Source organism: Malaclemys terrapin, chromosome 6 (assembly GCF_027887155.1).
Source record: "Malaclemys terrapin pileata isolate rMalTer1 chromosome 6, rMalTer1.hap1, whole genome shotgun sequence".
NCBI lineage: Eukaryota > Metazoa > Chordata > Testudines > Emydidae > Malaclemys > Malaclemys terrapin.
In genome coordinates, this window is record NC_071510.1 from 37,573,880 (window position 1) to 37,645,968 (window position 72,089).

Consider the following 72,089-nt stretch of genomic DNA (forward strand, 5'->3'; position numbering starts at 1 on the left):
AATACCGTAAATGGGGGAATGGATGGGGAAATTCACACTTCTGTTAGCGCTGCTATTTCAGACTATCTATGGGAAGACTTTAAGTCTTGTGTCACTTTGAATTCAGAAACTTGCCTTTGCTTCCAAAGGACAGAAACTAATGAGGCCAGCTTAGAAGTACCACAATGGCATTCCTCCCAAAATGTTCAGCTCACTTATTCCCTGATTCTGCAACAGGATGTGGGTGAAATGTTGCACCTATGCTGAGCAATATGGTCGAGGAGGAGGGGAGGGAATTTTAGAACTCTTGGCTGAACACTGGCCATATGCTTTGATTTGCTAAAGGTATATACTGTACTATAGTAACTGTGCTGTAATCCTGACCAGATTCTGACCAAAAAAAGTATGCTGATGAGAAAAGCCACCTTCCAGATGAAGCCATGCAAACACTCAACAGAAAATCACAGGTAACGTGTTAAGATGTTTTGGGTATGAAAGGACAGGAAAAATTAAGAAAATATATAACCCTCCTCTGATTACCATTAAGGGTTTGGATACTTGCTTTGTACTGTATGCTCTGCCCTCATGTGCCATGTGCCTATCCCTAAAACAGAGTTCTCAGTAAGAACTACACACAGATCTAGGCAAATATATCATATGTTTATCTATTTCCCTTTTTAAGAAGAGTCTAACATCAACCACTAAGCACATTTATAATAAAAAAACCACCATAATGCAAATCATGTAATCTATCCTTTGGGGTTTACAGTGTATACTCGCTTATTCACTTTTCTCCTATGAATCTTTCATATTCCTTGGTGGTTATTCAGCCTTTTAAGCATTGGATACCCATGGCAGGACTTCTATACACACACGTCTGAGAATTTCAGTTGTTCAGACTGCCTATTTCATAATAGCATGAGGTACCGTTTATACTATACTTCATTCTAAAACAAAGTGTAGATTATATACAAAATATAGCAAGGCCTGACTGAAATGGGTTTGCTCTGATGAAAATGACCTGATGCAAAATGCTCCCTCACAAAAGTCATTCCTTCCTGTGGTAATGCAGAGAGCTGTCAAAGAGGCCCCATTGCCTGGAATCCTAGGTCAGCCACAATATATTGTTCATTAGGAATTTTCTCTCTCCCATAAATTATACAGAGGTGGCTTTAAAGACGACATTGTAATATTAAACAAGGACTAACTATTAAGTCTCTAGTTCAGCAGTTACTACTCCAGTGGGGTGTCCCACTTCTTATACCAATTTATTGTTAATTTACATTAAGTCCTTCCCCCAAGGCCTCACACAGGGTTGCATGTATATTGCAATCCTACAGCTAAGCTAATTCTTCTAGAATTGGACTGGCTCCACGTTGGTGCCTGGTTGGGTTGCTGCACTGACAAGTGATGAACATGAACTGTAAAACTTTTATTGGTTAGTTTAATAATATTTATATTTTTAGGATGTGGATGAAACAAAGGAGCAGCAAGGGATGTACCAGCTTTGGGCAGAGACCCCCATCACAGATGAGGGGGTGTTGTGTGGAAAGGGTGGAGCAGAGAAGCACATTATGAAAGAGCCCTGGAGCGAAAACTGATTGACAGAGTGGGCAAAACTTTCAAAAGCACTTAAATGATGCAGAAGCCTAAGTCCCATTGGCTTTCAATGGGACTTGGTTCCTCAGTCACTTGGGTGCTTTTGGAATTGTGACCCCAAGTTTAGAAGCATTCTAATATAATTTTTAAAAATCTGGCCTGAACCTGCAATGGAATTGGATGGATGGGACCCCTTGTGCCCCCCCAGAACCCCATTAACTTAACAGGGTCTGTGAGGGATCAAAGGGATGCACCCACACTGATCACATCGCAGCATCAGGACCTAAAGTATGTCACATTCCTACTTTCATTAACAGGAATAGAGCTGGTCAGAAAATGACTTGTTTGCAAAAATAAATGTCCACTCTTCAGCAAAATGATAGAAATTTTCCCACCAACACTAAAGCTGGTTGAAACTCTAGAGAAAATGTTTGCAATTTTCTATTTGTTTGTTTTTAAAGAAATTGTGTACAATGAAACATTTCCAGTCAGCTCTAAACAAGAAAATTGAGTTTTACAAATGGTTCATCACTTTATTATTTTTGTTAGTGAAAGAAAACCACAGTTCTGACTGCTTTCCAACAATTTTTGGACATACAAATAAAAATATTTTAAATGTTTGTATTTAGAAAAGTTTGTCTAAATATTGATAGTTCCATTTGAGTTTAAATTCATGTTGGTTTTGGCTCCTTTCTGTGTAAATGTGACTGAGTGCAGCATGACTGGGAAATGAAGCCAGGCATGGTAGATAGCTATCCAGTACTAATATATATGCATGTATTTCTCTATTGTTTTAAATGTCCTCTTTTCCCCCTGGCCTGTAATATTCCAGAGTAATAAGAGGGAGAGAACCTTGATTCAGTTTTGTAACTTTATTATTTAAATCTGTAGCATAAAGCCTGTTTATAAAAATCATGTTACTGTAGTGTTTATATAATATATGTATGTGTTGGGGTGAAAGGAGCCTTTGCAGTTTCTGACAGGGAAGGGGTTAAACCCCATTTCACCAGTTAGCCAGCTCCTCCTAGATTCTAACTAGAATAACTGGATCCGAGAGAGGAGGCTGCAACCTAGAGAAAAATCAAGAGTCTCTTGTTCTTGCAGTCTGAAGAGTAAATGTAGGTCTAAAACAAGCCCTTTTTCTTCTACTCTGAAGACTGTAGCTGTAGCAAGACTTTTTTTTTTTTTTTTGGGCCATTAGTTCTCTTTTAAAGTAAACTGCATCAAAAATTGCTGAACTCAGGACAAGTGGCAAAGTGTCTTTTTTAATTTTACACAGCTCTGACTGGTACCCTGCAATAGAAAATATGATTCTGGGTGTGGACTTTTTTCCACTTAGTTTATTTTTTTAAATGGGAAAATGGAATATAATTATCTCTTCTCCCTGTCCAATTTTATAATTAGACTTTTTTTTTTTAAAGTCCGATATGTTTTTCTTCCACACTCTCCTGAGAGATGGGTGTGTTTAAAGTACATATATCGTGCCTAAATCTCAAATCTTGGAACAGGCCGAATGTTCTTCTGGCTAAAGTCTGTTCCTGGATCTGCCAAGGGATTCTAGGCCCTACTCTTGCACCAGGAAGTGTGTTTTCCTGAGCTCTGTGCTTCCACTGACTCTTTTTGGGGAACACTCCACAGCTCAGAGGGCGGCTAAGCAAAAGGTAATATTGGGTCATTAGTAGGGCTCTGTGCGACCTCCTTGACTTCTGAAGCAGCTGCTCAGGCAGCCCTGGGGACAGACACACAGGCTGCTGCTCGAGCGGCTCTGCAGCCAGTCACTCGGATGGCCCTGCAGCCAGCTGCACCAGCCACTGCTGAAGTGACCCTACCCTCACCGCACTGGCCCCTCCTCTGGCAGCCCGGGCAGCTGGCCCCGGAGACTACCCAAGCAGCAGCCGATGCGACTGGCTCTGGGGACCACCTGAGCAGTGGTCCCAGGGTGGCTGGAGCAATGGCTGGCCCTGGGGCTTCCCCTCTCCCCTCCACGCCCCCCCCCCCCCCCCCGCAGCGGTGGCTGGAGCTGCTGCTACCCCCCCTCAGGGGTTCCTCCACTCTGTCCCCTCACAACCTGCCCCTCTTCATACAAGCACCACTAGTTCCCAAAAGGTATTTTGCAGTGATTGGGGGTTGATGATGTTGCATGCCCTCTGGATGGGGGGTTTATCCATTGGCCTCTCTATTAAATGGAACTTCACATTAATGTGGCGTTCGTGTTTTAAAATCTTTTAACATGCCTTCATCAAAGAATTCATTACACCTCTGAAGATGCTAGGAGGAAGAAATCCTTGCACTTCACTGACCTCAGGGGTCTGGTGTAGTGTATGACAGTTGTGCTCGGTAGTCCCTTTGCACCAGACCCTGACACAATCTGAGCCAGTGTAAACACTAAGGACAGAAGGGACTGATTTACGGATGTTCGGGGGTGAGGGGGGCGCTATTATTTACATAGAAAAAATGGAAATACGTTTGATGGCAATAATGGAAAGAAAATTAATATAAAATAAACTTCCTGACAGTGAATTGTGGCAGGGGATGGCACAGATAACCTAAAAGATCTCAGGGTCCAATGTCCTTGATTCGGTTAATATAACTGGCCAGCATTATTTAGGGACACACTGTAAAATAAGCTGTAGGTCTCAGTACACCTAGATGAAGTGTTGACTGTTATGCACTGATGTAAAGTGCTGTACAAAGGAAGCCATTTGTAGTGTACAAAAAGTTTTATTAGTCCCCCAGAACCCAGGAACTATATACTATGTATGCTTGAGCACCATTTACTGGCACCTTATCTTTAACTCTATAGATAGATAGATATACACACACACACACACACACCACACACACAGTTATGCTGGAGTGAAACCTCAATAAAGCTGAATCGTATAACAGCCACTCTTCATTCAGGATAAATGTAAGAAGCAGTTCTCTTTTTGGAGTAAGATACCTGAAACAATAGGAGCCATCACCCAAAACACAGGCCACATGCAAGATGGTTTTACTGGGTCAGAATGCAAACACAAAGAGTTAGCTGGACATTGGTTTTGGTGGACCTGAACCCAGATGCAGCCAGAAATACCAAAGAAGCAGACAGAAGGCACCAGAAAGCCATGGAGAGACAGAGAAACACTAGTAGCATGACCATGAGAGAAAGCTAAGATTGCTTTTTGGGTAGAGAACTGGCTAGAAAAAGAGGCTTGGAATATTAAACAAGGAAACTGTTTCCTACTGTGTTCACTGAAACAGTACTTGGTATACATTCTTGGTAAATAAACAGGATTGCATCAAAGAAATACTGACCCCATCATCAATTTCTCCTCTTAATGGAAACAACCCTTAAAACACTGACTATAGTCTAACCACTTGGGTCAAAATGGTGATCAATGGAGAGGTCTCTTGTAACACTGTCAGTCTGAAAATGAAGAAAAAAAACATGAAAATGTTTGCAAAATTCTGGGCTTTTTTTTCCCCCACATGTGTCAAAAAAATCTAACCAACTCTATCTGTGTCACTTCTGGTTTATTACTAATAAAGCACTTACCTCTGTCACAAACAACCATGTGTCTCAGCGTGCCATGCTGCTATCTGCACTATGCAATGACATGGTGTCAAAAGTGACTGGATGCCACCTCCAGCATGGAGAGAAAACAAGGAAGAAGGAATAAAGGGGATGAAGGGAGAAGAACTCCTATGCAGAGATGGGGGAAGGGTGATGGCTTCTCAGCCCCAAGCAGGCCCCGAAACTGGCTGTGTGATTGGGATAGAACTGGAAGGCCAAGGATAATTTGTTTACTGAATTACTTATTTTGACTCTTGAATAAATTCAAGGACAGAATGAGTGGCTCGTGGATAGTTCATAAATAGAAAAAACAGTTAAATTAACTGAACAAATTATAAAAAGAAGAACAGGAGTACTTGTGGCACCTTAGAGACTAACAAATTTATTAGAGCATAAGCTTTCGTGGACTACAGCCCACTTCTCTCTAAGGTGCCACAAGTACTCCTGTTCTTCTTTTTGCGGATACAGACTAACACGGCTGTTACTCTGAAACTTGAACAAATTATGAATTGTTGCCCAACTTTTGAATTTCATCAATATGTAGCTAACCCTTTTTTCATAAGCACGAGTGAAAAAGGCATTAAATAAGGCCTGATCTACACTTAAAATTTAGATCAACCTACCTATGTTGCTCATCTCTGAGTGTTGTATCCCTGTGGGTACACAGAGGTCTTTCATGGGTACATCAACTCATCTAGATATTTTCCTAGTTTTACAACAGGCTACAGAAAAAGCACTAGCAAAGTCAGTACAAACTAAAATTTCATACAGACAATGACTTGTTTATACTGGTCTATATACTATACACTGAAATGTAAATACAATATTTATAGTCCAGTTGATCTATTGTATTTTTATTTGGTAAACATGAGAAAGTAAGCAATTTTCAGAAACAGTGTGCTGTGATACTTTTGTATTTTTATGTCTGATTTTGTAAGCAAGTCATTTTTAAGTGAGGCTAACTTGGGGGTACGCAAGACAATTCAGACTCCTGAAAGGGGTACGGTAGTCTGGAAAGATTGAGAGCCACTGTTGTAGATATGCCAACCTAACCCCCAGTGTAACTGTTGCTAGGGAGGTGGTGTTCCTACAGAAACAGAAATACCCCTTCCGTTGCTATAGGTACATCTACCCTACAGGCTAGATATGGCATAGCTATGGTGGAGACATGGCAGAACGTCACACTGATTCTAACAGCACCCAAGTCAACAGTTCATGCTACAACTTTTGGCTCAGCTGCAGTAAAGTACAAAATGTTGTGGTCCTTTAGTAGCTAAAAAGTGAATTAATTAACATCTTTGTAGAAATGCTAGGCTACTCTCAGTGTGGGTTAAATCTGGATTTTAACAAAGGTAAATATGTTATGTTTTATATAATAGTATAGATGTTAGTATTTTGCTTTTTAATTGTCAACTATTCATTCCATTATAAGATTTACAGCTGCCGGTTTCCACAACATATGATAGCACAGAATCGATCGTTCTCCATGTAGGGAAGTGTCTGTGACTTTGACTGGTATACTGTTTATTTTTTACTGAACCTCAAGGTGTAAGGAGCTATGTTTTAACAGCACCCAGCAGATGGGGCTACAGTACAGGCTCAGACACTTATCTTACAGGATTCACTTTCTTAGACCATCAGAACTACTAGTATAATATGAAAACACATGTAGAACGAGGTCTCCTTTCCTCAGTCTAATAAACAGCACTTACTTGATTGGGACTACTTGGATGTCATACAATTTCTCAGCCAAGACTAAAACACTAAGGTGTATACACATACTCACCCACAGACCCTTTACCTTTATTTATGCAAAGTACTCTGCAATTTACCGCAGGGTTATATCTCATCTATTAGAGGGTGTTTTTTTTTTTTTAACCTTCTCAATATAAAAACCATGAGTGCTCACTAGAGCTCTCTGTCTTAAGGAAGATGTAGGAAAATGACAAATTGCATTCCTCCTATCTTACTGCACTTCCAACAGCTAAGCTGCCCTTATGGCCACTTTTTATTTTTGACACATCCATCTTACATCAAGTATTCCTAAAACAGCTCCCTCTCACTTAGGCAGGAACTTATGCTAGGTACCTTGAGAAGGCACTTTCAAGTGTAATGTCCCTCATCACACTGGACATCCTTACTCTTATCTACCTGCTGAATGCCCCAAAGACTAGATGACATGACACTGGCATGATTTTTGGATTTGTTGACTTCTAGAGGCACTACTAGTGGGAACGAGAACAGGCATCATCTTCATCAGATCTCTGAGTTAAGGCAGACAGAATTGTACTTTTTCCATTAGATCAACTAAGAAAGCAGCCCCATATTTTCTGAGATCCAAGTCTCCATTATGGGCCTACTTATGTTATACCTTATGTTCTTTCCCGTGTCTTGTGTGTTCTGTTAATACTCTACAACAGCAGATTTCACAATTTCCTTTTCAGACTTCCATTATTACCATTCTTTCCTTGGGAATGCATTTTTCTGATGAATCAAGCCTGTTAGAAAAATGAAAATGGTACCAATTTTGTTAAAAGGGTAAAAATTGTTCTGATAATAGAAAATGTCAAGTATGGCAAAAATCAACTGATGTAAGTAAAATGCCAAAGCTTTCATGTAAAATTGTAGGCTACCAAACACAAGAAGGAAAACAAACATATTAAATAATTAATGGAAAAATATGCCTATTTCTGAACTATAGATGGAGAGGACCTCTTTCCCCTGTACTGGGCAAAATAATGCTACCATTAACTTCAGGGGTTATTAAGGAGAGGTGATAGCCATACAACCACCATTAAAAAGCCAGGAACTTCAGACTTAAGATTAACCTTGCAAGTGACCCATGGAAAGTATGGAAATTAACAATTAAGGTAAGTTGCCCATACCATCTTAACTCTGCCCTGATTTACAATATTCAGTGTTTAAAGCCCCAGTTCCTCAAGTAATGTGAATATATGAAAAATTCAGCATTTTTTATTTCAAACCTTCATGGTTGTGGAAAAAATCCTGAAAGTGTGAACCCTAAAGGCTCAAAAATCAGAAAGCAGATTTAAAAACACACACACACACAATGTGATTTTTGATCATTCTGGGGTAGGTTATTCTGAGTACCCATGTGATGGGGTGCCTGCACCACACTGGGCTCTGAGGGGTTAATAGAGCCCTTGGGAGGCTGTGCAGGAAGCAGCCAATCAGAGAGGAGCTGCGAGGAGCAGCCAGTCAGGGGCGGGCTGGCCTATATAAGAAGGGCTGCAGGGCAGAGCAGAGCAGAGCAGAGCAGCTTTAATCACTCCCTGAAGCTTGAGGAGGACTGGCTGCCTTGTAGGCTGATGACAGCAAACACCCTGGGATAAAGCAGTGCTGCAGGCAGAAACCTGGGAAGCTCAAGGTAGCTCCGGGTGGGCTGCAGGGATCTGCAGGCTGTGGCCATGAGGCAAGGGCAAAGAGGGTGCTGTGGCCATGGGGAACAGGGGAAGTAGCCCAGGGATAGGGTAACCAGACAGCAAGTGTGAAAAATTGGGATGGGGGGTAATAGGTGCCTATATAAGACAAAGCCCCAAATATCAGGACTGTCCCTATAAAATCAGGAACATCTGGTCACCCTACCCATGGAGCTCTACAGAGGAGTCAGAGGGGATGCAGCAAGTGGCAGTCAGCTACAGGGTCCCTGGGCTGGGACCCACAGTAGTGAGCAGGCCTGGGTCCTCCCCTACCCTACTAGCCCCTGAGGAAGTGGCTGGACTGGGCTGTGTCATGAAGAGGATGCTGTGGTCATGAGAGTGATGTGGGTCCCTGGAGCAGAAGTGAGGGTGGCGAAATGCCACCAGAAGAGGGCTGGCGAAATGCACCAGCTAGCAGAGCTGATTGCCAGGACATCCAGTAGGGGGTGCTGCAGTGGTGAGTCGCACCCTGTCACAACCCACAAAACCAAGTATATTCAGAATTAAATGCCAAAGCTGCATCCTTAATGCCACCCCCTTTATACTAAGTTGAAAACAAGTCTTTTACTTCAGCATTTAGAGGGAGCAGTGTAAGGGACAACAGATAATTTTGCATTAGTTTGTTACTGCATGTACAAAGTTTTGAAAAGGTTTAAATTCCCCCCTTGGAATTTAAATGCTAACCCAAGATAAAATGACATTTCTGTAAAGAGGAGATGCGTGTAGGAGATAGTGCTTTACTAGGAACATATTTTTAAATGTATTTAAAGGAATACAATTAACTTATGTTTATTTCTTTAAAAATAAAAAAACTAGCAAGTGTCTCTCATTATGTCCTCTCAGCCCTGTTCCAAGAGAATAATCTTTTGTGCCATCAGCTCACTTAACTGCTGTAATACTCGTTGGAAGGGAAGGGAAGGAAGAAACAAAAAAAAAACAAACAAACCCAAGCTATTCTGTTAGTTACCTGAAGCAAGCAGGGTAAGTATCCTTAATAATGAGATTCACTAAAGCAATGTGCCTGAGAAGAAAGTGTGCTGACATAAATAACTAAAGAGACTCTCCAGCTGAAAAGAGCGCTGCTGTGTTTTCACCACTCAGTGATGCACATGCCAATTCTTCTGATGCAGCAGAGCTAATAACCACCCTTCCTCCCTCCCTCCATTTAAGCAGGGAATGTTATAGGAGCACTCTGGGCATACTCACTAACCCATGAAGGAGGAAAAAGAAAAATCCTTATTAAAATTATATAAGAATTGCATAAAGGACACAAACGGCCTGAAGGTGAAGTCAAGAAACACTTGGTACAACTTTGTTGGGGGTGGGGAAGGGGGAAAAGGTGACTTTAAGTCAATTCTCTCAATTTTGCCGCAGGCCTTTTCCCCTGCCACAAGTCAGAGCAGATTTTGGATCTGTGGCACCTCTCGCTATATGCAGCTCTTACCCATTCAACAGCCATTGACCTTTTCTGTGTGCAGCAGAATAAAATACACTGTCATGAGCAAACTTCAGTATGAAAAGAAATGGTAACTTCCCTATTTACTGTTTAGCCCAAGTCTAATGCAAAATTGGTCGAGGAGATCTGACCTGATTCCACCTCTGGGCTACTCCTGTCCCACCATCCTTCTAAGCCTCTATATAGGATACTAAAAATATTGCATCTTCCTCTTTTATATTACAGGATACTATTGTTACAACTGAGCAGGTATAAAAATGGCCATCTCATTTATCATTTTCAGCAAATAATGGCTACTGTAACAGAAGTGTTTACACCACCCTATAACAACTTTAAAAATACAACCCAAATAATAGAAGTCAAACACTTAGACAACAAAAGTAAACAACCCTTTGTCCAACCCTATGCCCTATCCCAACATGCAGTGCATTAGGCAGCAGGAGAGAGTGATTACTTGTGAGACATGAACTTAAAAGTAATGAATGCAGCTGATAGCTTGTAGCTTCTCTTTAATGTCTTATAACCAGTAACCACTTAAGCTTCCAAACAAAACATTTTATAAGCACAAATAATTCCCCTTCCCTTCTTTCTGTGGGCCTAGTCTAAGGCCCACCAAAGTCAATAGAGAGACACCCAATGACTTCACTGGAATTTGGATCAGATCTTTTATGAAACCACTAAGAATATTAATTTTCACATTCTTTCATTACATTTTACTTTTAGGGGGGAAAAGTATGGTTCAGTAGTTATCACACCAACCTCAGCTTTAGGAGATATAGGTTCAAACCTCTACTCTGTCACAGATTGCTTGTGTGAGTATGGGCAAGTCACTTAGTTTCACTCTGCCTCAGGTCTCTCTGTATGTAAGTGGGATAATAGCATTTCCCTATGGCACAGCACAAATGCATTAAAGATTATGGGGTGGGGGCCATACAATACTTCAGAAGGAGTTCCCACTGCTCCTCTATGCTACTTTAGCTCCCAATGAGTTGTCTGCCTCCACTGCTCTCTTTCACTTACTGCAGTGATTAAATTGTCAGCCTCCCTACACCTCAGCCTGGAATGCATCAGTTTTCCCCTTCCTGCTTGTGAAGTGAAGCTGATGCTAATGATCCTGAAACAAATGCACCTGGCAGATCTGCCCTATAGCCTTGCATGCTATGTTGTTAACACACAACTCCCTGACCCCTTCTGGCAGCTGTTCTAGTTGTTTACTTGCTGTTGCGGATTGTGGGGGAGTTAGGGCCCTGCACCCCTCTTCCCGAGATTCACTGCGACTCTCAGCCAGCCAGTAAAGCAGAAGGTTTATTTAAGGACAGGAACACAGTCTCAAGCAGAGCGTGTAGGTACGACCAGACCCCCCCCTCAATTAGGTCCCTCGGGGAGGTTCAGGGAGCTTAGCCCCCAGCCTGGGGTTCCCTGCGTTGCACCACCCAGCCCCAACCGAAACTAAACTCTCAACTCCTCCCGCTGCTCCTCTCCTTTGTTCAGTCTCCCGGCCAGAAGGTGTTAATTCTCCCCACCCCCGTTCCTGGCTCAGGTTACAGCTCAGGTAGCTTCCTTCAAGGGAAGTCCCACATCCCCACTGCAACCCCCCTGCAACATTCCCAGGTCAAATCTGCCCTGCTCCCTGCTCCGTCACACTTGCTGTAACGAATTGTTGCCATCAAAGGCTTCTTCTCCTTATTTGGGCTTTTATGAGAATGCTGGTGTTTGAGGCCATGCATCTTTTGTGTGGGGAACTGCTGTAGTGAGAATCTGACCTATTTGCTAACACTGTTTTCTCACAAAGTCAATGAAGAATTTAACCGCACCAAGCCTTAACACAACCACAAGGGAGCCTTCCCCTTCCTTCACACTTTGTCCTGGGCTGGGAGGCAAGTTGGGTGTGTATGGGAATGATTCAGGCTTTGAAAGAATGAATTAAATGTCCTATGTATCAGAAGTCACAGTCCCTCCTCAGAGAATGTGGTGTTCCTGAAGAATTCACGGTCAAAGGGATCTTACTGAGCTCATGTGCTGCTTCAAGGCCTGGCTGCTTGATAAAGGCGACACTATTTTGTATCAAAGCCTGGAACTGAGCAAGATTAACCAGATGGGAGGGTAAGTGATGGCACAGTGAATGCAGCTGCTACTACAGCTCAAGGGCTGTAGTAACAGCTGCAGAGTTGCTACATTGGTGCTTCACTGCCTGGGGAGATGATTTCAGGCCACAGTGCAGTCCACTGTGCAAGGTCTGTTTACTTGGGCTTTGGCTTGGGATCCAGAGTTTGGCCTCTTAATGCCAAAACTAAATTATAAATTTAAAAAATAAATAAATTGTCAGCCTCCCTACACTTCAGCTGCAACTAAATGTATCATGCAAAAAATATCATTACACCTTGACAGGTAAGGCAGATTCTGTTATGTTCTTTATATACTGAAATGTCCTCTCAGACTGCCCTAGTATAAAAACACTTCATGCAATTACAAGAATCTTCAAGTTTCAGGCAATGAAATAAAAAAGAGACATCAGTGAGAGGGAACACGGAATAGTTTGTCATGGGAGAAGATTTCATTGAACATAACCTTGACTTTCTTAATTAAAACTGAAAAGCATTTTTAAACTTTATTTTAGAAAATCAGTGAGAAGAGGTGCACTAAAATAGTCAGATACAAACAAAAAATAACTCAACTTATTCAAAGAGTTAGCAATAACATAACCTGCAGTTAACTGATTAGTACAATCAGAGAAGGTGATTTAGGAGATTGTGTTTATTGTTATACACCTTTCATTTAAAAATGCACTATAGTAGCTTAGGTAATGGATAACCTACATTATGGATAATAGATTTCCCTACACTAATGTACTGAGTGATAATTATGTTTTGAAGTGCAGCTTCTCCAGATGCACTGTTCAGGTGCGCAGTGCCACTTGAATTTGGTATGGTTTAGGTTTCATGGATAATCCATACACCGGTGTCAAATCTAGCTGGTCTTGAAAGCATTTCTCAAGCTTCAGCTGTTGCAAAATGGTGGTGAGAATAATAAAAATCTCATTACGAGCTATGTCTTCTCCCAAACACTTTCTTATTCCCATTCCAAAACCCAAAACTTTCTCAACGAGGCTTTTGTTGAGTTCACCGTTTTCATTCAGAAATCTCTCCGGTCTAAACAAATCAGCATTTTTCCATAATGTTCTATGGCAAAAAGAAATAAATTTTTAAAAGCCCTTACAGAATATCACATGTACAGAAAACAAAGACAGAAATACAGAGCCTGTACTTCTAAATGAATGAATTTACTTATGACCAATCTGAGTTCTTGAATAAGTCAAAATTAAATTTGCATTGGTTTTTCTCAAAAATTCCCAGAATTATGTAAAGAGGGCATGAAATTGAATTTTGTTTCATCATTCAACTGTACGCCTTTGATCCATGCATGGAGTAGATTCCAAAGGGGGCTGCCCAATGGGTGAACCTTGACAGTAGTGAGCAGTGCTGGAGGGATGCATGCTATATCTACCTGCACCCTTTAGAGACTGCAGTGGGAAAGTAACAGCCCAATGCAGAGGCACAGAACCTCCAAATGGGTGGTCCTGGTTCCCTAAAGATCACAAAGTGGGGATCCCCGCTTCACTGACAGAACAAATTGGAAGAAAACTGCACAAAGAGAATCTAGTAGAGATGTTCCCTCCCTCAGATAATGATTAACAAATGAAGCCTGCCTCTGCTCTCACAGATGCCAGCATAAAGGAGGAGAAAGTCCAATGAAGTTGGCAGAATTACAGTGGGGTAAATTCTGTTTCAGTTAGATCAGATTCAGGGTCATACTGGATAAAGCATGAAGTGGACCGGATCTCCTGCTCATTTAGCTGGTGAAAACCAGTCCTAAAGCTAATTTAACTCTCTATTTGGGTACTCTCTAGGTAGAGTGGAGGCACCGCAGGGAAAGGGATGAACAAGGAAAATTGGGTGTGACTAGGATATCCCTGTGCCCCAATGATCCCCAGGTGCTGGGCTGACTCCTTGGGGCCATAGATAGCTGGTGTAAAACAGAGAAGCCTTGAGTTGTGTCAGGGCCCAGCCCAACACCCAAACAGCTCCCGGATTGGAGGAATGTATCGGTGGCCGAAACCCACCCCATCATTCCCAATTAAGCTGCACATAGAACTCTTTAACCTCAGCTGAGGATTTAGACTCTACTTTATAAGAATAAGAAAAACATGGGCAGTTGCACTAACTAGGCTAAAATTACTACAGTTATCAGGCTTTGTTTGACAGCTGGAGTCTAGAAATAATCTCTGCACCATATCACCAAAGACTATACATTGATAAAGTGCATGTTGGGGCTTTTCCAGGGAGGATCTGGTATTGGCCACTGTTAGAGACAGGGTACTGTGCTAGATGGCCCAATGATCTGTTTCCAAATGGCTGTCTCTGTTCCAATCATCTTCATAGACTGTTTTGAGGAGAATGAGAACTGCATTATCCTTGTATAGATATAAAATAGTAATGTACAATGTGTCCAAGTGAACATACGTTATCATTTTATAAACATAAGTGAAAATACTGACTATAATAAAGTGCCAAATGTCATTATGAAACCTATAAACAAATTGGCAGATACTTACTCATCATGATTTACTTGATACATATTAACAAAGATACAGGTATCTTGGGGAATGAGGTACCCATTGAGAATGGTTTCTTTCGTTGCACTAGAAAAGGAAAATGTATCATATCAACATATGCTGATTATCTGAACATTCAGGGAACAAAATAGTCCTTTTTCTTATCCCTATGCTTATATCTAATGGTTGGATGATCGTACTTATTGTTTCTGAATGTTAGACCATGTCACAAGGCACCAGGCTTGATCCCCTTCATCTACAACAGCAAACTGTTCCTGCAAACTAAAGGCCTAATCTGATTTCACACCCATTGACACTGATGTAATACAACCTGAGTTACTCTTGATTTACACTGGTATAAGTGAGATCAGAATCAGGCCCTTAATGTATATGGTAGAGCAAGAAGACAGTTGGTGTAAATAGGTGGAGTTCTATTTTACTTCCATGGAGTGCCATGAATTTACACCAGCTGAGTATCTGGTGTTCATTTTAAGCTACGACTGTGATGCACTGTCATAACAGTATCAGAATTCCTTAATTTCCTTCACGTATTTCACCTTGCCTATAGTGGAAAAATCGACAAATGGGGATTTCAATCTCAAATTCAGAAAGGAAGCATAATAATTATCTCTACAACTCATTTTATTTAGACAGAAACAAACTTGTGTTTTGCTTCTTACCGGTGAGGAATGGTAAATGGTATAAATGAAGTGTGCCTTAAGATTTCACTTATGAAAGCTTCCGTATAATGCAAATCTTTCCTGTCATCAAATCTTGGTGACCTGAGTCCAATCTTTCCATCTTCAAAGAAAAAAATAGGAATGTTTAATGTGCTTCATGAAATTGACACGGGGCTTCATTTTTTGAAAAAGTAAATACGTTACCAATTTCTTCTTGAATTTTTGTCTGAATGTCTGGGTTGTTTACCAAATATAGGAAGATCCAAAATAAACATGATGATACTGTATCAAACCCTGCAAAATAAATGGGTAACCAGAATGCTGCTTTAATAAAAATCGGATTAAACACACACACACACACACAAAACATAATACCTGATTCTCCTCTTATATTGGCCAGGGAGTCAATGAAGTTGCATTGGAATAAAACTGATGTACATGGGAGAAAAATCAGGCCCAGGATATATGCCTGTTGAAGTACACCGAAAATCTCCCAAGAGTGGTGTTTAAAAGGTTGGCTAGATTTTTTTAATACCTACCAGCTCCAAAGATGTCATTCACAGTACTTATTATTTTATCATTAGATAAGGGTGGAGCTTTTCCATCACTTCCTTTGTCATTGCTTATACTTATTAGAGCGTCAGTAATGTCTCTGAGATGATTCTAAAAGGAAACAAAAATCTCTGACATATTTTCATCCAACAAGCTTTAACACAACATTCTGTAACCAGTAGTTTCCTAACGTGAGATGCACAGACCATGTATCTTCATGAATCTTGGAAATTCCTGCTAAAACTATTCTTGCTAGTACAATTAATATTTTTTAAATATTTGCCACAACGCATGGCAATTTATCTTGGAAAAGAACTGACCTCTGTATATTTCTGCAAAAGAAAATTAAGCTACTAGTCAGCAGTAGCTCAAAAAAACATGGACCAGATTCTGCTCTCATTTACATTCTGTAACTCCAGAGTAATGCCATTCAATCAATAGAGTTACGCTGCATCAAAATCTGACACCATTCTATCAATTGTTGCCTGAAAATATGTACTACTTACTAGTAGAAACGGAAAGTTCCTTTCATTTGATTACTCCTGAAATGGAAAAATCAAGATAATTGAATTCATCTGAGTGCATATTTAATAATATGCAGATTACATTAAAAAAATTACTTAGTAAAATGAGGGACAGAAATACTAGAAGTCTGTAGATTTACTCTGGAAGAACTTGGCTGTCTAACTGCCCTTTGGGTCTTTGAAAATCTCCATGCCACTCTTCATTATAAAAAGCATGGGGCCAAATCCTGAAGTACTGTGCTACTAATCCACCCAAAGAAGGGTCTTCCACTAATGGATCTTGCCTTTGTCTGACCCAGGTGTAGGAAGAGAGCAGGCAGTGGCATGGGTGGGCTGGGAACTTAGCTGCGGGAGATATCATCATCACCTCACCAATCTTGCAGGGAACCAACAGGAAAATGGGGCTGTATTACAGTGGAGCTGTACTTATGATTAGGCTTGGAAACATTCAAAATTTTTAAATCAATAAATATCAGTAAACACCAAACACATGCAAACCAATGAAAAAAAAGTCTATTAATAATAATTGAAATGTACAGACAGGCAGTAAGAAAAATGTTCCTTGAGAACATATTAGAGTTTAATTTAAGGATATTTACTTTGTATATTTTGACATGGTACTATATTAACAATTTGTGTTTTAATGGTTATAAAGCTTTAACTTTGTACATCTCAATGTCTATTGTCATTGAATAATTATTGGCTGATTCACCCAGCCCCCATAATCTCCCACAACTGTGAAAATTCAAATAGATAAACATTCAAAAAGATGCTTAAAACCCATAATTTTGTGCAATTCTGAAAATTTAAATAGATAATAAAAAGCTTAAAAATAAATATCAATATCTGTCACAATTATAAATAATTAAATTCTGCCACACCAAATTATAATGGATCTGTGTTAAATTTTCTTTAGAACCCTTCATGGTGGGAATTCATGGTCAGGGAGTTGTGCTGACAGGATGCAGAATGGGATAAGAGGAGCCTGGGGCAGAAGAATGGACCCTCACTACAGACAACCAGGAAGGAAGGATGAGCCCAGACCTCTTTTCTTGCTCCTTCTTTTACTCAGGTTAATCTCTTATTGAAGTAAATGGGATTTAACTGAGTAAAGACTCAAGAAATTTCCCCACAATAATCTGTAAGGAATGTCCAGGAGTCTGAGGTGTAGGGTATGGTTTTCCTCTCTATTCCTCTCTCTGGAGTATCTCCACTGAATGTTATGGAACTGGGTCCCCAGTGTTGTAAAACCAGTTCAACTGATATCAGAATCAGGTCCTTACATTATTCAGGACCAAAACGCTTCATTGTGAACAACTTTAAAAAATAATCCTGTAAATGGTGCTATTTCCTTCAAACATCTCTCTTTAGAAGATGCAGACATCAGGTTTGCGGGGAACTTTTTATTATTATTTATTTATTTATTTAGTGGTTGGTAGAAGTGGTCTCATGGAAATTTTTCTTCTGGAGTTAAAAAAGTATCGATATCCAAGCACATTTGTTTCCATGCTAATTTAATTTCCTTTGTATGGGCTTATACTTCTAGGAGGAAGTGAGAGATTCCTTAGTACAGCTCTTAACTACTTCAGTCTTGACAGGTTTCTGTAGCCCTCCCATTAGTCCTGGTCTGTGTCATATGTGAAGAGTTGCTGAATTAATTTCCAGCATTTATGAAAAGACTGTATACAAGCCTGCTTAAAACAAGGGGCCTGATCCTCTGCTCTGTTGCACCAAATTTAGGCTTAATTCCATTAACTTTAAAGGAGGTATGCCAGCAAAACCAATGTACAAGTAGATAATCATGTCAGCATTTTAAACAGAGCCATAAAAATTCAACTTTGGACCCAAATCTTACTTGTGCAGATTCTCTCTGCCTAGCAGCAATAGAGAATACTCATTACAAAACTGCTGTTATTGGTCTATAGTTTTGAAGTCTCACCTTATCATATGTGGTATAATGTTCTTCTACTCGTTGTGTGATGAAGTTATTTAAGACCTCATAAAACCCCTGGGCAGCCTTCACAGCAGGGATTGGAAGGTACCGAAACCAAGGTATAAAATCCGCTGGGTTGACAATACTTGTGGCTTTTAGAAAATCTGCATTGATCCTAATCATGCTAAGAAACTCTTCATCATTATATTCATACCTTTTGCCAAAGCACAGGGCACAGACAACATTTGCAACAGTGCAGGTAGTAATACCAGTGGGGTCAAAGGCACCTTTCTCTAAGGAGAGCTCCAAGAACATTTTCACCAGTGCTGAAGCTTCTGCACATACGTGCTCTTCCAGAAGACAAGAGCAAGTAGAGGTTTTGGCTTCTGACTTCGAAAAGGATCTTAAAGCTTTATTGGCAATTTTCTTGTGGAGTTTCCAGCTCTCTCCATATTCTACAGAAAATGACAGACTTTTTCCATCAGCAAAGAAAGAAAAGCTGTGCATCTTGGGCCTGCCAGCAAAACTCTCTCCATCTCTGAGTAACACTTGTTTCACCATATCTAGACCGTTCACCACCACAACAGGTACCATCCCCATCTTCAGGAGAAACACGTCCCCATATTTTTTCCTCATTTGGATAAATGAAAGGTGAGGATGCTCTCCAAGCTGAAGCAGGTTCCCCACAATTGGTAATGACCATGGACCTGGGGGAAGGATGTGCTTTTTGGTCATATTACCTATTATTCTTACAGAAATTAAAATTAATGTCATAGTAAAGAGGGCGGCCATCACCTCTGAAAGGGAAATCTTTGCCTCAAACATCATTTCCAGAAGTAAAAGCACCTAAAAGAGAAAATATTGGAAGATTTAATCACTAGCAGTAACTAGAATAGCAAAAAAACACCATCCCCTCCCCAACCCCCAAAGACTTGAAATAAAAATGTAGACTTGAATAGAGGTGGGAAATATAGCAATACAAATTGAAACACTTCACAGCAGCATTTCTTACATTGAATAGACTTATTTAATTGCGGGTGGAAGGCTGGGGGGGGCGGGGGGAAGACGATGGCCTTCAGATGGCAGTGACAACTCCAAGAATTCTGACTATTTCAGACGATATTGCTCTTGAGACTCTGGGCCACTGTATATTGTAACAGGGGATCTGCCTTGCTTTGACAGGATACAGCAAGACCTCCCATGCAAAGGAGGGGCAAAATGACCACCCTATGTTCATCCCGACTCTCATCCTTGGCTACACTGGCAATTCACAGCGCTGCACTTGCTGCGCTCAGGGGTGTGAAAAAACACCCCCCCTGAGCGCAGCGAGTGCAGCGCTGTAAAGCGCCAGTGTAATCAGCGCCTGCAGCGCTGCAAGCTATTCCCCTCGGAGAGGTGGAGAACTTGCAGCGCTGCGAGAGAGCTCTCGCAGCACTGGCGGTGCGACTACACTCGCACTTCACAGCGCTGTGAAACCGCGTGTGTAGCCAAGGCCTAAAGGGTCGTGCTAGCCTCATGCAATGGCTGTGCTCCCCCAACCAGACTGCGTCTGACCCCTGAACTGGGATACAAGAGGAAGGGAACTTTTTTGTGGCATATCCCACCCTTGCACACAAGAAGAAGCCAAAATCTGGTCCAGAGCTGCTAGCCTCTCATAAAAGACTGATAATAAAATAATACATGCTAAAGTATTCACTTGGCACCTTATCTGATGAAGATGTAGTAATTCATTTGCAGCATAAAGTTTGCACAGAAGATAGTCACACAGAACCCTTAGGTAATATTTGCCCTCTTTCTTGCTGCTTTAAATCAAAAGGAAACTCAGAAAAAGAAACCAAGGTGGTTTTGATAGATATTAATAAAATATTTTATATGATAGTTTTCTTATTTTATGCACCAAAATTCATAATGCTGGTGAGTGCAGGTGTTCAAAAGAGATTGAGCTGCCTCTAGCCTTGGTGAAACCCATAGAAATCATGTCTGGAAAATACCTGAAAAATGGTAAATTAAGAGTCAATGTATTTGGGTGTCTGGAATACTACAGTGTAGTTAAATTCACAGAGACATTTAAAAATAAGAGTTTTGACCTTATCATATGAACCTAAGCACATAACTCAGTATGTTAAATAAGATATTCAGCTGTACTGATTGAGAAGACTGTGAATGGGTCTGTGAATTAAGGGTAGTGTTATTTTTTCCCAATGTCTCTGGAATTCCAGATTCTTTTTAACAGGTGATCTTTGCCATCAGTGGTTCTAAGGTATAGCCATCTTTTCATTTGGGGTTGACCTCAGTTTGATGTAAACAAAGCCCAGTGATTTCAAAGGCAAAGACATGCAGTTTCATGGACCACTTTATTTAAATATTTGAGGATTTATTTAACACCAAGAGATCAACAATAATTATCCTGTTATATACCTGAGACCTTGCTATCTCGTTTGGTTTAAGTTTGCATAGTTATGAGCCTGAATTTGTCTGCTTGCTGACTTATATACCAGAATGACAATGTGTGTTTTGTGAGTTTCTAATAAACCACTTGAAAATAGTGATTGTTTCTTATACTTTTATATGTTTCTTGGCAGCTCATTATCTGTATCTTGTTGTCCCATTATTTGTGCCGTGCCCAACTAATATGGAACCAACACAAATACAATCATAAAATATACAGATGCTCAGAAAGCCTTAAACATGCATTTCTGAAGAGAAATGACTCACTGGTGTTGCTTTTGCAAAACTTCTAAGATTTCCCATGACAACAAAATATGTAATTGTTTTCTCTTCAGTTTACTCTCCCAGTACTTTTAATGAGTCCCTGAATTTTGAGGAAGAGGATACTACATTTTGTGGCTGGTCCCATGGGATGTGTTTTTAAGTTTCCCTACTGGGTCCCCTGAAGTCTAGTTAATTATTGGAAGCCTTCCCTTGCTTTGCAATTCCTAAAATAAATCCTGGCGCACTTCCCACGTGTTGTTTGCTGGCTGATCAGAAGGGAATACGTTTGCTGCTTGTTTATGAGGACTCTTGTATAAAATTTAAGGCCATCAGTTCAGGGCTGTGAATTTTAATCAATGAGATTTTAAAAACAACATATATGACTGAGATTTAAAATGTCACACTCGGACACTGCAAAATACTTCCTTGGAAGAAGGAGACGGCTTAAAATCTGCTTCAATGATGGGGGCTGGGGATGGTTGGGAGGAGGGGAGGTTGTCCCTCGCTTGCGCAGTGAGAGCTGAACAGCGTTCTGTGAGTGAAACAGCCCAGCTCGGGCCAGGAATCTGGAGCTCGAAACCCTCCGACACGGTTGCTTTGAAATCTAACGCTGTTCTCCCAGGAAACTCCCACATTCTCACCTGGCCAGAGCAAAACTGAGGTTAAAGTCCAGCAGCCTCTTCGCGCCCCTCTCTCCCGCCTCGGATCCTCCCAGCGCCTGGGCTGCACCTAGCCTTCAATCCAGCGCCGCAGAGACACCGCTTCTGGCGCTGCCCCTCCCAGCACAGGGCCCCGGGCGCTGGGGAGGGAGCGGTGCGGCAGGAGGGTGGAAGCAGCGGGCTAGCCGGGGCGGGGTGTCGGAAAGTTAGGGAGAGGGAAGCAGGGGGAGTGAGAGGCGCGGCACAGACAGGGCTATTGCTGTGACTAGTTTATAGAGGGATTTGTGTTGTTCTAGAGGATGTAAGGGGAAGGGGAGAGACTGGAAAAGAATAGGAGGAAAGGGGAAAAGGAGGGCGGAAGGTAGTTGGCTTGCTCCATATTGTGTCTGTGGAGGTACTGTGGTGGGAGAGTCGATAGGGGAGGCAGAAGGCATGTGAAGTAAGGGAGGAAAACTGAAACCAAGTGTAAACTGGCCAAGGGAAAGGCTGTTTGGCACCCACTTGGCAATTACATAATCATCCTTAAATTGGGCCTCTGGAAGTTTTTTTCCTGCCACAAGATATGAATAATTCATCCTGAAGGTGGGAATTCTTTCCCAGGCCCTATGCTGATCCCCACCCCTCATCATGGTGCCCTGATGCCAAGGTGACAGACACAAATGCCTAGGCTCTCCCAAAATATTTCAATACATGGACCTAAAGCTCCTGCAGTTCTAAGGCCCAAATATGTTGGTATTCCATAATACCAACTCTCCTTGACAATGATGTGCTGGAATGCAGTGGTGAAATAATCAGGTCCCCCGTATTGTCACTATGCTATTGTTTGTAACTGCATTTTCAGTTTTTTAGCTATCTCGTGTCTTTTCCCCCCAACTCTGTTTCCTAGTAGCTCACTTTCCCCAACACTAAGAATACCAACTTCCTCTGCCTTCCTTTAAACACTGTAGCCCTGACCCTCTTCTCACACACATACTTTTCTCTTCCCCAGTCTGTCTGCGCTCCAACTCTGTGTGCACTCAACATCATCTCTGTATTTTCCGTAAACCTGTACAATTCCAGCAACTGCCTTGTTAAATATTCTGTCCAGACCTTTCTCATTCTAGCAGCTTATCTCGCCAAATTCCTGTGTGCTCCATAATTTTATCTTCCTTCCCCCAGTTCTCTGCACCCAACTGTCTCATACTCATGGGTTTCCCAGACATTCATTAATGGGCAGTAAGAGAAGTTACATTTGCAGAAATGTAAACTTCTTTAATTAAAGTAAGGAGACCATTATATGGGTTCTTCTTCAACTCTGATGATAGGGTAGTTTTGGGTACTTGATCTAACCCTTCCAAAGAGGAAGTGGTCTGTCTGTTTAAACTGCTTAACTCTAAAAGTATCTCTAAGTCAATTCAAATTTATAAATGTTATCTCTGTAACTATATATCTTTGTCTAGAACTATAAAATGATACCTGTATTACTGACCCTCTTTCTCTCTCTGAATAATACTGGTATAACATAGGCTGCTTTTCCTAAAATATTGTTAATTTGATTTTTTAGTTTATATTAGCTTTGTGAGTCAGGCATGTTTGTGATCAGTTTTTTGCATAGGAGGTTGTCTCTTTAAGGACCCATTCTGCCCTTTGATGTGTGTGCTGGATTCTCATTGACTTTGAAAAATAGAAGTTGTATAGGGACATTTGAGGGCAGATTAGGTTCCAAATATTGATTGCTTACCTATTATGGAATACTTTGATATTTAAAATATATAATGGTTTTCACTCAAATAATAATAATAATTTGCTAAATTTCACAGTGTACAGCTGGTTGTAGATATGGTCAGTTGCTACAGTCTCTGCTTATACAGACAGCACTGGTGGGAGCTGGAAATGTTTGCCATTGCAATATAAAATTTTGCAATTTGTTTTTCTTATGAAATTTTAACCTTTGTTAAATTTTCCAATTTAAAAAAAAAGAAAAAGAAAAATATGATTTCACCTCTTTCTAGTAGTGATGATTTTTACTTTGACTTATGTCCTTAAGTATGAAGGTTAATATCCCTTATAAATGTCTATCCTAGCTGCAATAAAAGTAGATTGTATTCTTGTTAATCATATAAATATAGAATCCATTACTGAATCCTACAAAGTTGGTTGCTTTACTAATATCCTGTGGCAGTGTATTCCACAGGTTAATTATGCAATTTGGAGTAAATATTTTAATTACTTTTAGATGTATTTCCTTTAAATTTACTTAGGTGACCTATATATTCTCATTATAAGAAAAAATGCCCAGTTGCCTAGCTATATACCATTCCATGTTTTATATATCTTTATTATGAATCCTCTTAACAACTTCCTAAGCTAGATGGTCCTCGTCTTTTTAATTTCTGATCATGAGAAAACATTTCTATGTCTCTAATAATTTCATTGTCCTCCTCTAGACCTTTGTTTTTGAGATAGGATGATCTAAATTGAACACAGTAGTTGAGTACTTTGTTGCTACAAACACTGACATTTATATTCTCAAATTATTATTGTATCATGTTTGGAAGAAATGCTCATATTCCGTACTGGCATTACATAAAGAAAGGGAGCCAAGCCTTTTTATTAATCACAGATCTATTTTATTGCCTTCCACTTTAGACATGATAATAAAAATAATTGGTTCACAAGCTATTTCAGTGCTTAATGTCAACATAATACATATTGAATGTTGTTTATTATTCCACTGTCTTTGTCTGCACTGTTGATAATAGCTGTTGACACAAGGCTATAATTTAAACACATTTCAGACCAGTCATTTTGTCCAATCTGTATGGACATCATATATGTTGGACAAGCCTGAAATTTTGAAATTCTTTCATAACAAATCTCCATACCTAATTATATCCCTGATCCTGCAAACACTTCCATTTAAGCTTAATTTTACTACCATGAGTAATTCCATTGATCTCAATGGAACTATTCACATGAGTAAAGAGGGTGACATGGACAGGAGCAGAACCAGGGACCAGTGTGGAGGAAAGTTAGAAGAGGGTGGCTAGGGATCAGGTGAATATTTTGGGTGGGTGGCAAAAAAGGCAGGGACTGTGGAAGAAGGACTTCAAAGTTGAGTGGAGGGGGCCTGCTTTGAGACTCTGCATCAGCACAATGTATCTATGGCTATGCCCCAGAAAATGACATCCAGATCTAAGGGATTATTTCAGTTTTTGACAGGGTAATGGGAAAGCGGTGAAGTGGGTAGATCTCATTTGTGAATGTTGAACAGCACAGCATAAAAGAGGGAGATTAATCTGGCATACTGTGAAGTGTAACAGAAAAAATATCTTGCTTGACTCTCTCCTCACTACACAGGTGTAGACTAGGAATGACTTTATTGAAATCAATGAATTTACACTAATGCAGAACATGCATAAAAGAATAATCAGGCCTAACGTAGCCGTTCCTTTTATTCCCTGTATTAGATGGAAGAGAGAGTCTAGCCAATGGTAGGGAGTGGAAATAAGTTGATTGTGCTAATGACTGCCATATACGTAGTACACAACTAAGGGTTGAAAGGATGCACAAATGATATTACTTGGTATAAATCTCAGAAAATTACCATAAATACTAGCCTGATTACTAATATAGGTCCTGAACCTGCAAATACTTATTTATGTGCTTCTCTTGTCTACATAGAGCAGCAATGCGCACTATGGGGTGTGATTTCTAAGGCACACTAACGTGTTGTGCATTAATTGGTCCATGTAGACCCTGGTGGTGCACATTAAGGGTTCCTAGCATGCTTTCACGTAGTACTGTTTGAAACACCACTACATTCAAGTACACTAGGGAATCTTTTGTGTTCACCAGCAGGGTCTACACATACCAGTTAACACACAACATGTTAGTGTACTTTAGAAATCACACCCAAATTGCTGCTCTGTGTACACAAACCCTGATTTAAGTCCTTTTTTAAAAGCAATTGTTAAACTCCCCCTATTGTTTATGAAGGCCCAGATTTTCAAATGGGTATGTCTCTGATTCAAAATTGGGACCAAAATGTACTTGAAATTTATGTGTAGAGAGATGGCAATTTAAAACTGTTTAGGTTTCATAGTTAGATCAATGGTAGATCTAGATCTATTTTGTGGCCTATCGGATGCTTGATGTTCAGTCTGTCTAGTAACATTGTTAGGAAGATGAATATTTCCACGTGAGCAAAGCTTTCTTCCAGATACCTCCTCTTGTCAATCCTGAAGATCATTACTTTTCAGCTAGGTCCTTGATTTCTTGTCTATTTTCATCAAGAAATCTTTCAGGGCTAAACAAACCTGGGTTCTTCTATAATTTTCTAAAAATAAACATTACACTGTTAGGTATTTGATAGTTTAATATCTCAATTCTATGAGGTGCTGAGCACCTGTAACACCCAATGAATTCAATGCAAATCCAGGGCAATCAGCTCCTTGGAGCATCAGGCTCTAAGATAGCATGAAAATACATCTCTAATTTTACTAACTGACTCATGCACAGCTCTTTCTTCAGAACAATAGAAAACATATGCTTTTTTCATATACTATAAACATGTTCAGGTGCTGAGAACCTGCAGCTCCCAATGGGCTCAGTTGTATTCAAATGACAGCCAGCAGCAAAATTCCTATTGACCTAATTGGGCCTCAATTCAGGAAAGCATCTCTATCTGGAAAGTATTTCGGCAGGTGCTTAGCTTTAAGCATATATTTAAGCCCCACTAAAGTTTAAAGTTAAGTATGTGGTTAAGTGCTTTCCTGAATCATAGCCTGGAAGCCCATTGCCTGTGATGGGAGTTAAGGGTGCTGAGGATCTGTCCCTAATAGTCACAGAATAACAGAATGTTAATGTTGGTAATTTAAAAAAGTAAACCTCTCAATATTTGTTTAGTCAAGTATATTCTTATGTATTTTGCAAGACTGATTTATATTAGAACAGTAAAGTTCTTTAATGAACCAAAGAAGAAACATAGAAAGCAATAACTGTGAAATGCATCTGATACTAAGGGCTAGTCTACACTAGAAGCGCTACAGCTATCCCATCGGCATAGCGGTATTCACACCAGTGCTTAGTGTGGTGTAACTTATGTTGCTCAAGGGGGTGGCTAATTCAACCCCCTGAGCGACATAAGTTATACTGCCATAACCTATAGTGTAGACCAAGCCTTAAGAGTTGCGTGGAGGGAGGGACTTAACAAAATTTGTATTTGTATATTATTTTTCCAATATAGGTCACAATTATTTAGCTTCAAGTTAATGCAAATGATGATCACAGAGCATATAGGTAATAATTAATAACTTATATAAGAACATAAGAATGGCCCTACTGGGTCAGACCAAAGGTCCATCTAGCCCAGTATCTTGTCTTCTGACAGTGACCAGTGCCAGGTGCCCCAGAGGAAATGAACAAAACAGGTAATCATCAAGTGATCCACCCCCTGTCGCTCATTCCCAGCTTCTGGCAAACAGAGGCTAGGGACACCATTCCTGCCCATCCTGGCTAATAGCCATTGATGGACCTATCCTCCATGAATTTATCTAGTTCTTTTTTGAACCCTCTTATGGTCTTGGCTTTCACAACATCCTCTGGCAAGGAGTTCCACAGGTTGACTGTGCGTTGTGTGGAGAAATACTTCCTTTTATTTGTTTTAAACCTGCCTGTTAATTTCCTTTGGTGACCTCTAGTTCTTGTGTTATGAGAAGTAGTAAACAAGACTTCCTTATCTACTTTCTCTACACCAGTCATGATTTTATAGCCCTCAATCATATTTCCCCTTAGCCATCTCTTTTCCAAGCTGAAAAGTCCCACTCTTATTAATGTCTCCTCATATGGAAGCTGTTCCATACCCCTAATCATTTTTGTTGCCCTTTTCTGACCCTTTTCCCATACCAATATGTCTTTTTTGAGATGGGGCGACCACATCTGCACACAGTATTCAAGATGTGGTCATACCATGGATTTATATAGTGGCAATATGATATTTTCTGTCCTATTATTTATCCCTTTCTTTATTATTCCCAGCATTCTGTTCACTTTTTTGACTGCCTCTGCACATTGAGTGGATGTTTTCAGAGAACTATCCACAACGACTCCAAGATCTCTTTCTTTCTTATGACTGATCTTTTGTCTAGTTTTGATCTCTCAAAGAAGTCACTACATGTAAGAGATTGATCTCATAACAAATATATAGATTCATAGATTTTAATGCCATAAGGGACCATTACATCATTTAGTTTGACCTCCTGCATAACACAGGCTGTATAATTTTACCAAGTTCCCCCTGCATTGTGCCAAATAATGTGTGTTTAACTGAAGCATGTCTTTATACAGATTTCATCATGGAGAGTCTGGATATTCAGGATACATACAGTCTAAAACTTGCGATAACCTTGCATAGTGGGCAATAAAATACAACTTACTCATCATAGTTGATTTGATATTGATGGATGAAAACACAGGAATCTTTGGCAATAAAATATCCACTCAATACAATATCTTCAGTGGTACTGCAAGAAAACAAGGATACTAAAAAATCAACCAATACAAATTATTTGTAAAACACTCAGACAATAAGAACCCTTTGTCATTTCTTTGCGTTTTGTTCCTATCTTTCTTTTAATGAAAATGTTATTTATTTTCTTAAGCAACAAAGAAAAAATACAATATAAATCATAGTTACATCCTAATATAAAAATATGTATATTTAGGTGAATCAGATAAACCTTCTGTAAGCCAGTGAGAGCTGTTGAGTTCTTAGCACAGGGATGCGGCTTGCGGCTTGCCAGGGTAACCACCCTGGTGGACCGGGCCGGTTTGTTTACCTGCAGCATCTGAAGGTTTGGCCGATCGCGGCTCCCACTGGCCACAGTTCACTATCCCAGGCCAATGGGGGCTGTGGGAAGCGGCACGGGCCGAGGGATGTGCTGGCCGCCGCTTCCCGCATCCCTCATTGGCCTGGAGCAGCGACCCGCGGCCAGTGGGACCTGCGATCAGCTGAACCTGCAGATGCGGCAGGTAAACAAACCAGGATGCTTACCCTGGCAAGCTGCATGCCAAAGGTTGCCGATCCTTGGCTTAACAAATTTCAAAATCAGCCAGATGCCCATCTCTGGATTTAGGATCCTAACTTTAGGCTCCAGTTTTTATATTGGCCTAAATAATAATAAATAATAAAAAACTCTTAATATGGTGTAATATCTTTAAAAGCTACGATCATAATTATTATGGAAAATTATCAATGTAACAGTTTTTTACAATACAGACTGCAAACTTTTTACTAAATACTTACCAATGAGGAATCATGAAAGGCATCTAAGATGCATGTTGAACACTTCATAAATTAAAGCTTCAGTGTAGGGAACAGAAGACCTATCTTCAAATCCGGGCAGCCAGCTTGACCCAATTTTCTTATCTGCATGTGCAGAGACAAAAACGAATGTCAGTGAAAGATATCACACCATACTAAGAAATAGACTTTGATGAGTGTAACACTTTACAAGATGAAAACATGCATATTTCATATTTTCAAAGAGGCCTCAACCTGGCCTCTTGGACTGAATGGACAGAGCAACTAAGGATGAAAAAATGGAAATACATAAACCTGGCTGTAGAACTTACTAGTTGCAAAATAGTTATGACAGTAACAGCCCTAGTGCAGATGCAGTTATAGAAAGTGTTTTATACCCGTATAACTTATACGGGTATAAAGCTGAAGAAAAGTGCTCTGTGGCTCAAAAGCTTGTACCTTTCACCAACAGAAATTGGTCCAATAATATCTATCTATCTAGACACTTTTTAGACTCACTAAGCTTAGTAGCTTAGAGGCTGGTCTATGTGAAATGCACGTGATGTTTCCATTCCAGTTCCCAGTAGACTCCACATAACATGGGCATCACAGCTGGGATCAGAGAGGCTAAGCACTGAGGGCCTTGTTTCCTGAGTTGTGGAGTGACTCCTCTGAGCCAATGAGAGTTGAGGGCACTCCCGCCTAACAGGAGGTGCACAGCCCTGGTGATATGAACATGGGCCTCTACCTCTATTACTTGCTTTTTAGACAGTTGTCCAGGTCAACAGTAACCAAACGTTTTAAATACCCCTATCAGGTTAGGCTGAGGCCATTATAAAGGTTCTGTGAAGAAGTTTCTGGTGGCTGCTGCCTCAGCTACATTTTTGTTTCTAGTCCAGTAAAGGCTTTTCAATTCTAGCCATGTTGATCTGGCATGTTTCAGGGTAGCTAAATTATTTCATTGAAAACTAAATGAATTAAAACATCAGATTTAAAATACAGAGCAAACTGTAACAGAAAGTGTGTTTAAGAAAAGATCCCTGAGTAGTTTTCCCCCCTCATTGAGTGACTGAAAGTGCTGTGCTGCCTGTTTCTAAGACTGCCCAGCACTACCAAACTGGGGGGAGGATGGGTGGCTAAAATGAGCAACTTTTTGATATTTTTTTTTAACTATCTTGTCTATTGAAGCAATTTTGAACATTGTTACTGTAAACAGTTTGTCAGAACTTTTAAAAAGTATGTGAAACTAAAAACAAAAAATTCTAATTTTTTCAGAAAAATAATTGGCATTTTTTGACCAGCTGTAGTAATGAATAGACTTGGAGATGGCCTTCAGGATACAGGTGAATTTCACTCTGTGTGTCTATCACTGTGGTACATGAGTACTTGGAAGCAATGTGGTTGGATATATCTTGAATGAGAGATTTATTCTACTCTGATTTATCCAATTTTTACACTTGTGAAAATCCAGTGACTTCAGTGAACTCACACCTGATTTACAGTGGTGTGAGTGAATGATTTGTCATTTGGAAGTGGTTAATGTTTGATTTTAGAAGATTGTGCTTGCCTGAAATTTTTTGCTTATATTGATTTTAGATGAAAAACCTTTGCATATTTATGGTGGCAACTCAATGGTAGCATGGTTATTAAATCTATTTTCCCAATTATTATTAAATGGGAACTGAAATGCCTCCTTTATATTTTGCAACAGTTATAGTTCTGTACATTAGTAATGGCAAATACACTGAAAAATCAAGGAAAACTTTAAAACAAAGCTGCTCTTGAGTGTTCCGGAATGTAATGTACTGCCAGGATGACAGAAGAGGTCTGTAGCTTCTAGCATTTAGCAGTAAAATTGTTCTAATGTTGTGTTTACACAATTTCATATCTTACCTCTGTTATATTCTAAGTTCTCAAATTCCACTGAACAAAAATATTCTGAATCACCAAAGAAACAAAATTTAAAGACTGGCCTTCCTAGAAATATTCTGTTGCTGTGTTGCAGTCTGAAAGCGGGTGCTCATACAAAAAATAAGCACCATAGATTCTACTTAGTTGTAATACACATTCACTTGCATAGAGATCTTCTGTGTCTGTCCATTAATCAACATTCATAAGTTTATCTGAGCTGAGAAAATGAAATGAGCCTATGTAACAATTGGTGAAAGAAAATCAAAGATATAATGTAGCTGAGAAGGGATTTTCTGTTTTGATTTGGTTGCATGTACCAGGCTTGTGATACATTTTGTTAGTTTATGTGCTCTAGACTTGACTAGTTACAGCAAACAGCTTTGAAAGGTTGGACTACAAGCCTTGATGTTATTTTAAATGGGAATTTTATCTTCTGTAATAAACAGCCTTAATATATAACCGAAAAATACAGAGATTTAAATCTTACAAGATTGAGAACAACTGGAATTAAGTCATTTGGAATAATTACAGATTACTAGAAATGAGAGGGGAAAAATGGTCCCTGGACAGGACTGGCGTGAGGGAAGTCACCTTTGCCCCTTTCCTGCTCCTACAATGAGCAAAGGTCTGGCAGACCTGAATATACTAAGCCCACCTTTTTCCCTTTTGCATTGAAATTACTCTTTTTTTAAACTGTGTGGACAGTGATCTTTGAGGCTCTGATAGGGCCATGGAGGACACCCCCTTGTGGAAAGAAGAAATACAGTTACATTTGGCTGCATGAGTGGTCTGACTGGTAGTACAGTATGCTGTCTCATGGCAGAGCCTGGTCTGAGAGCCACATTAGGGCTTCTACTCAGGGTAACCAAGCAGAGTCATTGTTCTTTGCTTCTGAGGAAGGCTAAAGCTATTTATCTATGATGTTTTGAGTACTGCTACATAGAGGGTAGAGTCAGAGACTGTGGGATTCAATATTGAGTAAAATGGCTGCCCAGAATGAAGTTTTCTGTGAAAACCCAATGACTCAATTTGTAACTGCCAGTAATACTGATTGTCAGTTTAGGAATATGCTTGGGGTTGGGTTAGGGTCAGGGAAGGATAGCCCTGCTCACCTGCTGGAAACCTTGGGGCCACCCACCCACTGATGATGACCACCTCCACTAGAACGATATCATGCAAGACCTTTGCTTGCACAGAGCTAAGCACACTGTGCTCCCATGGCCCTCAAAGAGAGGCACTCAGCACTTTTTCTGAAGCAACTAACTAAGAGCATTGAGAAAAGAAAAGAAAAGAAAAGAAAAGGGAGTCAGATTCATTAGTATTTTTGTCATGTATCTTCTGTAGATTTCCATAATTTAGCTGTCACATAGCCTATTTACTTTAAAGATGAAAGACACAACAGAGTTGATGTAGTCTGCAGAACATTTATAAAATCTCAGTTTCCAATGAGGTTTAATTTGAGCTTAAGGGGGAACAAAGAAAAAAAACAGGTGTAGAATGGAACTGGATTAAGTATTAAATTGCTTAAATAATATTGAGGAATTCAGACACTTATTCAAACCTCTCTGAACCGTTTTTGGGCTGGAAATCAAGCTAGGAGTCTCACACGAACTGAAGGAACAGGCACAGTCACACTTTCACTAATAATGTCAATGGGAATTTTGCCATTGATGTCAATGGGATAAGGATCAGGCCATTGGAATAGGCCCTTGAGTGCTTCTGCTTTCCATATCAGCCAAATTGTAAATTAATGTCTCCTAGAAATACATTTAATTTTGCTTTAAGACAGTTATTGTCCTGTAACCTAATAAATGCCAATTGACTGTTAAATTAATTGAACTTTAATAAATTAATGTAATGGATTTAAAACTCCATTGTCATGACCATCTTGAAGCTACATAGAGCTCTTCCTCAGGTTTCTTACTTTTTAATCATACGTTTATTGACATTAGAGATGTTTAGGGTTTGTTTGCACTGCACTGGAATTTAGAAACAAAATATATAACTTTAAAAATTACAAGACATTCTAAACTGCACTTGCATTGAGGTAAAAACTAGTAAAACATTTTTTCTAAATGAAGGGATCGCTCGTCAAATGTATTTCAGTTTTGTAAACTATTCATGCAAGAGCTCTAAATCTAGAAATATACATTACTTAAGAAAATATGATTAATCCAACAGTACCACCAATAAGAAACAAGTTGTTATTAAAAAAGCAATTTAACTTTTAAAAGGTTATAAATACAAATATACATACTGTGATACAGAATCCTATCCATCAATTTTACCCAATCTGAACATTATTTTTCCTCAGAATTATTAAAGTGCAGTCTGTACTTTCTTTACAATCCATGCATTTCATTAAAAAAGTTACTCCTGAAGCTATTCTGCTTTTTTTTTCTTTTTTTTTGATGGTAGAATCTGTTTTGGAAAAAAAAAATCCTTTCAAAGATTTTGTTTATGGAGTGTAGTGATGATGATGGGTGGATGGGTATTTTGCAGCCAGTTCTGCGTGGAGCTCCTGCAGCAGTTTGAGGCTGGAATGAAGAACTTTCAGACACTCTTGTGCTTCCAAATTTCAGGGGAGGAGCGAGGAGGATGAGTTTGATGTTGGAGAAGCAAGCACTAAATTATAGATGATGGAGAATGTAATTCACACAGCCATGTGTAAAACATCAGCGTGTTTTCTGAAAAAAGCTTCAAAGAACATGTGAGGCTGCTGCTAAAACCTTTCCCCTCAAAGGAATCACTCTGACTATACAGCAAATGCATTACTCCACAGGAGAGTTTGGAATTTCAGCTTCTCTTTTTGTACTCTGCCTCCTATTCTCTCTTCTCCTCAGATTCTTATAGTGCTCTCATTACTGTAGATTAGAATCTGAGCAAATTCCAGTAGTGCATAAGGAATGTGACTACACCCCCCCACCCCCACTGCATCCCCCCCCCCCCCCCACCACCACCACACCTACCTCCTTGCTGTTTATTCTTTCACACATCCTCTTCCCAGGGACTTAAGTGTATGCTATGTTGTGTAGAGTTATTTTCACACCCTCTTTTCCTTCCTATCTCTTGCTCCTCACAAATCTGTGTTCTAAACATTTTCATGACAACTAGATGAGAACTGCAAATATCCCAGTGAATCCATAACATATGGATTTAGAAATAACATCATGCATTGCTAAATTGTCCTTTATTTGTTAGCCATTCCCTCTCTTATGCAAAGAGCACTAGAAAGGACAGGGAGGTATGGAGAGAAAGCATGAAAAAAATTAACCCATACTGAATATTACAAAGCATAGCAAAGTTTTAAATAAAGAGGCTTGCTCTTTTCATATAAAAAATGTGATACCTTTTCAATGAACCAACAAAACACTATATTATACAAGATTTGTAGTTAATACAATAAGCAAATTATGAATATTATTTATAGTTTGTACAGCAATAACACTTCATAGACAGACACTGTAATCCTTCTGTCCCTTCTATGCTCTCTCTCTTTTAGGCAGGTCCATAGGGTTATGTGAAAGTACATGTCTAGTGTAGTAACGTATCATGTCTGCATAGCTGAATATTTGTCCTGAATTCCTCTTGGTCTGCCAGGGTCACTGCATTGCCATGAAATTCTGCCCTCTGCTTTTGCGGTGTGATTTGGGGTATAAGGGTGCTATTCGAGGTAAGGTTACTTCACCTTCTTTCACTGGAGTGAATTGCCCTGGCTTTAGTGGAGCTACAATGATTAACAACAACTGAGGATCTGGCCCTTGTCCTTCCCTTCAAATACCAACATAACTCTTTCCCTCCCTACTTATCTGATACAGCCTCTTATCTTCCCCACAGCCTTTCTGCTCCACCAGTGAATGCCAGCCTCAATGCCCTGTTCATCCATTTCCACCACAAACATCTCTGTGCCTCCTATCATGAAGCCCCTGGCTCCTGGAATAAACTCTTTTCTCTCATCTGCCAAGCTACTTCCTTCTCTTTTAAATCCTCAGTGAAGAAAAAAGACCTACTTATTTTGTAATGTCTACAATAAATGGCTTAATTATATATGCTCTTTCATGTATTTATTTTCCTTATTTTATATACAGTATGTTGACAAATTGGAGAGGGCTCAAAGAAGAGCCACTAGAATGATTAATGAATTGGAAAACATGCCTTTATAGTGACAGACTCAAAGAGCTCAATCTATGTAGCTAAACAAAGAGAAGGTTCAGGGGTGATTTGATCACAGCCCAGAAGCACTACACAGGGAATAAAATAATTAATAATGGGCTTCTCCGTCTAATAGACAAAGGTATAACAAGGGCAATGGGTGGAAGTTTAAGCTAACCAATTTCAGACTGGAAACAAAGTGTAGATTTTTAACAGTGAGGGTAATTAATCATTGGAACGATTTACCAAGGGGCATAGTGGAGTCTCCATTGCTGGCAATTTTAAAATCAAGATTGGATGTTTATATAAAAGATCTGCTCTGGTTCAAACAGGAATTAATTCAGGAATAGCCTATGTTCTGTGTTATGCAGGAGGTCAGACTAGATGATGAGAGTGGTCCTTCTGGCCTTATCTATAAATCTATATGAAATAGCAACAACTAACAGAACCACCAAGCTGCACACACAGCTATTCCGATACCCACAGTGAACAGAATCTGTCTCTCCTCTTTCTGTGTTAGCAAAGTGGGGAACCCCAGTATAAATGGGCCACTAGCTGCCAATACTATTTCAGCCTTGTATCATCTAACTCTGCTGGCAATAATCTATGACAAAATGCTCACAACACTTATTTTGCCTTGATTTAGTGAGAGCCTCACTCTATTCAATTTGTCTGCAAGCAAGTGGTCAGAATGTAGGTTAACACATTTCTGTCATGTAGTGGGGCGGCTACCCCACTCCCTGAGATTATGGGCTGCGGCAGGCCAGTGGGCCTGTGCAGATGCACAGCCAATCAGAGAAGGGCTTACTGGGAGCCAATCAGGGCCCAGGTTGGAGACAGCCAATCAGGGCCAGGCTCAGCCCTATAAAAGGCTGCACAGGGAGAGAGCAGTCAGTCTGTCTTAGGCCTTCAAGAGGGGAAGGTCTATCTCCAAACTGGGAGACTAGCACTGTGGACAGAGCAGTGCTGGCCAGGCTCAGGGAGCAGAAGGAAGCTCTAGCCTGAGGCCTGCCAGGCTGCAGGCCCTGAGTGGAAGGGCCTAGCGGGTGCAAGGGGCCGTAGGGGAAGTGGCCCAGGGAAGCGGACAGATGAGGGGAGAGTAGGAGGACAGCGAGGTTGCCGCCAGAGGGTCACTGGGTTGGGACCCAGAGTAGAGGGCAGGCCTGGGTCCCCCCTACCCCCTTGCAGTACATCTAGCTATTGGCTGTAGGGAGTGGCCAATACAGACCACGCCAGATCCCTGACGGGAGGGATTAGACTTTGGGGTGTGTGGTTGACTACGGTGGCTGGACAAGGAGACTGCTGATTGACACCCCACCCCCCGGAAGGGGGTGAGGAAAGATGGAGGGGGCACTGCCAGAGGGCAGTGGTCCTGAAGAGGACGCTGCGAGTTGGTGAGCGACAAGGGCAAGATGACGGTCAGTACACCACTAGGAGGGGGCGCTCCACTGGACTGAGCTAATTCCCAGAACAACCAGTAGGAGGTGCTATGGTGGTGAGTCCCAACCCCGTTACATGTCACAACCCATGAATCTCAAATCCAGGCCTGCAAGATTCATGGGAGCTGCCATGCTTCAATCCTCTCTGTGGCAGCCTGCTGGCAACAGCTTACCTGAGACCCATGAAGACCAGCCCCAGTGTGAGGCTCCACCCCTGATGTCCAATTGGCCAACTTCCCAGAGCAGTTGATTGGCCTGACTTAAGCCAGCAGTAGGAATAAAAAGCTGTCTGAACAACTGGGCTCCACCCTCTTTTGGACTGTGTGCTTCCTGTCACCTGCTCCTGCTTCTCCAGCTTGCTCTCCTAGCATTCAGATCTGGCCTGACTCCTGGTGGTGGAATTATGGTTCCTGACCTCTGAATCATCTCCTGCTTCTGACCTCCCAGTATCCCAACCCAGCTGAATCTTGACTCCAGTCTCATGACTGTGGACTCTGGCTCTGATTATTAGGTCTGGCTGCCCACAACCCAGCTGTGACAACTTCCTGTTTTAGTTTTGTTTCCCCAATTAATAGTACATTAGACAAAACACTTATGTTAATGAGTTTTTGAACTCATGTACAATGTTCTAACATACATTGTACACACAGATATATGTCCTGAGCATGGCAAGAGATCTTATGCAGACATATAGGTCCTTTGTAGTATTCCACACATACATAAAACATGAGACAAATTTACTGAGCCAAGAAATACAGGAGTCAGGAGTATGGCCTAACTTGTTGAGGTTAATTAATCAGGTAATTATTAATAATACAAATCAGCCTGAACCAAATGTTCTAATCTGAGCAACACTGAACTTTAAATCAGAATTCAAATCGGTAACAAACCCCAATCTGAATTTTGTGATTAGGGTTTACCTCTGCAATATCTCAAATGGGAACCCAGAATCCAAACACTGCCAAATTTTGAGATTATTCAAAATCTGTACCTGAACCTGGATAAAGTGTTGTGGCTTTGCCTCATTTCAAATGATTATTGTTTGATTGTTAGGAGTTATGAGAGACAAGGTTATATCCATATTTAGAAAGACTGTGGTGCCCTCTGATGTTTGCTTTTTGAAACTACCCAGAGAGATTTATTTAATGTATGTTTGCTCAATTTAGAAACTATGCCCAGTCACCAATGTCTCTGAGCACATATGGAGATATCCCATCTCCTAGAACTGGAAGGGACCTTGAAAGGTCATCAAGTCCAGCCCCCTGCCTTCACTAGCAGGACCAAGTACTGATTTTGCCCCAAATTCCCAAGTGGCCCCCTCAAGGATTGAACTCACAACCCTGGGTTTAGCAGGCCAATGCTCAAACCACTGAGCTATCCCTCCCCCCATTCAGTTAAACACAATACTTTTTATTTTTTTCAACAAGCAGTCATTCTGACAACAAGACTCTGACATTTAAATCTGGGAACTGTTAGCTGGGATTCCTAATCTGATTTCAGTTGTTGTAGTTGCTCATGGAGAGAAAAAGGGCCTCCCAAATTCACTTCTGCCTCAGTCAGAGCAGAGGTGAACCCTGACCTCAAATTACAGGAGGTGATGATCTGACCATGACATTTGTAATTTTCACCCCCATAGTCACCAAATCTTATCCAAAAGCAACCCCCAGGGTGTGCCCATCTGAATGCATAAAGCCAGAAATCATCTTTGGAATGACATGGTGGTCACTATTATGATCTAATCCTGATTCTATCCTCACATTTGTGGTGCTGTTGTAGTCATATTGGTCCCACCATATTACGAAGACAAGTTGCATGATCTTTTATTTTACCAACTTCTGTTGATGAAAGAGAAAAGCTTTCAAACTACACAGAGCTCTTTTTCAGGTCTGGGAAAGTTATTCCATGTCACAGCTAAATACAATTGTTTAACACAAGTAGTTGGGAGACAGACCTGTCCTCGCTTACAGACAACCCCCCAACCTGAAGCAAATACTCACCAGCAACCACACATCACTGAACAAAAACACTGACCCAGGAACCTATCCTTGCAAAAAAGCCCTATGCCAATTCTGTTCACATATCTATTCAAGTGACATCATCATAGGACCTAATCACATCAGCCATACCATCAGGGGCTCGTTCACCTGCACATCTACCAATGTGATATATGTCATCATGTGCCAGCAATGCCCCTCTGCCATGTACATTGGCCAAACCAGACAGTCTCTACGCAAAAGAATTAATGGACACAAAGCTGACATCAGGAATCATAATACTCAAAAACCAGTGGGAAAACACTTTAACCTGTCTAGTCATTCAATGACAGACTTGCGGGTGGCTATTTTACAACAGAAAAGAGAGAGTCTGAAAACAGACTTCAAAACTGAGCTCACTGTGATCAACACTGCATGTAAAGTTGAAATAGAAGCTTTTGATGACATTGATTATAGGGAAAGAAATTCCATATGTTCTCAGAATGCGCCATAGGCTGGTCCTGTGAATGCTATCAAAAGCCTTCTCAAAATCTATGGAATTTATGTAGAGTTGCCATTGCCATTCTAAGCACTTCTCTATTAAGTTTCGTAGAGTGAAGATGTGGTCTGTGCATCCACACCTTTCCAAAAACCAGCCTGCTCTTTTCTGAGAAGTTTATCAATTGCCTCTGATATAAGCTGGACTATGATCTTAAACAATACTTTGCTTGGCAATAATAAAAATGTGATACCATGCTAGTTATTGCAATCGCTGAGACTTCCTTTCTTTGGTATCTTCACTATGACCCCATTGGTCCACTCATCTGGCACTTTTTCTGTTTCCCAGATTGATGTAAATAGAGGGGCCAGGATAGAAGCTGCTAATTTATGATTACTTTGAACAATTCTGCATTCAAGTTATCCTTGCCAGGAGCTTTCCCATTTTTTAAGGATTTAATAGTTTGAATGATCTCTTCCTTAGTTGGAGTGTCTGTGTTGTTATGAAGATCTTCTTCTGCCTCCTGGATGTTTGCTTCTCTTTATGTGGCTTCCTGTTCAGCAATTCTTTGAAATGCTCTGTCCAGCGCATTTCTTGTTCTTTTTCGGTTGTTAGTAGATGTCCTTGTTTGTTCCTGAGGAGAGTGTGTGTTTGGTGTCTGCCGTTTACCACTGATAAGCTGCGTCATTTTGTAGATAGTTCCTTGTTCACCATGAGCAGCTGCATCCTCTGCTTGTGTTGCCAGATTATCAATATAATGCCATTTGTCCACTCTCACAAGGCGTTTGACCTCCCAGTGTGTCTTGCTATATTGCTCATGGTATTTGTCCTTTAGCTTCTGGGATTTTGTGTCTATAACCTTTTTCTTCAGGGCTCGTCTGGTTTCTATGGCGTTCCATGTGCTGGGTGTAATCCACTCCTTCAGTCTCTTCTGCTTGTAGCCTAGACAGGCTTCACTGCTCTGATTATAAATTGCTGTTACTTTCTCCCACTTCTTGTTGATCTCCTCATCTGCATTCCCCTCCTGTTCATCAGGGTCTGCAAGTGCTTGAAACCTGATCTTTAACTGCAGACTGAAGGCTTTCTGTATTTTAGGGGACTTTAGCTTGTCAATGTCATAATATCTATGTCCCTTTTTTGGTGGACCCACATATCTCAGTTTTAGTTTGATGGAGCCTGTCACAAGGTGGTGGTTGCTGCCAACATCTGCACCCCTTCTCACTTTTTCACTTCTGTCAGTGAGAGTCACCATTTGCCATTGATCATGATATGGTCAATCTGGTTCTTATCTCTGCCAATTGGAGAACACCATGTCAGCTTGTGAATTTCACTATGTTCAAATAGGGTTCCGCCAATGACTAGGTCATTCATATTACAGAAATCAGCAAGCCTTTCTCCGTTTTCATTCATGGTGTCACATCCATGTCTTCCCATTGCTCTGTCATTGTTTGGGTTGTCCTTACCGACCTTGGCATTCAGGTCTCCCATGACGATAATTAGGTCGTGGTGTGGTACTCTCTCTAACTCTGCCTGTAGTGCAAGGTAGAATTTGTGCTTTACTTCTTCATCACTGTCATTTGTCGGAGCATAGCATTGAATAAGGGTGATATGTTTCCCTTTCAGTCTGGCTCTCAGAGACAGTTGAGACAGTTGAGAATAGTCAGAAGTAAGGGGCTCCTTAGAATCCAAAGGCCTGGTTCAGAGCCCACCAAAGTCAATGTAAAGGCCACAAGGGCCTAAATTTCCTCCCATACTAGTTCCATTGAAGTCTGTGGCATTTCATTAGCATAAAGTAGTGTAAGTGAGAGAAGACTCAAGCCTTAATGTTATTCACAACCTAATAACAAAAAGAGCAATAATCTGTCTCAGGCCAGTGAGTTTTTGGCTTCCTCACTCGTAGCTCAGTCCATTGACATCACTTTCATGAAACCAAAATTCTGTGAGTGCAGCAGGAAACGTGAGAATTGCATTCAGTTCAGTTAGCAGTACAGGTCTGTCGCATCTTACGCTGGGGTTACGTTCCACAGTCAGCGCGTAAAGCGAAAATCATGTATAGTCAAAATTACATTGAGTGTAACGGCAGGTGGAATCGTCCGCACTACAGGTACAGTATTAAAATTGTTATTTGTCTCTTTCTTTTGTTTTTGCCGACCGTGTAAAGCTGAAATCGCGCATGTTAAATGTGCATAAGATGCGACAGACCTGTATTAATTCCCACCAACTCATATCGCTATTGGAAGGAAACCAGCAGTCCAGATACTACGCAAACCAAAGATATACTACAAGAATTTGAATCCCTTTATGTTAATTTATACACATCCTCCCTAATAAGAGAGAGTCCTATGAAGGTAAAGTCTCTGAGACCGAAAAGCAGCTGGTGCAGGATGGGGTAGAATAAGTGCCCAAGAACAGAAATGGGGGGTTCCACTCTCATGCTCCAGCCACTTCATCAGGACAGAGCTGCTCTTGTGTTTTTTTTTTTTTTAATTATTATTTCTCTCTTCTGAACAGTTTCTTTGCATCTTTTTTCTCTTGGCAGCATCAAGAGATTTTGGAAGGTGATCCTGCAGTGAAACCTAGGTCTGGTCTATACTACCCGCCTGAATCGGCGGGTAGAAATCGACCTCTCGGGGATCCAAAGAAGGTACTGTGGAAAAGCCAACTTTATGACAAGTTATCCCCCTTGTCTAACTGGGATCAAGAAATTAAAGGAGAACCTAGAATTCAGCCTTGTCCTGCTTTATATCAAAAACCTGGTTGGCTGAAATAACTCATAGGTGTGGAGACAGGGGTGATGTATCAGTTGTGATGTCAGATCTCACTTTTGTGGCATGTCTCATTTGCAGTACAGAACTGAAAAAAGGAGGTATTGGTTAATTTTTAGTTGATGAAGACACTGATACTAGTCATGAGCCAATTTTCTCCCTCTCTCTGCATGCACTTAGAGAGACATCCAAGCAATACCAGAACCCTATTTAATAGCACACCTCCTGCAATGATCTGCCTTAATTGTATGTACACAGCACATTAATTGTTTCTAAAACAGGAATGGATATTCTATCAGACAGACAATCTTCTAAGCTTCTTGAGTAAATCATAGGTTACATATTAAAATGAATAAAAATTATTTCTTATTTTGTTTGTTTTGTTTCAAAGTGGGAAAAGCATCTGTCCACATTAGAGGTTGGTAATGTTTTGTTTGCCACCAGGAGGTGCAATTGATCTTTCCAATGAACCTATGTGGTCTTTCTTGGCTTGGCACAGTTTCTTTTCAGTGTCAATAATGCTTTTTACTTTGATAAATGTTTTCTTCTGTGTTTGTGGTACTTCTTTCATGGCATTTGATGGTGGTGGAGGATGGATACGAAACTTTCACATCCTTTGACTTTTGTGTTTGCTAAACTGTACTCCCTCTTTGAGTTGTTCATCTCTTTCTTCCTTCTTGTCCTCTCACAGTTCCATCTTCAGTTTCTCAGCTTGCACTCAGACCTCAGAGCCCAGGTAGTTTTCCAAATCTGGACAATCACCTTTGCTGTTGTTCAAGCCACAGTAGAGACAGACAGAAATTTCACCTGCAGTGAGGAACCCCCAAAATCACTGTCTTCCTGGCAGTGAGATTTATTAGCCTGTAAAAATTGCCTGAAGGAAAATGTAGAAGCCCCATCATTTATGATATTTAAAACTAGTGTATACAAAACCCTAGTCAATGTACAATGGGGAGCAATCCTACATTAGAACGGAGACAGACTAGATGCCTAAATGAACTTTTCCATCTCTAGATTCTATTGAACTAATTAGTGAAAATCTACCTGATTCTTTCCTGCCTTGTCCTTTGTGTATTATTTAATAACTTTACAATCTAGATATAAATCACTGTCATTCTGAAATGGTAGGGTTTAATGTCTACTATGTATTCACTTTGAACAGGTGTAAATTACCACACAAGGTGCACGGCTGTGGAGAATTTTGGTCTGATTTAATCAGAAGAAGTGGTATTTACATGTTTTAAGAGCCTGTGTGTGAAATCTGCCATATCTGCATTCAGTTGTACTTCCATACTTTTTTTTTTTTTTTTGGAGGAGCATGGCAGGTAAATTTGCCTCCTGTGCTGCGTTCTGCAGGACATTCCTGATTTTTCTGAGGCTATCCTGCATCCTGCAAATACAAAGCTGCCAAGATATTGAAAACATCCCCAAATATCTTTGCAGCTAAAACATTATGATCTGACAAATGGAAGGCAACATTTAAAAGATGGCAGTCTGTCTAGAGTTCTTTCCATTCTCTTTTATCTGGGCCTGAGGTAAATGCATTGTCACTAGTAATGGATTCTTTTTCTATATTTTCCGTTTTTGTTGCACTTTTGATATTTCTTCTCCAGGTTCCCCCATATTGATTTTCAAGGGCACCTGTACTATTACATTTCCCTTCCACTGATCAGCTGTTGAGATTTTCCCTCAATTATTTCCTTTTTACTTCTTTGATCTATGGTAATTCAGGGGGAAACACTTTTTTTCTTTTTCTTTTTAATAGAGACTATTGATTAGCCAACATATTCTTCACAGGACTATGTTTACAGTTTCTGTTTTAATTTATGCTGTCAGATAAGGAAAATAATTTCAGTAACAAACAAACAAAAAACATACTTTGTTGTTTTAAATTTTCTCTGTCCACAAAAACTTTTCTACTTTCCTTCAACAGCCCAAGATAAAATCCTCCAATATGTGTATTCTCCAAAAAAGTACTTAAAATGGGGCTCAGTCAGTTCTTCTTTTTCTCATGTTCTTATGCTTAAAGTGGGAAAATGATTTTTTTAGAGTCTAGATTTTTAAAAACAATTTAGTGTTCCTGAAAAATGTCACCTGTGTGATGGATCAGTTGAGATTTGAACTAGTAACTGCTTGAAGACATAGCATGACACTTTCTGCTGTAAGTCTGAAAGAAGTCTGAAGTTGAGTGAGAAGGAACAGTGCAAATTTCATTCTCAATTATCAGTGATCCAGAAGCAATCCCTTTTTTTGCTGAGAGAGTATTTTTAGACAGTTTCATTCAGAAACATTGTGTGAATTACTGCCTTCTTTGGTATCCCTGATTGAGGCATAAAAACATTCTAAACAGTAGCACTATGTTGTGGGAGAAGTTGATAAAGGAGCTTTAGTTGCCCATTTTGTGTACAGTAGTTTAAAGGAAATACTGACAGTGTCTCAGAGTCACACTTTAAACAAAAGGAGGTCTGTGATTCATATGCAAAAATGTGCAAAAAATGAAGACAATCACAGAAACTCCCTTGGGGCTGCCAATTGATGAGCCAAGACTACTTCTGCCCGGCTTTCCCTGCCAGCTTGGGACTCCAGCACCCTGTCTTGTTGAGCCAGACACGCCAATCTGCTCCAACACAGACCCAGGGTCTGAATCACATGCCCCAAAGCTGCAGACTTAACTGATAGCAACTTAAGAAGTGATCCTGTCTTTAACAGGGGGCCAACTCCCAATGGGGTTCAAACCCCAAATAAATCCATTTTACCCTGTATACAACTTATGCAAGGTAAACTTATAAATTGTTTGCCCTCTATAACACTGTTAGAGAGAGATGCACAGCTGTTTGCCCTCCCCCACCCCAACCCTCCCAGGTATTAATACATACTCTGGGTTAATTAATAAGTAAAAAGTGGTTTTATTAAATACAGAAAGTAAGATGTAAGTGGTTCCAAGTGGTAACAGACAGAACAATGTGAAGCAAAATAAAATACAACATGCAAGTCTGTGTCTAAGAAAGCTGAATACAGATAAAACCTCACCTTCAGAGGAATTCTAGTAAGCTTCCTTTTACAGACTAGTCTCCTTCTAGTCTAGGTCCAGCAATCACTCACACCCCTTGTAGTTACTGTCCTTTGTTCCAGTTTCTTTCAGGTATCTTTGGGGGTGGAGAGGCTATCTGTTTAGCCAGCTGAAGACAAAATCGAGGGGTCTCCACAGGCTTAAATAGACTTTCTCTTGTGGGTGGAGATCCCCTCCTCTCTCCTATTCAAAGTCCAGCTCCAAGATGGAGTTTTGGAGTCACATGGGCAAGTCACAGGTCCATGCATGACTCAGTTTTTACAGGCAGCAGCCATTGCTTACCTGCTACCTTGAACATCTTCATGTAGACTTCTTATGTGGATTGGAGCCTTCCAAAATCCATTGTCCCTTAAGTGCTTCTTGATTGGGCACTTAATTTGCACATTCCTTTCTCAAGAAGCAGACCAAATGCTTTACAAAGGCTACTTAAAAATCAAGCCAGTACACAGCCAGTATTCATAACTTCGAATACAAACATGATACATGCATACAAATAGGATTAATATATTCAGTAGATCATAACCTTTACAGAGATATGTTACATGGCATATATAGCATAAACATATTCCAGTTTTGTCATATATACATTCATAAGCATATTTCCATAAAGCCTTATGGGGTGCACCATCAATATCCTGTTTTCAGGTTGGGTGAGTTGGGCACAGTTAGATGTCTGCTGCTTGTGCAATCACCTGGTGTGCACTCACAACTGAAATAATTGTGCATGTAACTGAGCGTACTTGTTTGTGCACAAACCTCAGGCCTCTTTTCTCAAAACTGGGCCCTTAATACTTTTGCCAAATATTTCTGTAAAAAAAAACAACAGTTAAAATGGGTGCATAAATGCCACTGATCACTAGATGTTTTCTTCAGCAACTGACTTTCATGGCACCTATTTTCTAAAGATATCAGCAAATTGATCTCAAAGGCTCCAAACCTGCAATCTGATCCACTAGTGTGAAACCCTGGGCCGATGTAGAGCCAAGCTCGGGTCTCTGCTAGTAGATTTGATTGCAGGATCTGGAACTTAATATATACAGGGATCATTTCACCTATCCCTGAAAGGCTACCTGTTAATAGCACATCACAGCTCTGCGCAACACTGTACGACAGGAAACAAAGAACACTTTCCCCAGTTATGACTAACAAGGACATTTTAAGTAGCAAAAACGAAATCCCCAACTGGAATTTAGCCAGGCACCACCTCTAAAACCCCACTCTTAAGAAAAAATGCTACGGTACTGTGGGTCTCAGTTTTGCATCTCATCTGAAAGGTGACTTTCATCAGCTCAGTTCTCCCTAAAATGTATTGAGGAATTGGTTTGGGCTTAGTTATGCCTTATAAACACTGGCCTGTGTTGGGACTGCGCTGTTCTGTCTAGAGGGCTCCCCAGGAGGAATTCTGCTTCAGTTAGACAGTGTTGTCCTCAGAGCTCCCCACATACACTAGAGATGCACCCACTGCTTCAGAGGGTGCAGCATATTTCTTCCTGTATACCCGACAAGCCCCATTTCTTCTGTACTTGCCCCTCCCCTGCTTCACCTTTGCTGAGAGGGTGCTGAAAAGAAGCAGCCCCTGCACTTTCATGAACATGTGAACTTCGATTTTTTTACCTGGCCACTGCTCAAGAGTACAAGGGAGGTTTTTTTGTTCCCTCCCCTCAAACTCCTCAGGAGCAGCCAGGCACAATCAAGCCCTCAGTTCTGACTGAGAGGGGATAGAATTGCAGCTGCCTAGGGTTTTGCTTTGAAATCTTCCATCCAAGGACTGATTATCCATGACCTTGCTGAGCTTGTGTTTGATCTTACAAGACCACAGCCCAAGGTTGCATGACTGCCAGTTAAGCAGATAGTGGAAATTTAAAGTCAGATTACTTTACAATCTAAGCCATTCTCTTCAAAAGTCTGTTTCAGGAGCCCTAATTTCTACTGACTTCCTGGTATGTTGCTACTTGGTTTCTTATTTACCCTGTCCTTTCACAGCTGTCCATTAAGGGCTTGAGTCACAACTATGTTACTCCCATTTTATGCTGGTGTAATTCCATGGCTATACTGGCAAAAAAACGGGAGTAACACAGTGGTGAATCAGGGCCTAAAAAGGTTTTTTTTTATACCATTTTAAATTCAAAAATTTGAATAATATCACACAATGAATGCCATTAACAAATATAATAAAAATACACAGACAAGAGTTACACGTCCAGCTCTGTAATCATTATATCACAATGAGCCATGCTGTGAGTAGAAATCAGTGCAATAACTTTGTAATTCTTAATGGTATAATGAAAAGCAGATGCAGAAGAAATTTTAGCAAGCCTAGCAAGAGAAAGCAAATCATTAACACTTCATGAACAGTTTTATTCTTTCCAGATAAATAACAAAGTTCATTTCTATGTATATTATGATCCACTTAAATTGCCGGTAAAATCACTGAAATATCACTTCATTAGCATAACCACTCTGATCTGGTATTGGAGGGGTAGCCGTGTTAATCTGGATCTGTAAAAAGCGACAAAGAGTCCTGTGGCACCTTATAGACTAACAGATGTATTGGAGCATAAGCTTTCATGGGTGAATACTGATCTGTTATTTATGAGCAGATGTGGCTGGGAGCAGGGGATCCAGATACTTATTTCTGCTAAATATAGTCAGTGTTTAACCTACACATCAACACATGTAGGTGGCTTTACTAAAGGGGGTTTTAGTAATTTCTCAACCAGACATAACAAAGACCAGCATAGTAAGTAACTGTGAACATGTGAAGAAAAATCTTCAGGTGAAATTTCAGCATATAGATAGCTTACAAATAGGAATAAAATATTGGTAATTGTTGTCACATTTTACATCTTCTATTCCTGGAAGCAAAAATCAAATATAGCCTAGTGATGCAATAACATACTTTACAGGGCTTGTCAAATTTGTTTTAATTTTGATGAAAACCCCTCTGCTGGCCTTGTTACTTTATAATGGACTGAACACAAACACCTAGTTCTAAGGTGAAGAGCTGGGGATTTGGACTGGGACACTCCCTGGAAATGATATTCAGCCTGTGGCTCTTCATCACCATCCTATTGTTATCTTCTCCACATGGAATAAGATATTGTATAATGTCTTAAATGATAATTTGACAGTTGGCCCACTGAAAAAATGGTAATTTTAAACAAATATAGTCAGAGACACAAACGGACACCCTCTCACAGAGCCACTGCGCAATGGGCACTCCAACCCCATGGCTGGAGAGGCCTGCATAGGACTTTGTGAGGTCTTTTATAGTGTAGAATATAGCAGGGTCTATGCAGCAGCAACAGATCATCTGACCCCACCCTGGAACCTTCTCCATGCCCGACTTCCTCCTTTTTCCAGTATTCTGACTGCAGGGACTGACACGGAGTAAAGATCCACTCCACACAGGGGATGTTCATGTACATGAACACATCTCTCCAAACGTCTCTTCCCTTGCCCCCATCCCCCTCCATAGCCTCCCTGCCGAGTTCCGATAAAAAGGTTGTCAGTGTTGTGTGAAATATCCCACCCTGATATCAGGTGTTGATCCTGCTGGGGAATAATAAGTGACTTCTGTTCAATCACTGAAGCAGGTAGCCTGTTATATAGCCTATCCAAATATAAGGGAACTGGAAGTGTCTCTTTAGAAAGAGAAGACTAAGGCTATGGCTACACTGGCGCTTTACAGCGTTGCAACTTTCTCGCTTAGGGGTGTGAAAAAACACCCCCCTGAGTGCAGCAAGTTACAGCACTATAAAGCGCCAGTGTAAACAGTGCCCCAGTGCTGGGAGCCGCGCTCCCAGCACTGTAAGCTAATCCCCTTGTGGAGGTGGAGTACCTGCAGTGCTGGGAGAGCTCTCTCCCAGCGCTGGCGTGCGACCACACTCACACTTCAAAGCGCTCCCGCAGCAGCGCTTTGGAGTTTCGAGTGTAGCCACGGCCTTAGGGCAGGGGTGGTCAACCTGAGTCTGAGAAGGAGCCAGAATTTACCAATGTACATTGCCAAAGAGCCACCGCAGCCCCCCAGTAGTTCCCCCCACACTCCCGCTTCCCAGCACCTTCCGCCCTCCAGCAGTCCCGCCGATCAGTGCCTCCCCCTCCCTCCCTATTAGCTGTTTGTGGTGTGCAGGAGGCTGGGGGGGAGGAGCAAGGGCATGGTAGGCTCAGGGGAGGGAGTGGAAGGGGTGGCGTAGGGGTAGGACCTGTGGCAGAGCCAGGGGTTGAGCAGTCAGCACCCCCGGCACATAGGAAAGTTTCATAGATTCATAGATTCATAGATTCTAGGACTGGAAGGGACCTCGAGAGGTCATCGAGTCCAGTCCCCTGCCCGCATGGCAGGACCAAATACTGTCTAGACCATCCCTAATAGACATTTATCTAACCTACTCTTAAATATCTCCAGAGACGGAGATTCCACAACCTCCCTAGGCAATTTGTTCCAGTGTTTTAACCAGTTGACGCCTGTAGCTCCAGCCCAGAGTCGGTGCCTATACAAGGAGCCGCAGAGTAACTTCTGAAGAGCCGCATGTGGCTACAGAGCCACAGGTTGGCCACCCCTGACTTAGTGTGTGAGCTGCGTAAAGCTAGTGTAGAATTCTCTGATGGAACCTATTTCCACTGGAAAATCAATAATAGTGAGAGAGAGACTGAAATGATTGGGAATGTTTACTTCAGAAAGGAGATGAAGAAGAGGGGTGTGATAAAAGTATATAAAATAATGAATGGTTTAGAGGAAATACATCAGGAACTTTCTTCCTGTCTCATAACACAAGGGGATATTCAATGAAACTGAAAGTTGGCAAATTCAAAACTGATAAAAGAAAATACCTTTTCACATAACACATAATTAAAATCAATGTCACATGATGTCATTGAGGCCAAACACTTATCAAGATATAAAGGGGACTGGATATTGATATGGATAACAAGACTATCTAGATTAGCATTAACTATTGTGAACAAAAAAAAGTTTTGGAAGGGATATGAAACCTCTCATTTGAGGTTTAAGACAAGCTAACTATTTATGATGAGATGTGCATAGGGAGCAGATTATTACTAGGGATTGTCAGAGACCGGATACTGAATAGATTGACCACAGGTCTAATTCAGTATGGCAACTCCAGGTTTCTATGTAGATTCAAGCACTAATAGCCTTGTCCTGAGCTCAGAGCTGCAAGTCATATGAACCAAAGCAGAATAATCAGGGTATAAGAGCTCTCAAATGTAGTTCCACTGGATCCTGCAATCCTTTGAAATACGCAGACCCGAAGAAGAGCTCTGTGCAGCTCGAAAGCTTGTCTCTTTCACAAACAGAAGTTGGCCCAATAAAAGATATTACTTCACACACTTTGTCCCCCTAATAGCCTCTGAAATATGCATTTAGGACAGCTACATCTTTTATATCTGGACTAAAAGAGACCCTCGCTGGGGATGTGGTTTGAACCACAGCTGAGAGGTCTCTGACCTCCATCTATTCATATGCCACCCTCTAAAATTGTCATATAAACAGCAAATTTATTGAATGCAAGTTTGTTTATAACACAGTAGAAATAAACCATTCCTATGAGACCAGACCCAATGCCTTGGGAAGCCACTAGGTGGTGATGCCTCTCCAAATCTTTCCTTCAGCCTCCCCAGGCTCTCCTCACTCCATTGAATAATCCTGCATCTTCCAGTCCCTGCCAGCAGGTGGAGCTGATTGCTGCCATCATCAGTCTCTGTCACAGCTGACTCCTCCACTGCAGATGGAAAGGACAGGTCCTCCCAGGTACCAGAGGCTGGAGGAGGGATATATATACATACATATGGGGTATGCACATTGTTCCCTTGTGGTCCTTACCAGCTGCTGTCCCTTGGTAGTACAGGGCAAATGGATCCCTTGGCCAGGAAGTGACTGCCAGGCCTCACGTGTCTGCAGCAACCTGAGGTCAGGGCCACCCTGCAGGAGGCAGAGTCTGAGAGTGGAGCAGGCAGAGCTGGGCTGGGGGATGCTGTGGGCCAGCCTGGTCACGTGCACCACGCCCTCTGCTAGAAGTAGGCCTCGAAGTGGCTCTGCGCATAGACCAGGTACCCAAACTCAGTAGTGGAGATCTTTGCTTGCAGGATAGGACTAGAGGCCCCCAAAGAAGTGAGAGGCCAGAGCGAACCGGCTGATCTCAGTGAGAATCTCCTCCTCAATGCAGGCCTGCTCCTCATGCATAATGTCCTTGGGCCTCCCCAAGTCCTCCCAGAGGTAGTGCCGAATGAAGTGCAGCTACTGCTGGCAAGGAGGGTAGGGTCTCCATGGAGGTCTTGTACAAGGGCCATGTGTCCTGGGTGTAGTCATAAACCCACTCACAGAAGTGATTGCCAGTGTTGAAGCCCCTGCAGTTGTAGCTGCTGTACTCAAAGTCAGTCAGCATCAGCTTGTCAGGGGTGAGAGCGACTGGCACCCCACCAGCAGCAGGATGTTCCCTTCCTGGACGTCATTGTGGCAGAAGACCGCAGGGGGAGGGCATGGACTCCAGCAGCTCCCTGAGGCTCCTTATTCCTTTCTGCAGGTTATAGGCTTTGAGATGGTTGAACCTCTTCAGCTGGGCTTGCTGGGTGAAGGTGAGCTCGGCTTTAGGTACCGTTCCGCGGTCCCAAATAGCTCAATGGCTGTGAGGTTACTGGGATGGCTGGGGTAGTCTGAAGGGCTCTGAGGATGCAGGAGTGCTGGGGTTCTGTGAGTGCAGAAGGGCTGTGGAAGAGCAGAGGTGATGATGAGCTGTGGGATGCAGTTCGAAGTGGCAGAAGGGCTGGGAGAGAAGTAAGAAGAGACGCACCACATAGCGTGGGAATGTAGATCCCCATGGGAAGAAATTCAAGAAGCCCAACATCGGGGGAGAATGGGAAAAACCAAATGGCTTTCCAGGAGTGAGGGGGAGAATGAGAGAGAGACAAACTGACATATTAAGGGTAAGAAAAAACAGATGTGGAAACCAGGAAAAGGTACCAACAGAACCTGCCAATTGTGCTCTTTTAATCTTTGCCTCAAATGAAGTTTCCAAAGGGGAGTGAGGACAAGTTTTCACATCTGCTTTATTTAGATGTTACTAAATGTGCAAATGGACATCTAGGTATACTCCACAGTTGATGGTTGGGTTATGTACAGTAGCACAGAGGCATAGAAGGAATACTTTAGAATATAAGCAGGATATACGGTATTATACCAGTAGATACACCCAATCATCTCAAACTTATCTTTCGTGCTAAATGTCTGTTTTATGATTGATTTGGTGACATTATTTTACTTGATCCTTGTATGGGCCCTGAGGATTAAGAATGAATATTAGAGAGGTCAAAGGATAACGTGAATGGAACTAAAATGGAGGTTACTATTGCTGTTGGTTGAAATTTTCTATTTAACACTTTTTTGATGAAAAATGACCTCTTTTCTAAAATGAACATTTTCCCAGAAAGTTTTTTTCTTTTGAAATGTTCTGAGGGAGGGGTCAAAAAAGGAAAAATGAGGAGAGAGAGTGGGGAGAGAACAAAAATCCAAACACACATATGTTTTGGAAAAGGTGTGTGTTTTCATTGAAAAATTTGAAATTTTTTGAAGAAAATACTGAAATATGTGTGGATTTTTGTTTGTGAAACATATCAACTATGGGTATGTCTACACTGCAGTGTAAGTCCAGGGTGAAGGGGGAGGGCCCCAAAACCCAGGCTCCAGCCCAAACCCAAATGTCTACACTGCAATTGTACAGCTCCCAGTGTGAGCCTGACTCAGCTGACCTGGGCCAGCCACAGCTGTATCACAGGTCTTTTATTTTCCCTTGTGTGTTTCGAGATCTTCTGTTCAAGTGTAAAAAATCACGTATTACCTATTCTTATTTAAATACTTTGATGCTTTGTATTTACCCATTGTGCCCTTTGGGGAAGGTGCTTGAAATCATATGCAAAAGTCCAATTTTATCAGCCCAATTTTTGAACTAAGATTGTTCAGCTCGTGGCTTCATGTTATAATCTTTTGTAAAGTACTATCAAACTCTATGAGTTAGCAGCGCTCACTACCGTGTTCATTTAGCTCTGGTGTGACTGAAGAAAAATCATTAAAAATAACAAACCCACATCCAAAATCAATTTAATATTATATCCATTTAATAATTTCATTTTCATTAATGAATATTAACAAAGTCTATGAAATGAAAGCTATTTTAAATACTTCAGTAAACAGAAACGTATAGAACACTCAAAAGACAAATATTATTGTGGTAACGCTGTGAACTCTCACATAAACAACAATACATCTCTAAACAATCAGTGGCTTTTTTCTTTGGTCTTTGGGACAATGAACCCAGATAGATTTATCAATAGGATGCATTAAATCATTTAATAAGCCAAATTCTACTCTCAGTCACACCAGGGTTAATCAGCAGTAATGCCATTGAGTTAAGTGATGTACCTTGGTATGAATAAGAGCAGGAATTGATCCATTCTTTTTTTAAGTGCAAAAGTGTCCAAAAAGTAGATAATTCAAAAGTGGGAGGAGGAAGATATGAATGTTTTGGCTCAAAGCCTCTTTCAGCAACTTACAAATCCGTAAAGGATATTTTTATTTCAAATGTCCAATCTATCAAGGATTCAGTTGTACTGAAGAAACTAATGTTCAGCATGTATAGGAAAGAGGGAGGAGATATTTAAATAAGCATTTTGGTATTAACATTAAAGTTTTATAGAAAACACATAATTCTAAAGAGAAAAATAGGACTAAGATACATTGATCTCATTAATGTCAATCTCCACAATGAAACAGAAACCTGTATTTAAGAGTGGGTTGTGTGGATGCATGATCAAACCTGTACATTCAGCTTCAACAATGGGAACAGAATTGTCATTGATTTTTTGATAAAAACAATCAATGTGCCTAGAAGGAAATAATTATTAAACTGGAAATGAGTACGTTTCAAAATCAGTGTGCTGGAAATAAATATTTCCTGCTGAAACAATCACATTTGAAAAATGTACAGTTATATGAGTGTGCTATTGTTGGGAAGGAATAAAAAAGGAATAAATCCAGTAGTGCAATATAAATCCCAAACCGTTCATTCATTAACTTAATAACAATTATGGTATTTATTAAATTTCCAAAGAAACAGTATTTCCCAGAACTGATTCCAGCTGCATTAGCAGGATGTGAGCAAGAAGAAAACCAGACAGAAAAAGAAGTCGCGATATATTTTTCTTAAAATTTTTTACCCCATTTTATTAATCACAAATTAATTCTGAAATATTTTTAAAAGATTTTTTTTTTACCAGATTGCTCCCATTTCCTAACAATAAAAGCAGGAACATGAAAACCTTGCTTAAAAAATGTTTGCTGTACGTATAATTTCCATTCTTATGCCGAAGATTAATCCCATATTAATTCCATAATAAATTATTGAACCCTATATTAAGTAATCTATTCAGTGATTTTTCCCAACTTTTTTGGAATAAATTATTAATATAACTGACTTATCAGTTTGGTTAATGTTTATAAAAGGGACGGAGAGAGCCTGTGATTATGGGTTATAAACATTGACTGCCCCATGTAAATATTGTTTCTTGTGTTTTTATATCCAATTTATGTTAGTATTTCTAAACATGACTGCTTGAATAGTTGCTTTAGTGAGCAACACTTGTAAAATCATCAGATCTTTTAAAAGCTTTTCCATTAGAAAGGAATAAATGCAAGTAATGGCAAACATCCTAATCAAACACTTTATAGTTTACAAAATCTAGATAGAAGTCTAACAGAGGCACAGACAACACAGGCCGAGAGGGTTTCTCTTGATCAATAATATTATCCATCATGCATCCAGAATTGTAATCTGGCTTTTTCATCATCAGGTATAACTCAGCTCAGATCCCAGCGCAGATCAGGACCACACAGTAAAAGATCATCATTCTGATACTGATTCTCTTCTCACTTTCAACAATTTTACACCCGTGTACTTATGCCAGTTTTAGACCTGAGAGGGGAATCAGGGCCATAGTTAACTTCCTGTCCTCCACTACTTCCATCATATCTTCTTCTCTTAGATACATCAGCAGATAACTAGAGGAATAATTTTAAATGCAAAAAAAAAAGTAAGCAAAGCTTGAGGTTCTGCTAGTATATCAGGAATTTTAATAAAAGGATCATATTTGCTTTTTGGCTTTCTTCTTAATAGGAAAATAATTCAAACTTTCAGAAGAAATAAAAGCAGCCCTTAAAGAAAAAGAGCTGCAATTACTAATCATAATTCTTTGTAAAATATATAGTGATTTATACCTGGGAGGGATTAGGTCTTTGCTTCAAATCCCCTCTTAACAGTGGAGGCCCATAAGTATTATTGAAAACAAAACTGGGATATAATATGTTTCCCAAGTCATGGCAAGAATCTAGTGAAACTTTTAGATTTGAAAATCTTACTCCAATCTTTACACACTGGCATTTTAATAATATAGTATAAACTCCCAGCAATATCTGCTTTCACTACCCAACAGCCTAAGTTCTTGATTCTGATCTTACTTACATCAGCTATCAAGTGGTATAATTCCATTGACTTTAGTGGGGCTACTACTGATTTTCTAAGTACTGGTGTAAATGAGATGAAAATTACAACTGGGCAAAATATTTTGGACAGTTTTTTTTCCTGAAAAAAAAATCAGATTTGGGTCAACCGAAACATTGCCAAGCTCATGACAAATTCACCAAATTGTTCCAGTTGAAAACAAACACAAAAAATTCTGAAAAAAAAATAAATATTTCATTTTGACAGTTTTGAAATAAAACATTTTGATGTTTTTGATTCAAAATGTTTCAATTCAAATTTTTCTTCAATTTCATTAAAAAAAATTAAAGATGTAAAAAAGTCTAAAACTAAATGAAACTTTTTTAGGTTAAACAAAACTGACCCAAAACAATTTTTTTTTAATTATTTGCAGAAATATTTGAAAAATGTTCATTTTAGGTTGACCTGAAACTATTTTTTATTTTATTTTAGCAAACAAACCTAAAATTCAGTTATTCACACAACTGTAATCAGAATCAGACCCTAAAGCAGTGTGGTGTCCTTCGTTCAGATGGAGGAGTTACACATAATATCATGATTAATAATGAGCATTTCCAGAGTATTTTACATGATCAGTGTACTGTACAAACAATAATTAGCAGTATAACATTTATCACAAACCCACTTCTCTGCATACACTGAGTAGATTTAATGGAACGAAACTGTGCAAGTTAAGTGTCAACTCCAGCAGTTTTTAATCAATGGAAGTTTTTTTATCAATAAGAAGTGCAAGACTGGCTTCTATAATATTAACGATATAACATGTTTTCAGGAATAAACTTCAATGAGATTCTAAAATTAAAATAAGGACTGTAACGTAACCGTTTTTAACAATTCAATAACTAGCTGTTAATGTATTTATTTCATATCACTTAAAAGAAAACTGAGTTTCAGTACAAAGATCAGTTGAGTAGTCATTTATAAGTGTCATGACATACCAAATATCCCACAGCATCATTAAATTTCCATCTGTTAGTGTACAAATTATCAATGAAACGACACATTTCAATCATTTTAAAAGTCTTATGATTTACAATGACAGTTAAGTACAGAAAGCAACCTATTTAAGTATAACTCAACTTGCATTACTGAGTAGATATGCCTAATAAATCCTTTGGACTTATTCAGTATTAGTAGAAATTAATTCAATTCATTTGCCTACCTGGCAGCAGTAAAACAGCTTTCAATGCAGGGGTTTCTTCATCAGGCAAAGTAGCTGATTTGAGCAGTCCAACTCCAGCCAAGCTTTTTTAATAAAGCATTTATCCCAAGAACAATCCTAGTTCCACTGCAACAAGGGCAGGGTCACACATGCAACAGAAAACATAAACAAACAGCAAATGCATTGACACGGGATTGCCCAGCAAAAGATAAACTCCAGTTCTATTCCATCCAATCTTCTGTGATTAACAGGAGAAAACATTAGGCCCTTCTCATAGCCAGTTTTTTTTCTTCTGAGTGACCCTGTTAACTTCAAATAAATCGAGTATGAAAAAGGCAGTCCTGGAAGGAAACAAGCTTCATTATATGGAAAAGCAGAGAACAGGCTTTCATGTGACAGATCTCTTTCACAGATAGTTCAGGCTACCTTCACTTCAGCCAACTTCATCATGAAAAGTCACAACAGAGCCTCTCACAACCAGCTCCTATTCTGATTTTTTTTAAAAAACCAAGATGCTGGAACCAAAGATGTGGGGAAACCTAAATGATGCCATCAAATAGAACACTTCCAGGTGCAAGCACACATGCACACTTGGCCTTGGTCATCTTGATCATCCAGTTCTGGGTCCCCTGGTGGGTGATCCACCTGAGAGCTGGTCAGTTCACTCCAGAGCTCTCTGTGATCTGAATAACTGTACATTCCAACACTTTCATCTTGAATTTCTTCTATACCTGGGATTTCATAAACCACACATCCTTTTGTGACTCTAATTTCTGGAGCTGGCTTTTTAACTGCGAGGACATGCATTGTAGGAAGCAGTTCAGTGACTGAGAATAACTCACTTTCTGCTAGATTGTCTCTTGTGTTATTTGCCAGCAGCTGACAGTGACTCATCAGTTCCTTTTTGTTTTGGGGGACAATTTTCAAGCAGCATTTTTTACAGTACTATGTAATTATAAACTAGAGTTAGAGATTTGTTGCTTGGCAACAAGTTTAGCAGTATGCTGACTAGAATCATCCTGGAGAGCCTCAACTTAATTTATTCCTTGAAATCAGATACATGAGGGATTCACAGAAAATTCTAAGTTCGTGTATATTCTCTGGTTTGATGAAATCTTGCCTTATAATTAACCTGGAAAATGTGTTATTCTGGTTATTCACATTATCTGGTTCCCCTTTAAGAGTAGCAGAAGCAACTAGTTATTTTTCAGCTTGCTTAAGATTTTTGTTCCAAGTAATAAGATAACCAACAAGATTTGCAACATGAACCAGGTCACCATAAAATGACTATCAACAGTACAGAAACAACTGAATATTTGTGATATCATCTAGTTGCATAGCAAATGGACCTTAATTTCTAATTGTTTTGCTTAGACTCAGATGAACTACTTATCCTCTGAAAGACAGGATGTGATTCATCTTGTGAGGTTATTTCCTGCTATAACACTAGATACAATTTTAGCAGCTCATCTGAAAGATAGAGACATTTGCTTCATTGTCACTGCCATATATGTGACCAAAATGAACAAACCTTCATAAATAATAGGTACAATCATGCCAGACACATGGTTCAGAGGATGGTCTTGTCTATGCTCTCACTAGCCTGATTTGGCTACTTCTAGTGAGCTTTTGGCTCCAAGACCTTCAGAAGAATGAGGATGGAAATTGATGGACAAGTGCTAAACAGTCCTTCATCCTCCACTGGTCTGAAAATGACTGAGTGAAAGAGTGGATCCAAAGAAGTGGGCTGTAGTCCACGAAAGCTTATGCTCTAATAAATTTGTTAGTCTCTAAGGTGCCACAAGTACTCCTGTTCCTTTTGCGGGTACAGACTAACACGGCTGCTACTCTGAAACCTGAGTGAAAGAGTGATATTAATGTGACTATTTCACCATATGTCAGCAAACCTAAGTAAATCAAAATAATTTCCCCACCGCATACTGTATTACCATCCACAGGGAAATCTTCTTTAGTAAATATAATCTTAGATCATGTTTATTTTTCACACGTTACAACTGGGGAACCTGAAAAATACCAGGAATATAAAAGGTATTAAAATATGTGCAAATTACTAAACTGAGTGCAATTCAAACACCAAAAAAGAGTATAACATTTCACCATTTTTGACTCTTCAGGCCTGATTTTGATCTAACGCTGGTCTAAATCTTGATTTGAACTCAGTGCAGTTACACTGATGCAAAACTGGTCTGAGATAAGCAACAGACGCGAATCTGTGCTAACTGCTTAGAACTTTTTCACAGCCCTCTGTGCCCCAAAGCTTGAAGAAGAAAGGTATAGACAAGGCCCTTGTACTCTATGGCACAACCTTTACATTTTGTGGCAGGATTCGGTGAGGATGTTAGCAGGAAATGCCCTTATCCCCTTCCCACAAATCACACACAATTGTGGCTTATAGCTGGAAATCCTCATTGACATAAAATTAATCAATAATTATTTTCAACAGTAATTTTGGAGTAATTTTTTTTTTTTTTGCTATACTTACCAGGTGGCCCAGCCCTTGCTGTTGGCTTCTCAGTGTTGTTCAGGCATCTACCAAAAAAACTCCTGTGTGCCAATTAATTCCCTCTTATGAGGAAAGCTGAAGAGGAAGAGGTAGCCTCAGGCAGGTTCTGCCAGGTCAGGGAGCCAGAAAACAAAATGTCAGTCGCCTGGCTGCAGCAAAATAAAAAAATTCCATGGTAAAATATTGTATTCTGTGTCATCTTGGACAAATACCAGTTTCTACAGCTACAGAATCATGGGGCCCTAAATGAGGTGGGGCAGTTCACCTATCTCACTGTGATTGTTTTAGCTCTCTGCAGGTTCAGACCATGTCTACATTAGAGACCTTACAGCGACGCCGCTGTATAGAAGCAGCTACGCTGCTGTAAGATTTCCTGAGTATCCGCTCTATGCCGACAGGAGAGAGCTCTCCCATTGACATAATTAAACCACCCCCAACAAGCAGCAGTAGGTATGTTGGCAGGAGAGCATACATAGCTGACATAGCGCTGTCCACACCGGCACTTCTGTGGGTGTAAATTATGTTGCTCAGAGGGGTATTTTTCACACCCCTGAGCGACATAAGTTATACTGACAAAAGTGCTAGTGTAGACATAGCCTCGGGCAGTCATCACTCCATTCTGTACGCTTGGTTTACAGTTTTAAGGATGTTGCACAATCAAAAGGGATAATAACATGTTATTTAAATGAAAGCTGAGTTTCTCAAACATAATTCTGCAGCATGGGGTGAAATACAGTATAAAGTTGGTGGCTGATTAGTCACTAGATTCATGGGCCTTCAGGTATAGAGTAGTGGCTTGCAAGATGGAATTTTTTTTTGTTATGATTAGTCTTTTAGATAATAGCTTCTTGAGAGGCTTAATGTTAAAGACTGTCATTTGAAAGCAAAACTTGCATCTTAAATTATGATCTGTCTGATAAGTATATGACTAATTTATACATGGGAAAGATTATTAATGGCTTGACATTGTCACTTAACTTCTTTTCAAGAAACAGGCTTCTTCCTTGAACAGTGATAATTACAGTCTGAGAGCCTATAAACTCCTCCTGTTCTGCAGGAGAGAGGTGAATGCCAGGAGTAGGGTAACCAGACAACAAGTGTGAAAAATCGGGACAGGGGTGAGGGATAATAGGAGCCTACATAAGAAAAAGCCCCAAATATCGGGACTATCCCTATAAAATTGAGACATCTGGTCACCCTAGCCAGGAGTGTGCATGGGAATTTGCTGTAGCATAACAAACTGTTCTCTACTTATTTGTTTGTCATAGGAGGCTAACAGAAATGGAGAAAGTGACAGCAAAGCAAATTGTATTTAACTTTTAAACAAAATGTATTTGTGCTAGCATCGGATTCTGTTCTCATGCTGGCGTAATTCCATATAATGTGAATGCAGTGGCTCCTCATTTTGATTTAAGTTGTTTGACATTAAAGGAGACTCAGGCCCTTCATTCTGTCTACATTAGCACAAGATCATGACTAAAGGCACAGCCCTGAGCATTGGATTGTACATAAATTTCACCATGCAGGAGTAACCCAGGAGGCATTTTATGGAGGTGGTCATATTTTTTTTCCATTTACAGTTTTTCTTTTGGCAAAAAAATCACTGTTTTAAAAAAATGAAAAAAATTGTAGATTTTTTTTTTGCATGGTTTTTGAAGTTTCTGGGGTTTGGATGAAAAAACAAAAAAAAATCAGTTTTCAAAAATCAAAAAGTTCTTAGTTTTCAGTTTTTCAGTGAAAATCTAGGGGGGGAAATAACATTTTTCATTTCTTGTGTTTTGTTTGGTTTGGTTTTGGGTTGGGAGGTTGAAATATACTTAACATTTTCCAAAGGTACAGCTTCTTAATCTCTCTTTTGTGCCTAGGCTACTTTGTATGTCTACTCTGGCCAGCAAGAAGGGGGAGGGGTCATAGCCCAGGGCTCACCCATTTTTGCCCCTCTCACAGAGGAGAATATCCTAAGAGTAGGGGCTGCGCTCCAACCAGACCCCAGGTCTTGATAGGTCAAGCAAGGGGGTGGTTGAGGAACAAATGTCCCTACTTAGTTAAATAAAACAGGAGGACAATGTAGCTCTAAATGAAATAGTTGCATATCTGATTATTGTATCGGTAAGCTACACTGCAAGGATATCCTATATACATAGAACATAGGAGCATGTGAGAGCTCTCCTGACATTTTGCACAGAATGGTCTCACATTACGCTAATGTAGTCATGGTGGGGCAATAGTCATTTTTGTCCACCATTTTGTTTTCCTTTTTTCATGAACACATCCGTTCACATAAGGTTTTTTATGTCCCAGTAGGAAGGCCAGTTTGCTCAGTAAAACTGTGAGAAATTATGCATTGTGAAAAACATAATTTTCATTGAAAAAATGTTATAGATTTTGGTTCATAAATCTAGCCTCTCTCTTACCCCCACACCATATCCACATGCATGCGCGTACACACACACACACACACACACACACACACACACACAACTTTCCTTCCTATTTATTTTGGTAATAGTTCACTAGCAAAAGGGAAAGATTTTCCACCCATTTTTTCAAACATATTTAGATTTAAACATTGACGTGAACAATCCTCTGTTGGGCAATGAGACTGTGAGGTGAGAAATAACTCCAGCCAATGATCATACGGTTAACTTTAGTTCATTTTCATAATCCAGAACTATCAAATACAATGCTGTAACATTTATTTTGTGCATTTTCCCCTCATATTTTAAAAGAGTCATTTCCTGGCTATAAAGTCACAATATTACAGGATGATTTTTCCAAAGGGCTCAGGCCAGATCTCTTCCCCCTCCACCCCCATTTCTGTAGGAACTAACCTGATCAATTTTTGAAACCTTTTTCTTGTGGGGGGAAAACAATGAAAGTGCCAACAATCCTGCCTCAACTAGACCTCTGTTATTTACATTGGCAAATGTGGAGGCCAGTGTCTGTCTTGCCTAAAAAATCACTGAGTGTCTTGGATAATTATCAGTAACTGAGAATGTATTTTTAATACGTTTGCATATATGGAGAAGAAGAATGTTGGTATAACATGGTCTAGATAATACTTAGGCCTTGCCATGAGTGCAGGATGACCTCTCGAGGTCCCTACCAGTCCTATGATTGCTGCACAGTGTTCTAAATTTCTTGGTACAAGAAAATGGTGAAAAAGTTTGGTTCAGCCCAGAACGAAACTAACCAATGACCACTGACTCCCATTGATTTTAGTGAGCATTGGGATCAGGCCCTAAAGCTGTATACTTGTCCTGGCCATGATTTCTGTACCAAACCAGTGACAATTAGGAGTTTTCACAGAAAAATCCTGGGGCCTGAATATACACAGCCCTGTATTTGTTTAGTTTTTTACACCTGTGAAAAGTTAATGTAAAAGGAGTGTAAAACCAAATCAGAATGGTAGCATTTTATACCCCTTTTCCACACATGAAAATGGCCACATAAGATACATGGCAGTAGAGAATCAGGACTGTAGTGTTTGTCACACTTTTTTTTTTTTGGCTATACAGGTTTGTTTAACAATGATAGGAGATCTCTAATGTAGCTGTAATTTAGGAATGTATAACACGCTTTATCAGATCTAACTAGGCTAGCCTTATTTGCTTTTAAATTATTAATGGCAGCTATTTAGCACTTTTCAAGTGGAGAATAATTTAATAATATAATAATAATTAAAATATTCTGTGCCAACAACTTTCATGTTTTAAACTAAAATTATTAGTTCTCTCTCTCTCTCTTTGCCATGTCAAACAAGCAGCCTTATTAATTGTGTGTATTTTAACTCAAACACACAGTTTCTGTGAATGTTTAAATGCTGATGACTACAGATGTGTTCAGATGTAAAGATGTTTCCATGTGTGTGCAATGAGTATTTGCACTTACTAATTAGCAGCACACACCTCTGGATGTGCAAAGTAAGTACATAGTTACAGATATACACATGCACACCAGCGTGTACTTACAGGATCTGAAAATCAAGCTGTATGTCCTCCCAGGCATGTCTTTGGGGGCAGATTTATTGAGCCCAGTTAGAAAGAAAACCTTTGTTTTCCTTCACAATACTGCATGCAAAAAAACCTGTTGAAAATTGTACCTGGATGAGAGACATCTATCCAGTGATATTTTTAACTACATGAAGGGAGAATGATTACAGTATCTTCAGCAAAATATTTCCTCTTGGGAAGTTCCAGATCCCAGAGGCACAGGCAGTGGCTGTGCTTTGTATTAAATCTGAAAGGAGGTGATCTATAATCTCACTTTCCCTTTTCCTTCCCCGACCCCTTTTCCCCTACCCAAAGTCTGGTCTCTGGTTTTGCACCCCTCCGCCCCTTCCCGTCTTTCCACTTGCTCTTCTGAAGATGTCCGGGATGGTTAGGATTCATCAGGTCACACCTCAGCCTGTCAGGACACGGCGCCTCCTTTGCCCTGCTTCAGCCCATCGCTTCATTTCATCTGCAAAGAGGCTGGCGACGAGCTGGCCTCGTTAGACACAAATAACCACAGTGAGCCAAAGGCAGATGGCGATTTCCTTCTCAGTTACCTGTCACATCCCCTCGGCTTTTGCTAAACCAGCCAGTGCTTTTATTAACCCCAATCAGAGCCACGGCAGAGAGGCAGACACACAGACACAGACAACAGAGCTTCGGACAAGAACTCCTGCTTTCAAGTTGATAATGACTTGAAAGCAGAGGAAACCCAAATCTGGCCTTCCCTTTGCCCCAGCCTCATACCCATCCTGACAAATCTTTCCTCATCTACCCTCCCTTTCTCCCCTTTTCTGCCCTGACAACTCACCCCTCCACACTCCACCTCCTACTGAAACTCCTCCCTCTGCTTACCGAGCCCCTTTCCAACGGCTCAGCTTTGACCCCTCTCCTGTCCCGCTGAATGGTTGCTTTGCAATATTTCCCCCCACTTTCTGAGCTTGACCTGATGCCTTGAATCCCCTTCCCCTTCTTCCCTTATTCAGCCTTACACTACTTTTTACATCACCCTTTTACAGCTTAACTCTCCCTTCTCACCTGCCCTTCTTTACCCTCTCCACCCTGAAACCGTCTTCACCACACTCTCGTTAGTAGCCTGACAGTTCTTCCTGCACCGTTATCCCTCCTTTCCAAGCTTGACATGGCCCTCTTATCACCCAGCACTCTTATTCCCCCTTTTTTGGCTTGACACTCCCTGTCTTTCCTCAGCCTCTGCTTCCCCAGTCTAAACATCTTCTCGCTCTGTCTGATTTCTCCTTTAACCAGTCTGTCTGTGGTGCATGTTAAGGGGGAAGCTCTCCTCTCTGGTATATGGTATTCCCTGTGTTACAACTACAGTAGAAACATTTACTCGCTCCTCTTCTGCTTGCTATGAGGCTTGCATTTCTGGCACTGGACAGAAGAGAAAGGAGATACCAGAAGGCTCAGCCAGAAAAGTGTGTTAGTTAATTTGATGCCTTCACTGAAGTAGAGGCTGGACACGGAACATGTTCCTGTTAACACCCACTGCACACACATGTACACACACACATATTGGTCCTGATTCTTGTCTCACACCAGTATAAATCAGGAGTAGTGCCCCTAGTCAATGAAGTAACAGCAGTGTAGAACTGGTATAACTGAGATTAGAATCAGGGCTACTGTATTTATGTTTAAGATCACCAGAAGCTTAAATTCATGTCTAGACCTAGAAAGTCTTCCAAAGAAGTGGCATCAAAAATATATGCTTTCATATAACTGTTTTATATCTTATACAAAACTATTAATGCATAGAGATGTAATTATAGGAATGAAAGTTGAAGATTAAGATTTCTCTTTCTTTTCCACAAATCTGTGCGTACACATACACGTAAACACACACTCTTGTAAGCCACAAATTATGTCCACTTACATCTTAAAAAGCATTGTGTGTGAGCACTGCAATTAGATCCTTCCATCCTGACTTTTTGTTATGTTGTATATTTTTTAACTGGTATCATAAGGAAAGGTGCATTTAATTTTTGGTTAGAATAATACAAAACCTGCCATTTTGCTGGCAGTTTAGAAGACGTTTAAAAAAAAATAAAAAACAGTCAGATACCACTTCCTTCCATGAACATTTAGCAACTAAAAGTAGTATTTTGGTTGGCAAAAATAACTGTGGCAATAAATCATGTATTTTTTAGAGGTGGGTGCAAGGTAGGAACAGCTGCTGATGGGATATCAGATTTTGGAATCTGAGCTGTTCCCCTGTGGTGCTGAAATACTTCCTAACAAGAAGCAGGAATCTAACACAACATTGGATTTGTTATATTTATTTAGTAATTTTATAGAATGTCATTGTCTTTTCTTGGAAACCATGCAACCATCCCACCCCCAAGAATGCAGCCTAACTGTATCAATCTTTTTTTCCCCTTTCTCCGTCCCCTTTAAATTGTAATTCAATCCCTTCCAACTCATGATCTCTCTTCTCTTCCAAGCTTCCCCCTACCCCCTCTCTCTCATTAGTTTAACTTGAGTTAATTAGGAAGAGAAGGCAGCCCTCAATCTGTTATGTGTTAAAATAGAACAATCCAAACAGAGAGGCACAGACACAACTATGTGATTTCATTGTCTATGGGAGACAGAAAGCCAGTGGGGCTTCTCTTATCAAGGCTAACATCTTCCCAATGGTTAATCTAACTGGCTTTAAAATGTCCCACAAATGCAGATCTAGGATAACAATCTTTCCGTGTTTCCTTTTTTTCCATTTCATCATAGGCAAGAATGAGTGAATTGGATTGACATGGAGGTGATGGAGGAAGAGAAATGGTCTACACGTCAAAATGACAATGTATATTACATGGTTAACAGAATGAGTGGTACGTGCAATAGCTATGGGTATTTTCATCTGCTCTGTTGTATAATAAGCTGCTTTTTCTCCCAAGTGTATCATCAAGATCCCTCCCAATTCAATGCAGATTAACTGTTTGTTTGAAGGATCTCTTTCTATGAGTAATATCACTTGATAAATGTGGGATTGAAGTAAGAATCTAAGTATTCACTTGTTGCTATTACTGCTTTGTGTATATATAGAGGTCATGCCTGGTGCTGTGACTATAGTGTTGATCACAGACCTGAGGGCAGGGTGTGCTGTGGAAGTGAAGTTTAGCAGATCTGGGAAATCAAGCTTTGGTTGTAAAGGTAAGGCCTTGGACTATTGATTGTCTGAGTATGGTACATTTTGAATTTGATAAGATGCATGTTCCAAGAAGAAAAACATAATAGTACACCTACAAAGAGGAATGTTTATAATGCTTTAGCCCTCAAAGCAATGTTATGCCATATTATATGAGCTACCAATATTTAAGTTTATAGCAATGGTTAAATAAAACTGACAGCTTTGTGTGAAGGTGTGCAAAATTTAAGATTGTAATTAGTGTTAAAATTTATTTGTGAAGTACTAAAATGCTTAATGCAGATGCAAGTATCTTTGAAATTTAAAAACATGTCAATAATCTTTGACATATGATATGCAGGACACAGACTGAAAAATCAGGGACCTTTGCTGAGAAAAGGAGAAAGAGACCTTAATTGTTTAGGGAAAATATTCTGCTTTCCCCCACCCAAACATGATTTTTGAATGAGACAGAGCACCAGAATGAAGAAGAAGAAAGGGAATTTGTAATGAGGAACAAAGTACAAGCTTCATAATCAGACCAAATAAAGGCATTAAAAATAGGGGAATCTAGTATCTCTTTTGAAAGGCTTTCCTGGACGTTTGCTTTTTCTGAAAGATTTCAGGCTAAGCAGAATGCAGTTGGCTTCAGACAGGGATATACTGTAGTAAATTTGCTTTCACTAGATTTTCAAATAAAATCATGTTTTCTTACAAAAATTAATTTAGGGCCAAAGTGTGCTCACCTTATTGAAGAGAGCAGAATTTGCCCCTTAAATTTACCCAATGTTTTTGTGCTTTATACAGTAATTCAAAGTTAGTCTTCAAATGCTTTTTCTGTGTAAAAGATTTTATATATATTGCTTGAAACATTTTCTATTAATAATTATATAAAATATTTTTAAAAGAAAATACTTCAAGTAATGGCTCTTGACTCAATATTAGTAACCAGTGGCAGATGGTATTATGTTCTAGTATTTCCATTTGCTCTTTTCTTACTATAAGTGTCTTAGATCACAGTGTGAAATGTTTTTAAACAGGCAATTGATTGAAATGTTAGAAATTACAACATTTTGGCTTAATTTAAAAATCTCAAGGAGATTAGAAACAACAGAGTAGTTAAGATTAAGAAGTGTACATATTATTGCTATTTGATGTCTTATCAATTTCAACGAAATGTCAGTATGCTAGAGAGTTTGTAAGAATAGCCATAACATACAGATATATGGATGTATACTTTGTTGGTTTACTCAAAAAGTACAATAAGTATTAAAATATTAATGTCCATTTACCAACTCCAAATCTCTGGAAAAGCAATCAAGGTTTCCCCTTTTGTAACGTTGTTCTTTATGGACTATACTTGTTGTGTAAGACTAATATGCTGTGGGTCCCCCAAAAATTGACTTTTACTGGAGTAGATATTTGGCACCATGTACAGCAGATTAGACCCACAAATCCCATTACTGTTTATTGCCTTTGCCCATATCAGACTGCCATGCAAGACACCTGAAAATGTACCATTCAAAGCATAGCATGCATCTCAGTATAACAGGGGTAGGCAACCTATGGCACGTGTGCCAAAGGCGGCACGTGAGCTGATTTTCAGTGGCACTCACACTGCCCGGGTCCTGGCCACTGGTCTGGGGGGGCTCTGCATTTTAATTTAATTTTAAATGAAGCATCTTAAACATTTTAAAAACCTTATTTACTTTACATACAACAATAGTTTAATTATATATTATAGACTTATAGAAAGAGACCTTCTAAAAATGTTAAAATGTATTACTGGCACGCGAAACCTTAAATTAGAGTGAATAAATGAAGACTCGGCACACCACTTCTGAAAGGTTGCCGACCCCTGCAGTATATCATACAGAATCCTTTGCTCCCAACAACAGCCACTGAGGGAGGGGTATAGAGACAGCATTGCAGTTGGAGGAGAACAATTTTAGAACATAATTAGCTAGCACAAATGTTTGTTTCTAGTCAGTTAAGTGGAGCTACTGTAGAAAAGTGTTGTTATTTAAGAGAGAGAAATGACAATCTAAAAGATTATGTAATTTATCTACTATAAAATTTAGGCCTGATTCTGGTTTCTCTGCACACTTACAACTCCAGCTGAACTGAGTCTGGGATTGTTGAAGACATACAGAATGCAGGATCCTTTTATTTGTAATAAACATATGCTATAGTAATTTCAGAATAATGTTTGCATTTGAGTAGAGATATATGGGTTGTTTGTGTACCAGAAAAATCAACAGTATCAGCAGCTTTGTGTGTTGTCTAACAGCAAAACCTAAAACACTTAAAGCTCATGTACTTTATAATTTGTCCTTCACATTCCATTATCCTATTTACACTGCTTTGTACCAAAAAAACAACACCACCCCTATGTCTGTGGATAAACAGATTTGCTAGTAGAAGCTGCTTCAAATGATTCAGTTGTGTTGGTAGGTTACCCCCTATGACCCTAAAGCTGATGAGTGTATTGCAGTGGACTTTACATTGCTCTTTTCTGTAACATTAGATAAAGATCAAAACAATTATATTTTTTGTACCTAGTGTTATGCTACAAGTTAAGTATTGGAGAACTAAAATAGAGAGTGATTAGTGAGTAGAAGACAATATTTATTTTGCTTTTACTTAACTGTGTGTGTGTGTGTGTGTGTGTGTGTAGCCTGAATGTTAAAAAATAACATACATGTACAGTGTTAACACCCATAGAATTTTGCAAGTCTAAGAAGTCAGGGGAAAGGTATTGAAAGCACAGTAACAACAGAGTCCAATGTTCAAGTCGTAACACCATATTTCTTAACTAAAATGAATATTTTGTGTTAGTTGTGTAGTACATCAACAATAAATAACAGATTCCACTTTATGCGCTACTTCAGGCATGTACAGTGTATTTACCACTTTGTCGATTTCTTCAAAAGGCAGAGATATAGCTGGCGATCTTAATGACTTCACCAACTTTTTAATATTAACAACTATTAACAAGGGGTTTGAAAATTCAATTTTTTCCATAAACCATTTCCTACAAACTGGAATATTTTACACTGATTTGGAGTGTTTTATCTTCAGCAGTGTATGTTTTATCTTGCAACCTATTATCTTTGGCAAGGATTTAATGAGGAAAATAGAATTGTAAGTTTAAATACAAAGGGCCTGATTGTTCATTTTATTGCCATTTCCCCACAAGTCCAGTTTATTTTCCTAGAAAACAGCATTAAGTATGCACTTTTAAACATGAAGTAGGCCTTTTGTTAATCTTTGAATCTGTTTTCTCCTTGCATTTGAGTGGTGTTTTCTTCATATCTGGAGGGGGATTACAGACTTGGGCACACAAATGGTATTTCATGGTCTAACAAAAAAAACAGTGGTTGAAAATACTGAAAAACTGGCTGCAAGGTATGTGCATGTACAGGGGATAACCACACCCTAGGCAATTGTAGCTCCACTGTACCGACAAAGTGTGCAGTTCAGGCTAATATCCATATTTTACAATAACAATTACATCACATGGTGAGTAACTTCTGCAATGCATGCTACTTTCTTAAAACAAACCAATACCTAATGAAATTTTAGTTTTTAGGACTTCTTTATGGGAAATCTGTGTTAAACAGGTCTGATTTATTTCTAATTTTAAGCCCTTTTAACATAATGTGATGATTACCGGTAGTTTTTTCATCACTTTCTATTTAAAAAGATAAATAGATTTTTTTAATGATACTTCAGTGAAAAGGAGAGTTCTGGGTGGTGTGGTTGGTTTTTTCCCCCTAATGGTACAGTGGAGATGCACTAAAGAGAAAACCACTATAAAGTATTTTATCGAAGGGAAATTTGACTACTATATGTTGATGGTGCAGACAGATATCTGATAATTAATTCATTTGTAGGACAACAAAGCAAAGAGTTTCTGTGCCCATAATGGATTTCCCCACTCGCCAATGTACTTTCCTTTCTTTAGGTTGGTCCACCACATATTAAAAAACGCCAAACAGACATATGTTATGTAACATAAGATCCCATTACTACGAATGCTTACTACAAGGCATAGCACCTACTACCAGGATTGCTTATGCTGAAGTTCCTCACTGGCACTCCAGCTCCAGGCACACACCTAAATGAGATTTCAGAACATAATAAGTATCTTTAATCGATTACTATGATAATATTTAAGTCCATTCTTGGGCATGAGGATCTAGTCTTTCCTGTTTTTTAACACATGCTACCATTACTAATATGTTTCAAATTACTAAGTAAAGTTTAGTGATCTGAAAACTTTTTTCTTTTCACACTGGAGAAAATACTACATTAAACTATTTGATTTTCTGATATGTGGTTAGATTAGGGGGAAATTATTAAAATTATTCACAAAGATTGCATTTGGCAAATGTGAAATTAACATGTATTTATTAAAATATTTCTCAGATACTTAAGAATTTCACAACATTTTCCAAACAAGATATCTGGGAATAATTTTAATTATTATTATCCTAGTTCTAACCACAACTCAGAAAGTCAAACAGTTTGATATTATACATAAAAATAAGATGTCACTGAATGAGTCATATGTGTGTATTATTCAACTAACTTTACTTCTTAATTCAGTATAAAATGCAGCATTGAGTATTACTTTGACCAAATGAATTTGAAACTTGTTATTAAAACTTTATTGCATTAAGTTCACTATTATGGTTCTCATTCTCTAAGTTAAGGACAAAGCTCCCATTGACTTCAAAGAGAGCAAGATCGATCCTTCTATCTCCATACACAAATAAATATTTAAAAAAAAGATACATCATTGACTTTCATTTAAATGAATTATTTTTACAGCCATGGCTGCACTGAAAATGCACAATATACTTACTACAATCCAATCTAATATAATATAATATCCATGTATGTGGTATCACAATCTAATATAATGTCCTTTTATATGTGGTATCACAAACTGATTTACAGAGTCAGTCATACGATTAATGTTGTTAAATACCATATACACTTTGCTTTTCAAAGGGTCTTATGTTGATTATCCTTTCACCCAAAATCTGTGGTTTCTGATGAAACACTTTTAATTGCATTAGGTGAACCAAAAATACATGATACAATTCTCAAAACATTGAATGCTCTTGAACTATGAATACTATATGCAGCTATAAATTTACCTAGTCGCAAAGCAGCATCTTAATAACTTGCCCTAGCTTGGTATGAGCTTGCATGACTTTACTGGTAGATGACATTACCGCCTAGTTTTACAATTGTTCTTCCTCTTCATTGTAAATGATGGCACTTGAATGTTGTAATTTTCTCTCAAAGTACGGACATTTTGTAGTTTTACTAAGTACAATCTTGAGTGGGTAGGAGGGAACAGGAAGGAATTCCATTACTTATTGCATAGACGTGATGGTATTCCATTAATACTATTCTGTAGGACTGACAATCCTAATGAATTAACAACAAATTGTATAGAGGGAAGAAAGTATTCAGTGCAGAGAATTTTGGTTTCTATATGTGATTAACTGCATCATGTAGTCATATCTGTGTAAAAGTATTATTATTGTTATTATTTCTACAGCACCATAAGTAGATAGAGCCCCTTACAAATACATACATTGAGAGGTTTCTGCTCCTGAGATGAGATTTTACACAGTAAGGGATAACAAATTGTGGAGTGGAAAAGTGGAAAATGATTATGAGAGTGACATTGTAAGGTCAGATGTGCTTAGTGTTGTGAATCTATTTTGTTAGCTTCACTTTTCATGTTTGAAAATAAATGAATACACATATTTGACTTGGTGGATGGTGCAAGCCAAGTGAGATGGTAGCAAAGAAAGGGTGCCTAAAGAAGTGAGTTTTGTGGAGAGATTATAAGGTGCACAATAAAGTAGAATGGAAAACGGGTATCAGGGAT

General features: G+C 39.7%; 2 protein-coding genes and 1 pseudogene across 4 annotated transcripts in view; 1 reads left to right on the forward strand and 2 right to left on the reverse strand.

Annotated features, from left to right (window-relative positions):
* LOC128839465 (uncharacterized) overlaps positions 1-2,542 on the forward strand; it is a 20,140-nt gene extending 17,598 nt beyond the window's left edge. The window contains exons 8-9 of the mRNA XM_054032497.1: positions 367-446; positions 1,446-2,542. Of these exons, the coding sequence (XP_053888472.1) occupies positions 367-446; positions 1,446-1,580 (215 nt within the window). The 3' untranslated portion in view covers positions 1,581-2,542. The remainder of the gene's footprint in view (positions 1-366; positions 447-1,445) is intronic.
* Positions 2,543-12,612: 10,070 nt separating this feature from the next.
* LOC128839623 (cytochrome P450 1A5-like) lies at positions 12,613-57,292 on the reverse strand. 3 transcript variants are annotated; one of them, XM_054032768.1, is made up of 9 exons: positions 56,524-57,292; positions 28,988-29,110; positions 28,119-28,205; positions 18,338-19,177; positions 15,862-15,985; positions 15,527-15,616; positions 15,323-15,443; positions 14,643-14,729; positions 12,613-13,209 (listed from the first exon to the last, which is right to left on the reverse strand). In XM_054032768.1, the coding sequence occupies exons 4-9, from the start codon at positions 19,157-19,159 to the stop codon at positions 12,927-12,929; spliced, it is 1,527 nt and encodes a 508-aa protein (XP_053888743.1). In that variant the 5' UTR covers positions 19,160-19,177; positions 28,119-28,205; positions 28,988-29,110; positions 56,524-57,292; the 3' UTR covers positions 12,613-12,926. The 3 variants fall into 3 exon arrangements, with proteins under 3 accessions (XP_053888743.1, XP_053888742.1, XP_053888741.1); XM_054032767.1 differs by lacking the exon at positions 56,524-57,292 and adding an exon at positions 33,153-33,706; XM_054032766.1 differs by lacking the exons at positions 28,119-28,205; positions 28,988-29,110; positions 56,524-57,292 and adding an exon at positions 21,685-21,860.
* On the reverse strand, positions 50,803-51,607 carry LOC128839326 (choline/ethanolamine kinase-like; annotated as a pseudogene).
* Positions 57,293-72,089: the final 14,797 nt, after the last annotated feature.

Bases quoted from the DNA above. Each gene is read 5' to 3' on its own strand.
- LOC128839623 (XM_054032768.1), bottom strand. From the start codon at position 19,159: ATGATGTTTGAGGCAAAGATTTCCCTTTCAGAGGTGATGGCCGCCCTC. The intron at 15,617-15,861 runs GTAGGTATTAAA...TTTATTTTGCAG, and splicing joins GAATGACATCTTTGGAGCTG to GGTTTGATACAGTATCATCA. The intron at 15,444-15,526 runs GTAACGTATTTA...TTTTCTTTGAAG, and splicing joins AAAAATTCAAGAAGAAATTG to ATGGAAAGATTGGACTCAGG.